General features: G+C 36.9%; 3 protein-coding genes and 1 long non-coding RNA gene across 7 annotated transcripts; 2 read left to right on the top strand and 2 right to left on the bottom strand.

Moving 5' to 3' along the window:
- Nucleotides 1-2846: 2846 nt before the first annotated feature.
- On the bottom strand, nt 2847-6661 carry LOC139188886 (uncharacterized). Its single transcript, XR_011572267.1, has 2 exons — nt 6507-6661; nt 2847-4033 (listed from the first exon to the last, which is right to left on the bottom strand). It is a non-coding gene; the product is annotated as an uncharacterized lncRNA (long non-coding RNA).
- A 43975-nt stretch (nt 6662-50636) lies between these two features.
- LOC139188927 (uncharacterized) lies at nt 50637-56080 on the top strand. 2 transcript variants are annotated; one of them, XM_070807014.1, is made up of 6 exons: nt 50637-50764; nt 51013-51062; nt 52732-54375; nt 54462-54592; nt 54684-54759; nt 54843-56080. In XM_070807014.1, the coding sequence occupies exons 3-6, from the start codon at nt 52743-52745 to the stop codon at nt 56015-56017; spliced, it is 3015 nt and encodes a 1004-aa protein (XP_070663115.1). In that variant the 5' UTR covers nt 50637-50764; nt 51013-51062; nt 52732-52742; the 3' UTR covers nt 56018-56080. The 2 variants fall into 2 exon arrangements, with proteins under 2 accessions (XP_070663115.1, XP_070663116.1); XM_070807015.1 differs by having other exon boundaries at nt 50643-50764; nt 51022-51062.
- A 2013-nt stretch (nt 56081-58093) lies between these two features.
- On the bottom strand, nt 58094-61331 carry LOC103439234 (uncharacterized). 3 transcript variants are annotated; one of them, XM_070806806.1, is made up of 6 exons: nt 61239-61331; nt 58868-61069; nt 58616-58782; nt 58388-58510; nt 58237-58296; nt 58094-58162 (listed from the first exon to the last, which is right to left on the bottom strand). In XM_070806806.1, the coding sequence occupies exons 3-6, from the start codon at nt 58661-58663 to the stop codon at nt 58115-58117; spliced, it is 279 nt and encodes a 92-aa protein (XP_070662907.1). In that variant the 5' UTR covers nt 58664-58782; nt 58868-61069; nt 61239-61331; the 3' UTR covers nt 58094-58114. The 3 variants fall into 2 exon arrangements, 1 of the variants encoding a protein (XP_070662907.1); XR_011572196.1 differs by having other exon boundaries at nt 58388-58782.
- A 6809-nt stretch (nt 61332-68140) lies between these two features.
- Nucleotides 68141-69428, top strand: LOC103439178 (probable carboxylesterase 12). The gene has a single exon (XM_008377726.4). The coding sequence runs from the start codon at nt 68283-68285 to the stop codon at nt 69219-69221; it is 939 nt and encodes a 312-aa protein (XP_008375948.1). The 5' UTR covers nt 68141-68282; the 3' UTR covers nt 69222-69428.
- The last annotated feature ends 2661 nt before the right edge of the window (nt 69429-72089 follow it).

The raw sequence follows: 72089 nt of genomic DNA, 5'->3' as shown, positions 1-72089 counted from the left end.
TTCAACTTATCTAATCAAATAGATTTGATCAAATAATCAGAGTGGTGAGAGCTGAGCTTGTTAATCTGAGCCACCAGTGTGGAGAATACAGCTTGTGGACAACAGCCACATGTGTGACCAACATGTAGAAGCATCAACCAGTACCATAAAGTATATAAATGGTCCGCATGGTGGTTGAATTAGTCCACAAATGTCCCATTTTAATCCTTTATAGAAAAGATGGAGGGTGCTAAGGTATAGTACTCGTCCAGGTATGATTTCATTACTTCTTGTAAGAGGATGCCCAAAACGGTGCATCACGGATCATCCTAGATATCCCAAACGTACACCCATAGCGAAAATTCCTTTGGAATCGCGGGCTTCTGGCCGGCCACATAAGGGCTTGAATGGGTGTAATCCACTCATTAAGCGTTCCATCTTTTCTAAATATGGCTATATTCGTAGGAAGTGCAATATGGTAATATGCCAAGGAATTTTACTCTATTTTCTACATTGGTTTCAATATGGTATAATGTTCTTGAATATCCTTAAAGCACAAAAGGCATTCTTCTGGAACGAGCAAGGTTCTATAAAACGCTAGGCGCTAGGCTGGCACCTAGCGCCTAGGCGGCCTAGGCTGGCACCTAGCGCCTAGGCGGCCTAGGCGGATTTAAGTAAATTTTTTGTATATCTTGTAAATAAGTGCATATTGACACTCACAAAAAATTAAACTTGTATGAAATTCATTGATAAGATAATAAAAGGATAATAAAATGCAAAAAGAGTATCCAACAAGTCCAAAATTTAAAAACACATTAAGCATATATGCCATATAACCATAGTGAGGAGTATTGTAGGATGACGTACGTACAATAAGTTCATAATTTAAAAAGAAAATTATATATGTATGAAAATATGTAAAAATTTAAGCTCTTTTTGTTAGTTTTGTATCATTTTGTTTGTTAGTTAGTTTTGTATCATTTTGTAAGTATATAAATAAAATGCAAGTTGGGCCATGTATTCCTTGTACATTTAAGTAGAAATGTCGTCCATTTACAGATGAGCTGAATGGACCCTTACAAAAAAACCCAAAGTCATCCAACCCATTTATTAAAAAACAAAGACAATAGTTTTTAGGCATCTCGGTTCCAATCACCGAGTCACTTTCAAAAGAAAAAACCCTAACCTGCTCATCAAAAACCATTGCCACCATCTGCTTATCACCATATCTGCAATTGCAGATTCTCTCTCTCTTTCTCTCTCTCTCTATCTCTCTCTCTCTTTCTCTCTCTCTATCTCATACCATCGTCACACCTAGAGGAGATAGCGAGATGCACATCGCCTATATTTCCCAGTGTCTGCCTACTTCTGGGTAGGCTATCGTATTTTCCCAGGCTGCCCAAATCTTCCAGCTTCCGTCTATCCCGCCCAACGACCGTTTAGCCCACTTAGGCGTCCGACTTACGCCGCCTAATAGCTTTGCTGATTTAGTAAACGATTTCGAGATAATCGTGGCGGAGCACCGCCTTCTAGCGCCTAGGCGCCGTCTAGGCCGCGTTTTAGAACACTGGGAACGAGTGAGTATAAGGCTTCCCTTTATGGTAAGATTATTACCATTGTACAATATAGGGTAGTGCCATGCCCCACAATCAGGTTGGATAAGCCTGAACGGTAGTCAGGGGATGATTAGGTATGAAGTTAGCATAGAACCAAGCTGCTAACTTCTCCACAAAACATACCTAAGCATGAGTTAATTGTCACATGTGGTAATTTTCGTTAAATAACTCTTATTCGAGAATAATAGTGACATTCAAACACCAATCTTAAATTTGAGAATAAAATAAATTATTCATAAAGTAAACCAAATATACAAGGGGGTTCGGCCAATAGGTCTTCCATGTCAAGTTTCGCTCTTAAAATGTGTTAGTTAGAGTAAAATGATGCGAAATATATAAGCACACAAATTAAACCCTCTTTTTATCAATTGTAGTAAAGTATGTAAGTAGGGATCGTTCTAGGCCGGGGATTAGGAGGGATTGCTAAATCACTTGGAAACTGACTTGAAAACGTAAAAACAAAGTTTAAAACACTAACTAGACTCAAAGAATGCAAAACTATACTTTAAAACACTAAAACAAACCAAAAGACTCAAAACAGCCCCTAAACACTCAAAACTACCTTAAACACACAATCTGGGCAGTTTTGGGACTCTAACACAAACTTGGACGAATTTTGGTTTTCTAATAAACTAAAACACTTAAAAACATAATCTAAGACAAGTTCTAATTAATATGACTCAAAGAAATAAGATGGGGTTGATTTTGGACGAAAATAATTAAATTAAGACAAGAACAAAGTAAACAAATTCTTAGACAAATTTAAGTGAATCAAAACAGATTGTAAAATGAATTTGAATGAAACTTATGGATGGAAGGCTAGCTAGGAGGTTCTTCTCCACACATGTCACACTTGCATACAAAACGATTTCCAGTTGCTTTTCGATAAGCTATGAATACTCAACGCCCCAAATTAACCGTGAATTGCACTAATTAACCCTCAGTTTTTCCACAAGTTATTGGGTTGGATGATTGCATACGACAACCCAAAACATTCCCTACAAGTTCCCTACATGAATTGCATAATAGAGATACAAGCAAGAATCATTAAGTTCTATGAAAAACATAAGCATTGACGAGGCACTCGTTACTATGATTTGCATGAAACTTATGCCAAGAATTTACTTAACGTGATTGTGACTAGCAACCTTCACTACTTGTGAATATAAGTTCATAACGATTAGGTGAAACTCCCTTATATTCTAGCGTTAAATTCATGCATGAAAATTAAGCGTGCACTCTCAACCAACATACACAAATCATTTCTTATACGATCGGATAAGTAAATTGAATTCACAACTTATGAATCACAACTGGATGTAATCAAATCATATTGCAAGTATGAACATGGTTTCGAATCACCCCCTAACTAAGAGGGATTTAGTTCCTCATACTCACAAAGCAAAGATACATAAAATTAGACATTAAAATCAAAGGAAAGAAAACACCTAAAATGCTCCAACTTGGGTAGCAAGTGCATCCAAGAATTCTCCTTTGCTTGCTTGCGGCAGATTGCTTTGTGGACGGATTTTTGGGTAGTTTTATGATGTAGAATGGATGGGGAATGGTATGGAAAGGTTTAGGGTAAGTGTGGAGGAGTGTTTGAGGGTTGGAGGGTGGTGGAGAACTAGGCAAAGAGGGTGGAAGAAGGTGGAGTGGCTGTTATGTTTTCTAGGCACTAGAATGGTGTTTTTGGGGTGTTTTGCTACCTAGAGGTTGTATGGACGAATTTTCTGTGATGAATGATGAATATGAGAGTGTGAACCCTTTGCCAAGGGGTGTAAACATGTATATATAGGCCCCAAAAACCTTAGAGAATTAGGTTAGGCTAGGGAGAATGCACGGCAAAGAGTGTATGTGGTGTGCAATGGTCCAAGGGTGAAAATGAAGTGATGATGCAAAGTGTGAAGGGTAAAATGGAGTGGTTTTGTAGCTAGGGAACATGAATGATTGTGTACATTGCATAGAGATGGAAAGGGAGGTGAAAATGTGTCAATAAATGGGTCAAAGGTGCAACAACATGTGGTACACAAGGCATGGGATTCCAAATGTGAATGATGGAGCATCAATTGGTGCATGTTATGGTTGTGAAAGTTGTATAAAATTTTGTGGGTGAAGGGAACAAGAGGTATCAAGAAATTAAGTGTAATAATTAGATGAATTGAAGCATGAAATCAGAAATTATGTAGGGGACAAGAGTGATCAAGCATGGCATGGGAATCCAAAGGGAATTCTATGTTGTTTTGCATGGCAATGAAGGCAAGTTGGGGTGACAAATTTTTGGGCTGAGTTCTTCATCTTTTGGACCATAATTCTTCACATTCTTGGCCTCTTTAGTTCTCAAATTCGTCCATCCACTTTGGCCCAAATATGTGACATGCATTCCAAGCTCCATTTTGCTCCAAAATGCATCTTCTTGCCTACTTTGTCCATAAAATCTGAAAACACACGAAAATGACTTTAAACATTAAAATAACTAAGGAAACACGACATAAATGCACAAGAACAAGCCAACTAAGTCGCATAAATATGCTCCTATCATAAAATTAGTCTCATAGATTAACTACGAGAATGGTACTCCTAAAAAACATTGGCAGAGGCATATACAAGTGCATAACCAATGATATATTATGTCAAAACTAGTTTAGATTCTGCAGGGTTGAGGTTCATGAATACTATCCCTTATTCTTGAAGTTTTAGGTGCCAAGGATCAGGCTTTGAGCGCGATACCACCTTTTGGCAGGCCTGATTCTACCATATGTTGTAAAACAAACTCAAAAATAGGATTGTGAGAGAAAGACAGACCTAGACTTTAGGTTCAGTAGTCTTCAGCCAAAGCTAAAGGGGTCTGTTCAGTAGCCTCTGTCGAAGCAGAGCAATATCGTCTAGTGCACCTCTGCCAAAGCAGAGCATGCCCTTCGGTGCATCCCTGCCGAAGAAAGACCCACCATTCAGTAGACTCCAGCCGAAACGTGGTCTATACTGTTAAGTAGCTCCCAGCTGAATTGCTAAGGTACCTTTCTCTCACCAGTGTCGTAGTAATTAGATCTGAGAATTGGGTAAACTTCCGCTTTTTATACTCCTACTTCATGACCAATTTAGATATAGAAGGATAAGAAAGATTTCCTTCTAATCAAAATTTGATCGGATATAAACTTCAGAATTGTACTTATTCATGGACGTAAAGGTTTCAATCATGTTTTGCTTCAGGCAAGAATTTATCTTTGCATGATATAAAAGGGTATATAGTGAGTCAAAGAGCCATGGAGTCCTCAGCAGTGAGATACTTCTATTTGATATGCTTCAGGCATAAGTCTTCGAATGATGATCATGGCAAAATCTTATTCAGCTCTTCCACACCATAACTAGCTATATTGATTTCACAACTAGTCATAGTCAAGCGGGGGGGGGGGGGGGGCACGTCTTGTATCTACATAAACTAGTTTCTTGTTCGAAACTTCCAAATCAGTGAAATCGAACTTGTTACGGTTCGATAATACGCTGAGTGGCGGAAACAAGAATGTGATTGGTGTTTTAGGAAATAAAATTTCCATAAACATCAACGTTAGAACATTCAGGTTCCAGGACATGGTTTGGTTTAAACAGATTTAAGCATGGAGAACTTCGGGTCTCAACATGAGTGTTACGTGTTAAGAAACTTCAGGTTTCTATGGCACTTTTCCGAAACTTCAGGTTCAGAAGTATGAACTTCAATTTCATAATACCTGCAAACAAGCACCAAATATACAAAAATATGTAACAAGAAAGTATGCAAATATGTATAGAATTTTATAATATAATTATTTGATCTTCGGGCCAAAATTACAAGTCACGGAAAAAAAATTAAAACCCATACAGCCTAAAAAAATAGGCAATATAATTGGTGGCCCAAGGTATTGGACCAAAGCCCGAATAGGCTTTAAAAAAAAACGTGAATAAGATCCAAGCCCAAAAAATTGGGTAGGAAAGGCTTGGCCATGTGCATAGATATGGGCTGCAAACGTAGGCCCAGATGGCAAGGCCTAAATAGGGTGTGATCCTGTGTATCACGGACATGGATACACTAGCACAAAGGCTGGGATCTAGTGTGCTGCTATGCAAGGAGTCCTCAATAGCCACGCGGGCTGGGTTCTCCTGCGCTGTGTTCATGGGAACACTAGAGCCCAATTGGGTTGATGTCATGTGGGCTGAGCGAGGGGTAAGGGCTGTAAGCCCAGATGGTTATAGATGTGGGCCGAAGGAAAAACAAAGCCCAATTTGGGCTCGTACTGGACCAAAGAACACCCTAACGTTGCTGGGAAAGTCTAGTTCCAACGGATGGCCACACATAAGTGACGGAGAGGGTTACTCACAACGCCCAAGAGCCAAAAAAAACATGAGTTCGAAATCAAGATATCAAAACCTAGTGAGATTCCAAAGAATCTCGACAAATAACCCGTCGGAGATGATATTCAGGTCGTCGGGGATGTTGACCCATGGTGGTAGGGTGGTTGTAGGCCAAACTTGGTCGTGGTTTTAGTGATGGCGACACCATTCATGGTGTCAGGTCTGGATTCAGGCCTGGAACATTCGTTTCATGGCTTGGCTCACTGGTTGGGTTAGCTTCAATGGCTCAGGCTGTTGGCTTGGCATCCTGGGCTCGGCAGCTTGACGGTTGTGGCTCGCTCAATAGGAAAGGTTTCAAACCCTAATTTATATTTTTCTTTTTTTTTCCTCAAAATTCAATTATGCATATATAATTTCATGCAATATCAATTCACATAATTTAATAGGATTATGATTATAATGTATACACAATTTATGTAGAGTCTAAAATTCGAAAAACGTAAAGTTGGGTCATGCATTATGGTGAATGTTCATACTATTAGGGCTGCAAAAATATCGAGATAAAAACCGTTGTTTGGGAAGAACCTGATTGTGTGATGATATTGTTGAATTGGTTTGATGCAAAAAATTCTTTCTTCAATTTTGGGTTTCATCTTCAAGCTTGTATCACGTTCAACATAAGAAAAAAAGTAAATTGAATCAATAAAAGTATGAATTCAAGAAAATCAAAATTTAATCAATTAAAAATAATCGAAACGTAATACTCCCCTGATTGAATACGAATAAATTCTCTTGAGCACAGCGTGAAGTATGTGGTGATAACGTGTTGGGACCTATATTTAACTGAGGGGTGCGGCAAAGGGAAGAGAGATAAAGATGGAGAATAGACTTGAGGAATTGTGTGTTAATTCCCCAGTTTTTGTGCCTTTATTTATAGAAATAAGGAGGAGAGAAACTTACTCTCCAAGTAATACAAAGTCTATTAGGAAAGATTTTCTAGATCCCAAAGGATTCCTATTCTATCTCTACTTAGGATTTACACATCACAATATGTATTAGAACATATGTCACAACAAATAGGAGTTTGTTGCTAGGTATTTGACCAAATAGGATTGTCCAGATCCATCACAAATCTCAATGGTTTTGAGGCCAAAACAAGATTCTATAGATAGATACTTCAAAGCAATTGAGGGGCCGACAATTCCTAAACTACTCAACTTTTTGATTGCGTAACCCACTGCCAGTCCTTCAAGAGCGGGACAAATATAACACAATTCTGAGCACACGAGACAACATAGTAACAAGAACATCATCTAACAACTTACTGATTCGATCGACTGAGTTGTAATCACCTTTACATTTGTTTCTGTGGGAACTTTGTTTATTTTAAAGACCTAGTTATTGTTTTTAATCACAAACGTATCTCTCCTATTTTCGTGGAAGACCACTGCTTTTCAACCAAACAGATTTTGTTTTGATGATAAAAGAAAAGACCTAGTCTTTCTCAACTAGGTGATCAGTTCCTTATTTTTTGGCCTGATTCTTTGGCCACTCTTTCCTTAGCCTCTTCAACGTTAACCTTTAGTTTTTCTATTATAAATATTATGGTCTTTCATTAGTCTAAGAAGCAAAAAGTGAAACCTGAAGTTATAAACACTTGAGTATTATGAGCAACTAAAGGGCAATAGTATTCGGATCTTCCTCAATGCAAGGAAGGGTCTAGACATAAGGATTCTGGGCTGTTTTATACTGGGATGACGTGTTGTTTGTTGCACACGTTGGGCGGAGCCATGGAATGTCTTAAAGAAAGCGGCCTTGTCCATGATTCAACCCAAGACAGTTCTCTATTCACTGGTAATTTTGTTTTTGTTTTATAGTGCATCAACAATTTATTTTCCAACCTTGTGGATTACGATATCACGGAGTGGGGTTTCTCTCTCATATATGAGCATATTTATGCGACTTAGTTAGCTTGTTTTCGTGTATTTTCATAGTTAGTTTGTGTTTATTATAGTGTTTTAAGCTATTTTCGTGTGTTTGTAGGTCCATATTACAAAGTTGGCAAGAAAGTGCAATTTGAAGCATTATGAGGTAGTTTTGGGCACCAAATGGATAGCTTATGAGTGAAGCAAGATGGGTGGACGAATTTGAAGTTCAAGAGGCTAGGAATATGCTGAAAAGAGTGAAGAAGTAAATCCAAGATCAAGAAGATAAGGAATTAGCTAAAAGGAAGAACATTATCCAAAACCTTATCTAACCTTATCTTATCTAAACTAACCTTATCTTATCTTATCATATCTCAATCTTATCATGCCTTAAATCTAGCTGCAAGGAGGACTCCTTATCACATTCTAATATCCGATTCTAGAAGCCCTGAAATAATGCAAATAAGCTGATCCTTCTTCCCCCTAGAAATCTGACGAATTTCTTACTCATTTTCATCCTTGGAATTTGATGAGAATTGTCCTTGTTCTTTGCTGATTTGGAGTCCTAATTCAACCCTTTTTGTTGTGCCTTCTCTCTCCCTATAAATACAAAGTTGCAACACTCATAATACACCACCCTCTACCATCAAATCACCACACCATCCACCACAATTTTGTGCACCACACATACAAGAGCCAAAACATCAGAAAATACATACTTGTGAGCAGATTTGCAAGGAAGGAAAGAGAGGAGACCCTTAGAGTCGTGCTTTGCCATTCAAGCTTGGATTGCTGGGCGTTTCTAGGTGTATTCTATCCTTAGTTTTAGTTCAATGTTTGTTTTAATTTGGTTTTATGTTTTCAAAGACATAAGGAACTAATTTCTTTTTAGTTAGAGGTGAATTCGAAGCCATGATTATATGCTTTATATGAATTGATTACATCCAGTTATTGTTTCTTAAGTCTTGAATGTGATTTGCTTATCTGAGTTATTAAAACTTGTTTATGTGTGTTAATTGAGGGTTGACACTTAATTTGCATGCATGAATTTGATGCTAGAGTATAAGGGAGTTTCGCCTAATCGTTATGAACTTATATTCACAAGTAGTGGAGGTTGCTAGTCATGATCGTGTTAAGTAAATCCTTAGTAGGAGTATCATGCTTTTCATAGTTACGAATGCCTCATTAATGCTTATGATTTTCAAAGAACTTAATGACCTTTGATATGTTTTCTATCATGCTTTTCATAGTTAGGGGACTTGAGAAGGATAATTTGGTTGTGATGCATATCCCGTCCAATTCAATGAAATAAGGAAAATCTGATGGTTAATTTGTGCTGTCACGGTTAACTTGGGGTGTTGTCATTCATTGTTTAAAGGAACAATACGGGAAATTGGTTTATGTTTGCATATGTCATGTATGGAGAAAGACCCTCTAACTAGCTTTTCACTCTTGAATTCACTTAAATTCGTTTTTAAATTGCTTTGTTTTTGCAAGTTCTTTGTTTTAGTTTTAATTTCATCAAAACAATTCCCCCTTTAATTAAGTGTGTTAGTTTAGTTAGAAACTTGTTTAAATCTGTCCAAATTAGTGTTTTGAGTCAAGTAAGTCCTAAATTCATCCAAATAACTCTTTAGAGTCAATTTTGAGTCTTTTTTTATTGTTTTGTGTTGTTTTGAGTTAGTTTAGTTTGTTTTGAGTCATATAAGTCTAGTTAAGAGTCTTCGAGTCTAGTTTTCTGTTTTCAAGATTAATTTTGTGTTTTTAAGTCAGTTTTTAGTAGATTAGCATCCCTAGTTAATCTCCGGTCTAGAATGAACCCTACTTACATCTTTGTTACAATTGTCATCAATAGGGTTTAATTTTTGTGTCAAGTTAATTTTCACAGCACCTTTAAGTGGAAGCTGCTGAGCCTGATCAACAGGTTTCTTTCCGAAGACTTTACTAACTATTAGTTCAAGCAATTGGGTTTAGGTCTCCATTGCTTTGTATCACTTCAAGAAAACGGTTCATTTTATGGCCCACTGTTTGTTCCACTTGTCGGGATTGCTCGTCAAGTCGTCTTCGAAGAAACAACCTAGTCGGAGGATCAGAGCCTTCACCACCATCTTCATCACAGTCCTCCACTAGTCCTTCAATGAAAACGCCTGCAGTTCGGTTGAGTACTTATGTATTTCGAGGCTGGCCACTGAGGCACACTTCATTTTCTCGGTGTGTTGCACTTGTAGCCTTAGGGGTCACAACGACGATAGGATTTCGCGTATGTGATAATGAAGGAATATTTTGTGAAAACATGTTCATTTAAGCAACATCATATAGCATGCAATTAACAATTAAAGGCGGAATCATGCTAGCATGCACTTAAAAACAAAACATTAACCAAGAAATTCAAAGCCTAGTAGATTGGTGAACCATTAATCAACTCAAAACAAAGTGAGTTGAGATTTATACCTTTGTAGATTCCTCTTTGCATAAGCAAAGGCTAATCACCCAAAGAGAGGGCCTTCATTCCTTGCATCTTAAATCTATATTTTTGGATGGAAGAATAGGTTTCTCCAAGTTCCCAAAGTAGGGAACCTCTAAGTCTCTTCACCAAGGAGAGATTGGAGAAGAAATGAGTGACCTTGGAGTAGTGGGATTGCAAGATGCACCCCCCAAGGGGCCGGCCTCCTAGAGAGAAAATGGAGAGACAAGTTCTCACCAATTTTCTCTAAAAGAAACCCTAATGAATAAAAAGCTATAAAGTCATATTTATACCTTTATTCATTTGAGTGGCAAACTTGTAATTAAAGCAAGTTCACTACCCTTCCTCTAAATGGCCGGCCATGGGGTGTTGTTTGGGCTTTTGGGTCTTAGTGAATCATTATTCATTAAGTTGTCATACAACTTAAGTCAATGGGCTTGACGTTCGAAGCCCATTGGGCCTTAAGGTCCAAAACCTATCCCGAGGTCTTCAACGAACTTATTCGTTTGATTAATTAACATATTAATTAATCCTTGCCATAAATTAATGATTAAACCATTTAATCATTCTTACTCATCTCCATTGTTTCTTCAATCTCCACCTTACACGGTGTGCGATCCATTAGGTTCCTTTTAGCGAGGCAGTGGGCGATTAAAACCATTTTAAATCGATTGTGAATTGAAACTTACTTTCAATTCTCCCTTTAGTGATTACACACGTTTAGGGCTTCCACAAACCATGAGTGACACCTTGCAGCATATCATGGTTACCCAAGCTAATCAGAAGAGGTAGAGAAAACCTATTCAGTTTGGGATTACAAATGCAATACGGTCTTTCTCTAATCTAATACTCCTGACCACATTGTTTGGTTTGATAGTTTATTTATTCATGTCTACTATCCAATGTGATTCGTGTGCTTATATGATTTCCTTGAATGTGATTTAGAACGACTTTTCTAAATCTCATTCATACTCTGGCCAGAGATTCTAAATCATATCATAGAGTATTCTCCCTCAAACAGTTTGAAGGTTAGAGATCCCTTGTTGCGCATTCACTTGCCTCCATGGCTAAGTGGCTTAACCCCAACGATGCCGTGGACACCCCGATGGGGTGACTTTGACATAATCAAAGATCAAGGACTTAACCACAAGACAACTGTGATGCCTCAGGTCAAAGGACTAATTTGCATTATCCCAAACATGAGTTCTCATGTGACATGAGTATGAGAACTCTTCGTTGATCACGTTCAGTGAACTCATTCTCTACTGAGCACCTACGTACTTGTCTTGATGTCACACACACCAATGACTCGAGACTAGTCACTCTCCCTGAGAGAAGACATAGCACGTACCGATCTTGACGGACTGTCAATGCCCAATTGGCAATCCTATGATCAGGAACATTTAGGATGTGTTTACGAAAGAATGGTCTCATGAATCTAACTTCATTAGATTACATTCTTCCAATCACATATTCCTTGGACTTTATCGTTTAAGCATATAACATTTATATGAGACGGCTCAAACAATAATCTTTGCCCTTTATAGTTAAACTAGATTAGTTTAACATGTAAAATGTCCGTAAAGTATCATCATATGATTGTCTTTAGGGCACATTTCCAATAATCTCCCACTTGCACTAGAGCCAATCAGCTTAGTCATTAGTGATGATACCTCTTTTGTAGTCATTTCATAAATGGCTGAATAGTAGGCCTAGGCAATGGATATCTATATGTTATCCATAGAAGCAACCTTGAGAATAACGACGTCACCATTATACATGATTCTCAATCATGTGGTTCAGTCTCTCATATGAGTTCGGATCTTGATGAGACCTTGATTCCCAGGCTTGAGCTATCGCCCCATTAGTGTCATAGTGTCAGTACACTAGATACACTTTCTGGTTGGAACCGAATAGAGAGTTCACTAAATGAACTTTCCCATCCAAACAACATTGTTGTAAGCTTCTTTATGGCAATATATTTTGCATTCATAATGGAACACACTAAAGTCATTACTTTAATGTTTCCATTCAAATATCTCTTTAGTCATAATAAAGAGATATTCGTTTATCTCTTCATTCATAATGAAGAAACATCCAATGATGGATTAGATTCATAATCTAATACATTTACGCTTCCATTACGTTACTCTAATTCTTCCTCATTCTTTGAGGAATCTGTCCTTTAGTATTTCTTAAATACTTAAGGACTCACTTGACAGTTGCCATGGTTCTGATCCTGGGCTTGCACTGATATCGTCTTGTACCGTTCTAGGTACAACTCATATCAATGTTTTTCATACAATATGAAATACATAAATCACCTTTGTGCGTATGCATAAAGGATTCTATTTACGCATTATTTCTTTGGGAGTCAAAAGGGGCACGTTCCCTTTGAGAAGGGCAACTTGCTAGTCACACTAGAGTCATCCTTCTAATTGAAGTTTATCATCATATGAGAAACTTCCTAGAAACTTTTGTCTATTATTAGGGATTGATATAATCAAATTATATCTTGAAATCTATCAATATAGATTTCCATCCCATGTATATAGACCATGTCTCCCATATACATTCTATCGTTATAGAATGCTAAAAGTCATAACTTTAACAAAGAAATATTCTTTTCATTTCCAAAATTAATATATCATATATATATTCATATATATCACATATATATATATTTATATATATATATATACAAATTTAGGAATATGATTAACTCCCACTAATCTTTTGTAAACCTAGTAAACAAAAGATTCATTTACATCTTTATCAAAAAGCAAACGATTTGACCTTTCTCTCATAAGACGCTTATAGCTCCCACTAGCTTGCTTAGATTCATGATGGTTGGATCTCTACAACTTATATGTCTTGTGATTCATAGTTTTTAGATATATATTATCAAGACTATCTTAATAATGGTTTCGAAAACCCATATTATGTCCAAACATTGAATCACCATTTAGTTGTAGCTAGCTATCTTCGAATTAATTGAAACCAAGACTACGTCAAAAATGGTTTCTTCAAAGTCAACCATCCTTTTGATTGTAGTTACCTTAAGCTACCAATTAGCTTATGAAGGTTTCATTATTTCGGGTTAAATGGTACTTTACCATTTCCTTGAGTATATATCATATATACACTCAATGTAGTCATAAGGATTTTCATTCTTATTTCTTTCGAATTAAGAGGTGCAACTCTATGACATAGTCATAAAGTTCAAACCATTCAACTGAGACGGTTTATAAATCCTTCTCGACTACCTTGGAGCTTTTGGTATAGGAACTAGGTTGTTATATTTGTTGATTACTTTCTTGTCTCTCAAAGAACCATTCTTTGAGTTCTATCCTTCGTTCATTTGCTCTTAGGCAAATCACATTGTAGGATTAAAATGAACTACCCAACAAAACAACATTTGTTAGTTGGTTTATAGAAGCGATATCCAAAAGTTAATTTAAGGATATCCTACAAGATTGTTATCAAACAAATATTGTGTATTAACACACAACCCCAAATCTTAACATGCTTAAGATTTGTCTTTTTTTCCAACTACATCTTATGGAGTCATGAAAAATTTGGAAGATCTTCTAATTGACAATCATATTGTTTTTAGAAGTATATATCCTATATATATGGGTAATTGATAATATCCAACGAACTAAATCTTATTCAAGTTCATTCTTCTCTTAATGGAGAAATTCATTATCTTATGATGCTATTTTCCTTAATATCTTTCAAGGAAACTCATCTAAAGTGTTACCTTTCCTTGGATCAAATCTAAGGAGGTAAATACTTTAGATGTCTTACTCATCAACTTACATTTCTTGAATTCTTTGAAACCTTTTGCAAAGTATTCGGACTTGTGTTTATTCAAAAATAAATTATAGTCCAACCGAGAGTGATCTTCGGTGAATGTTATCCAACATGAGTAGTATTATGTTTGTGGACAAGTGCCACTAACATCTAAGTGAATTAACCTCAACAACTTTGTGATTCTTTCTTCTTTCCAAAAGAATAAAGATTCGAACATTTCGCCTCTATACAATTTTAACAAGAAGGCATTGGATCCGGATCTAACGATCCTAAGTATCCATCTATGACTAACTTGTAATTTATGTTTTTAGAGGTATCACAACTTTAGTTGGGATTAGTCACTACCTTGCAACCTTTTGGGTTTTAAGCATCGTTGTATTCTAAACAGTTAACACTACCATATCATCTCTACTATAGAGACAATCAATTAGATTACTATAATCCAATCATTGATTAATAAAGAACAATGTTTTGTCAAACAAAACATTCATCCATCTCTACTATAGTGACGGAATTAAATTCCTTAAAATTGGAATGTAAAGACAATCTTTGGTTTTTCCAATTTCTTTGGTAGTTCATATGAGGAAGTAAGTACCATCTGCTTTCGCAGAAATCTATATTTTATTCACTTTCCGAATGTGAAGTACTTTCTCTTCTCTCATTAATCTTCTACTTCTTATTAGCCACACTTTTACAACGATTGTAAAACATAGTTACTAATACGGAATCAAACATTCAAGTAGAAGAACCAACTGTTTTGAACTATTCAAGAACAATTTACAACACCTTCGAAAGGTGTGTTCTTGACATTTGCAAGACATTTCTTGCAAATACCCCTTCCAATGTCCATCCTTTCATAAAGAAAGTTTGTTCCCTTGGAGTTAATTTTATCTTCTTCATTTGACTTCTCCTTTGACTACAATAGTCATGGTCCCTAAACTCCCACTATCTCTCTTGAAACTTATTTCAATTGTGTTATACACATCAAACATTTTTGGAGAGCATGTGGATATTGTTCACTACATAGTTTACAATAAACTTAGTGAACCATTAGGATAGGGCCACTTAGGTGAAGTCCTTGCCTAGTTTCCGTCTCATTAAGTGGTTTATCACTTCAACACTTAATGATTCAAAATCATTATAAGTCCATGTTAATGGACTATTTTTGTCAACCAACCATTATGTTCTAAACATAATTACAAACCTTCAAGAGTTGTTCAAGGCAACTCTCATTTCTTCATACAACAATTTGTAAGTGAAGAAACATGGCACATAAAGTGTCCATGCCTTTGTGCTTTCTTCTCAAGTTCTTTGTTCATTTAACAAAGAAACAAGCACTAGTGTTTGCATTGACTAAGGGTTGTTCAAAGCAACTATTATTTCTTCATACAACGATTTGTAAGTGAAGAACTAATAACACTAAAAGTGTCCTTGTCATTATGCTAATCTTCTTAAGTTCCTTTGTTCATATAACGAAGGAATAAGCATTAGTTGTTTGTGTTGTCCTCTTCATGATAGACTTTTCTAACATGTTCTTCCAATGATACATTATCATTAGGAAGATTGTGAGGATGAGACTACTTAGATACATATGCAATCCTTTTAAGACATTCTTTGGGATTGTGGTACCAAGTCCGGAAACTAAAACATTCGGTTTTATTTGTCAAGTGTTGGATAGCGTTTGCAAATATATTGGTAAACAAATACATAACGAATATAAATTGATTGATTTTAAGCTATTTGATTCGGGTCTTTAAATCAAATAGCACCACCCACTATTTTTGGCAAATTCCATATCCCTCATTGGAATTCGAGAGTTTTGGATGAAACTCTTAGTAGGTTATGGGAGGCTCACTATTACCAAGCCCACCTCACAATGATATGATATTGGCTAGCATTAATAATAATGAGAGAGTACGCTTACTCATTTGCAACTAATGCAAGTACCCATCTTATTTGGCCTCTAGAGAATGTCACCTCACAATGATATGATATTGGCTCCATTGCACTTAGTTAAGTCATTCCCACCATGCTTAGTTCGTGAAGGGGTTCAAGAATAGCCTCACAATGATATGATATTGACTATCCTCGTTGCCTACACTAACCTCATCATATGTTTATGGATTCCTCCTGAGTATAAGCATGCACTTTGTACTCCCCCATGATAGGGTGAAGCCGGTGTACAAGTCATAAACGATTGGAGCCCACCACGGTGGAAGGCCTACGAAAGAGTGTTCTAAGCACTCTCACGCTTATCAACTTAATAATTGTTTGGTTGAGGGTTTTAGGTCTCATCACATATAAACATACATTTTAATCTCTATTAAAACAATTTTGGTCCTATTACAACTATTGGTCCATATGATTGTTTTTAGTTGTATATAATACTCCCACTATGCTTATAAAACGGTTTTTAAAGCAAGAGTATATGATACTACTAACATAACCTTTGCATTCATTTGATGGACTATATAGTTGCCTTAGGGCCTTAGGATGACTATGAACCTTTGTTTAGATTCAACACGAGCCTTGTGTTGAATCTCGGTCTAGGAATGGTGATTGATTTTAGTTACGCGTTTAATCACATTAAGGCGTGTTGTCTTAGGGGCGTTGGACCCAACTACTTCATTTTCATGCATATCATATAAAGCAAGAAAGAAGTACTTCAAAGTAAAGGTGAGCTTATGCTCATTACAACATTTGCATAAAACAAATTACTTTAAAGTAAAGAAGAGCTTAAGCCCTTTTACAACATTTGATCAAATCAAATTACAACCAAAATCTAATCTAAACATTCCCATGGTTCAAACAAATTTGAAACGGCCTATCACATAGCTCAATTATATTAGGCTTAGGTTCATAATCACCCTTTAATTAATTAACACTTTAACTAATTAAATTGAATGCAACATTTTCATTTGGTTTTTGTATCCATAAAATTGATTTAAATGGTGCTAAACAAAATGAAAATCCAATTCTCATTTAAAGAGACAAAACAATTTTGTTCTCAACCTAATTTGGGCCATCATGCAATAACCACAACTTTTGGGCCATAAAGCAATTAACCTCAACTTTTGGGCTATATTGCAAAACTTTTGGGGTCACTTTGTAAAGACACAAAAGTCCACTACTTCATGTAATTACATTAGAACCCAAAATTTAATCAATGCAAAAACTTCATTAAAGGAGCAAAACAATTTGTCCTTTAGCGTTTTTGGACCTAAACGTAAAAACGTAAACTTTTGGGCCAAAGTGCAAATACACAAAAGTATCAAAACTTTATGTAATTGCATAAAAGACCCAAAAGAACCCTAATAATAGGGTGGCCGGTTTTGGAGTGTTAGTCCACAAAATTTGGAAATTTTTTTTTTTTAACAATTTCATAAAGCCTTGCAAGTGGAATTTGGTTGTTGTGAATCATAAAACCATGCATGTGGTGTGTAAGGTGTGTAAGGTGTGTAAGTCTTACACACCCATCACAATTTCTATCACCTTTAAAAAAAACAAAAATGTTTTGGTGATAGAAAATTCACATCAACCAACACAAAACAAAGACTTTATGAAATTAACCAAAACTTTGCATCAAAACACAAACCTTTTTGTTCTTGGCAAAAATGTCAAGAACAATGAAGAACACTCATGAAAAAACTCAAAATTTTCCATGAACATTTTTCACCCAAAAACATTCCAAAACCATTCAAACTTTAGGGAAATAACATCTAACCAAACTAGGGTACATAGGGGTTCCAAAAGTCACCTTAAAACACTTTTAACAAGTCAAACAAGAACCCAAAAATCCACCCTTTGGATTTGGCCGAATTTTCCCAAAGTCATGGCACCAAATTTTAGCTCCAATATTCATGCTCATAAGAACTACATCTACAACATTTGAGATGGCAAATTTTCTAACAAAATTTACATTCAAAGAAGCAAGAATAAAGCTTGTAACAATTACAACTTTTAAATCACAAACTATGAACTACAAAACCCAAAAGGATTCACCAACTACTAGACCTAGGCTCTGATACCACTTGAAGGAATATTTTGTGAAAACATGTTCATTTAAGCAACATCATATAGCATGCAATTAACAATTAAAGGCGGAATCATGCTAGCATGCACTTAAAAACAAAACATTAACCAAGAAATTCAAAGCCTAGTAGATTGGTGAACCATTAATCAACTCAAAACAAAGTGAGTTGAGATTTATACCTTTGTAGATTCCTCTTTGCATAAGCAAAGGCTAATCACCCAAAGAGAGGGCCTTCATTCCTTGCATCTTAAATCTATATTTTTGGATGGAAGAATAGGTTTCTCCAAGTTCCCAAAGTAGGGAACCTCTAAGTCTCTTCACCAAGGAGAGATTGGAGAAGAAATGAGTGACCTTGGAGTAGTGGGATTGCAAGATGCACCCCCCAAGGGGCCGGCCTCCTAGAGAGAAAATGGAGAGACAAGTTCTCACCAATTTTCTCTAAAAGAAACCCTAATGAATAAAAGGCTATAAAGTCATATTTATACCTTTATTCATTTGAGTGGCAAACTTGTAATTAAAGCAAGTTCACTACCCTTCCTCTAAATGGCCGGCCATGGGGTGTTGTTTGGGCTTTTGGGTCTTAGTGAATCATTATTCATTAAGTTGTCATACAACTTAAGTCAATGGGCTTGACGTTCGAAGCCCATTGGGCCTTAAGGTCCAAAACCTATCCCGAGGTCTTCAACGAACTTATTCGTTTGATTAATTAACATATTAATTAATCCTTGCCATAAATTAATGATTAAACCATTTAATCATTCTTACTCATCTCCATTGTTTCTTCAATCTCCACCTTACACGGTGTGCGATCCATTAGGTTCCTTTTAGCGAGGCAGTGGGCGATTAAAACCATTTTAAATCGATTGTGAATTGAAACTTACTTTCAATTCTCCCTTTAGTGATTACACACGTTTAGGGCTTCCACAAACCATGAGTGACACCTTGCAGCATATCATGGTTACCCAAGCTAATCAGAAGAGGTAGAGAAAACCTATTCAGTTTGGGATTACAAATGCAATACGGTCTTTCTCTAATCTAATACTCCTGACCACATTGTTTGGTTTGATAGTTTATTTATTCATGTCTACTATCCAATGTGATTCGTGTGCTTATATGATTTCCTTGAATGTGATTTAGAACGACTTTTCTAAATCTCATTCATACTCTGGCCAGAGATTCTAAATCATATCATAGAGTATTCTCCCTCAAACAGTTTGAAGGTTAGAGATCCCTTGTTGCGCATTCACTTGCCTCCATGGCTAAGTGGCTTAACCCCAACGATGCCGTGGACACCCCGATGGGGTGACTTTGACATAATCAAAGATCAAGGACTTAACCACAAGACAACTGTGATGCCTCAGGTCAAAGGACTAATTTGCATTATCCCAAACATGAGTTCTCATGTGACATGAGTATGAGAACTCTTCGTTGATCACGTTCAGTGAACTCATTCTCTACTGAGCACCTACGTACTTGTCTTGATGTCACACACACCAATGACTCGAGACTAGTCACTCTCCCTGAGAGAAGACATAGCACGTACCGATCTTGACGGACTGTCAATGCCCAATTGGCAATCCTATGATCAGGAACATTTAGGATGTGTTTACGAAAGAATGGTCTCATGAATCTAACTTCATTAGATTACATTCTTCCAATCACATATTCCTTGGACTTTATCGTTTAAGCATATAACATTTATATGAGACGGCTCAAACAATAATCTTTGCCCTTTATAGTTAAACTAGATTAGTTTAACATGTAAAATGTCCGTAAAGTATCATCATATGATTGTCTTTAGGGCACATTTCGAACAGATAACTCTTGTCCAGGACTTTGAACCGGCAGATCAGTCGCTGATTTTCCCATGGTTGTTTTCTTTTTTACTGATCGTGTCTCGATGGTCATGAACATCGTAGTCTTAGCACTGGGTCCCACCGGGCGTGCCAAAATGTTGACCCTAAAAACTACTAAGCCTACGTGGTGAAGGAAGATTTTGTGAAAAACATGTTCATTTAAGCAACATCTATAAGCATGCAATTAACAATTAAAGGCGGAATCATGCTTGCATGCACTTAAAAATAAAACATTAACCATGAAATTCAAAGCCTAGTAGATTGGTGAACCAAGACTCAACTCAAATCAAAGTGAGTTGAAAAATTATACCTTTGTAGATTCCTCTTTGCATAAGCAAAGGCTAATCACCCAAAGAGAGGGCCTTCATTCCTTGCATCTTAGATCTATGGATTTGGATGGATGAAATGGTTCTCTAAGTTCCCAAAATTGAGAACCTCTAAGTCTCCATACCAAGGTAAGATTGATGAAGAAATGAGTGACCTTGGAGGAGAAAGATTACTAGCTAATCCCTCCAAGGGGGCCTACCTCTTTAGAGAGAAAGGGAGAGACATGTTCTCTCCAATTTTCTCCAAAAGAAACCCTTAATGAATTTAGGCTATAAAGTCCTTTATATAGTCCCTTCAAATAAGTGACCTAAAGAACCAAAAAGCCATTCTTTTAACATGGCCGGCCAATTGAGGGATTTGGGCTTTTGGGCCCTTGTGAATCTTTATTCATTAAGTTGTCATACAACTTAAGTCCATGGGCTTTGACATTCGAAGCCCATTGGGCCTTAAGGTCCAAAACTATCCCGAGGTCTTCAACGAACTTATTCGTTTGATTAATTAACATATTAATTAATCCTTGCCATAAATAATTAAACCATTTAATTATTCTTACTCATCTCCATTGTTTCTTCAATCTCCACGTTACACGGTGTACGATCCATTAGGTTCCTTTTAGCGAGGCAGTGGGCGATTAAAACCATTTCAAATCGATTGTGAATTGAAACTTACTTTCAATTCTCCCTTTAGTGATTATACGCATTTAGGGCTTCCACAAACCATGAGTGACACCTAGCAGCATATCATGGTTACCCAAGCTAATCAGAAGAGGTGGAGAACCTATTCAGTTTAGGATTACAAATGCAATACGGTCTTTCTCTAACACAATACTCTTAACCACATTGTTTGGTATAATAGTTTATTCATGTCTACTATCCAATGTGATTCGTGTGCTTATATGATTACCTTGAATGTGATTTGGAACGATTCCCTAAATCTCATTCATACTCTGGCCAGAGATTCTTAATCATATCATAGAGTATTCTCCCTCAAACAGTTTGAAGGTTAGAGATCCCTTGTTGCGCATTCACTTGCCTCCATGGCTAAGTGGCTTAACCCCAACTATGCCGTGGACACCCTCCTTTTGGAGTGACTTTTGACATAATCAAAGATCAAGGACTTAACCACAAGACAACTATGATGCCTCAGGTCAAAGGACTACTTTGCATTATCCCAACCATGAGTTCTCATGTGACATGAATATGAGAACTCTTCGTTGATCGTGTTCAGTGAACTCATTCTCTATTAAGCACCTACATACTTGTCTTGATGTCACACACACCAATGACTTGAGACTAGTCACTCTCCCTGAGAGAAGACATAGCACGTACTGATCTTAACGGACTGTCAATGCCCAATTGGCAATCCTATGATCAGGAATGTTTAGGATATGTATACGAAAGAATGGTCTCATGAATCTAACTTCTTTAGATTGCCTTCTCCCAATCACGTATTCCTTGGACTTATTGTTTAAGCATATAACATTTATATGAGACGGCTTAAAACAATAATCTTTGCCCTTTATATTTAAATTACATTAGTTTAACTTGTGAAATGTCCGTAAAGTATCATCATATGATTGGTTTTAGGGCACATTTCCAACAATCTCCCACTTGCACTAGAGCCAATCAGCTTGGTCATCAGTGATGATACCTCTTCTGTAGTCATTTCATAAATGGCTGAATAGTAGGCCTAGACAATGGATATCTATATATTATCCATAGAAGCAACCTTGAGAATATCGACGTCACCATTATACATGATTCTCAATCATGTGGTTCAGTCTCTCATATGAGTTCGGATCTTGATGAGACCTTGATTCCCTGGCTTGAGCTATCACCCCATTAGTGTCATAGTGTCAGTACACTAGAGACACTTTCTGGTTGGAACCGAATAGAGAGTTCGTAAATGAACTTTCCCATCCAAACAACATTGTTGTAAGCTTCTATATGGCAATATATTTTTGCATTCATAATGGAACACACTAAAGTCATTACTTTTAATGTTTCCATCCAAATATCTCTTTAGTCATAATAAAGAGATATATGATTATCTCTTCATTCATAATGAAGAAATATCCAATGATGGATTAGATTCATAATCTAATACATTTACGCTTCCTTTACGTTACTCTAATTCTTCCTCGATCTCTGAGGAATTTATCCTTTAGTATTTCTTAAATACTTAAGGACTCACTTGACAGTTGCCATGGTTCTGATCCTGGGCTTGCACTGATATCGTCTTGTACCGTTCTAGGTACAACTCATATCAATGTTTTTCATACAATATGAAATACATAAATCACCTTTCTGCGTATGCATAAAGGATTCTATTTACGCATTATTTCTATGGAAGTCAAAGAGTACGTTCTCTTTGAGAAGAGCAACTTCTTAGTCTCACTAGAGTTGTCCTTTTTGATTGAAGTTCATCATCATATGAGAAACTTCCTATCATCTTTTGTCTATATTTAGGGCTTGATATAATCCAATTATATCCTAAAATCTATCAATATAGATTTCCATCCCATGTATATAGACTATATCTCCCATATACATTCTATCTTCATATAATGTTTTAAAGTCATAACTTTAACGAAGAAGTATTCTTTTCATTTCCAAAATTAATATATCATATATATTTAAATTTTAGGAACATGATTAACTCCCACTAATCTTTTGTAAACCTAGTAAACAAAAGATTCATTTACATCTTTATGAGAAATCAAACGATTTGACCTTTCTCTCATAAGACGCTTATAGCTCCCACTAGCTTGCTAAGATCCATGATGGATGGATCTCTACAACTTACATGTCTTGTGATTCATAGTTTTAGACATATATTATCAAGACTATCTTAATAATGTTTTCGGAAACCCATATTATGTCCAAACATTGAATCACCATTTAGTTGTAGCTAGCAATCTTCGAATTAATTGAAACTAAGACTACGTCAAAGATGGTTTCTTTAAAGTCAACCATTCTTTTTTATTGTAGTTACCTTAAGCTACCAATTAGCTTATGAATGTTTCATTATTTCGGGTCAAATGGTACTTTACCATTTCCTTGAGTATATATCATATATACACTCAATGTAGTCATAAGGATTTTCATTCTTATTTCTTCGAATTAAGAGGTGCAACTCTATGACATAGTCATAAAGTTCAAACCATTCAACTGAGACGGTTTATAAATCCTTCTTGACTACCTTGGAGCTTGTGGTATAGGAACTAGGTTGTTATATTTGTTGATTATCATCTTGTCTCTCAAAGAACCCATTCTTTGAGTTCTATCTCTCGTTCATTTGCTCTTAGGCAAATCACATTGTAGGATTACAATGGACTACCCAACAAAACAACATTTGTTAGTTGGTTTATAGAAGCGATATCCAAAAGTTAATTTAAGGATATCCCATAAGATTGTTATCAAACAAATATTGCTTATTAGCACACTACCCCAAATCTTAACATGATTAAGATTTGTCTTTCTTTCCAACTACATCCTATGGAGTCATGAAAATTTTTGGAAGATCTTCTAATTGACAATCATATTGTCTTAGAAGTATATATCCTATATATGGGTAATTGATAATATCCAATGAACTAAATCTTATTCAAGTTCGTTCTTCTCCTTATGAAGAAATCCATTATCTTCTTTCCTTGATATCTTTCAAGAAAACTATTCTAAAGTGTTACCATTCCTTGGATCAAATCTAAGGATGTAAATACTTTAGACGTCTTACTCATCAACTTAGATTTCTTGAATTCTTTGAAACCTTTTGCAAAGTATTCGGACTTGTGTTTATTCAAAATAAACTATAGTCCAACCGAGAGTGATCTTCGGTGAATGTCATACAACATGAGTAGTATTATGTTTGTGGACAAGTGCCACTAACATCTAAGTGAATTAACCTCAACAACTTTGTGATTCTTTCTTCTTTCCAAAAGAATAAAGATTCGAACATTTCGCCTCTATACAATTTTAACAAGAAGGTATTGGATCCGGATCTAACGATCCAAAGCATCCATCTATGACCAACTCGTAATTTATGTTTTAGAGGTATCACAACTCAGTTGGGATTAATCACTACCTTGCAACCTTTCGGGTTTTAAGCATCGTTATATTCTAAACAGTTAACACTACCATATCATCTCTACTATAGAGACAATCAATTAGATTACTATAATCCAATCATTGATTTAATAAAGAACAATGTTTTGTCAAACAAAACATTCATCCATCTCTACTATAGTGACGGAATTAAGTTCCTTAAAATTGGAATGTAAAGACAATCTTTGGTTTTTCCAATTTCTTTGGTAGTTCATATGAGGAAGTTAGTACTATCTGCTTTCGCATAGATCTATATTTTATTCACGTTCCGAATGTGAAGCACCTTTTTCTTCTCTCATATATCTTCTACTTCTTATTAGTCACACTTTTACAACAATTGTAAAACATAGTTACTAATACGGAATCAAGCATTCAAGTAGAAGAATCAACTGTTTTGAACTATTCAAGAACAATTTACAACACCTTCGAAATGTGTGTTCTTGACACTTGCAAGACATTTCTTGCAAATACCCCTTCCAATGTCCATCCTTTCATAAAGAAAGATTGTTCCCTTGGAGTTAATTTTATCTTCTTTATTTGATTTCTCCTTTGACTACAATAGTCATGGTCCCTAAACTCTCACTATCTCTCTTGAAACTTATTTCAATTGTGTTATACACATCAAACGATTTGGAGAGCGTGTGGTTATTGTTCACTATATAGTTTACAATAAACTTAGTGAACCATTTGGAAAGGGACACAAAGGTGAAGTCCTTGCCTAGTTTCCGTTTCTAGAAGTGGTTTAACACTTCAACACTCAATGATTCAAAATCATCATAAGTCCATGTTGATGGACTATTTTTGTCAACCAACCATTATGTTCTAAACATAATTACAAACTTTCAAGAGTTGTTCAAGACAACTCTCATTTCTTCATACAACAATTTGTAAGTGAAGAATCATGGCACATAAAGTGTCCATGCCCTTGTGCTTACTTCTAAAGTTCCTTGTTCATTTAACAAAAAAACAAGCACTAATGTTTGCATTGACTAAGGGTTGTTCAAAGCAACTCTTATTTCTTCATACAACGATTTGTAAGTGAAGAATTATGACATTAAAAGTGTTGTCCTCCTTATGATAGACTTATCTAACATTTTCTTCCAATGGTACATTATCAATAGGAAGATTGTGAGGATGAGACTACTTAGGTACATATGCAATCCATTTAAGACAATCTTTGGGATTGTTGTACCAAGTCCGGAAACTAAAGCATTCGGCTTTTATTTGTCAAGTGTTGGATAGCGTTTGCAAATATATTGGTAAATTAATACATAACGAATATAAATCGATTGATTTTAAGCCATTTGATCCGGGTCTTTAAATCAAATAGCACCACCCACTATTTTTGGCAAATTCCATATCCCTCATTGGAATTCGAGAGTTTTGGAGGAAACTCTTAGTAGGGTATGGGAGACTCACTACTACCAAGCCCACCTCACAATGATATGATGTTGGCTAGCATTAATAATAATGAGAGAGTACGCTTACTCATTTACATCTCTTGCAAGTACCCATCTTATTTGGCCTCTAGAGAATGTCACCTCACAATGATATGATGTTGGCTTCATTGCACTTAGTTAAGTCATTCCCACCATGCAAGTTCGGGTAGGGGTTCAAGAACAACCTCACAATGATATGATGTTGATCATTCTCGTTGCCTACGCTTCACAACATCAAGTATGCATATAGACTCCTCCTGAGTGTAAGCACGCACTTTGTACTCCCCCATGATAGGGTGAAGCCGGTGTACAAGTCACAAACGATCGGAGCCTACCACGGTGGAAGGCCACGAAAGAGTGTTCAAAGCACTCTCACGCTTATCAACTTAATAATGGTTTGGTTGAGGGTTTTTAGGTCTCATCACATATAAATATTCATTTTAATCTTTATTAAAACAATTTTGGTCCTATTACAACTATTGGTCCATTTGATTGTTTTAGTTGTATATAATACTCCCACTATGCTTATAAAACGGTTTTTAAAGCAAGAGTATATGATACTACTAACATAAACTTTGCATTTATTTGATGGACTATATAGTTGCCTTAGGGCCTTAGGATGACTATGAACCTTTGTTTAGATTCAACACGAGCCTAGTGTTGAATCTCGGTCTAGGGATGGTGATTGATTTTAGTTACGCGTTTAATCACATTAAGGCGTGTTGTTCCTAGGGGCGTTGGACCCAACTACTCCAATTTCATGCATATCAAATAAAACAAGAAAATGAGTACTTTAAAGTAAAGAAGAGCTTATGCTCTTTTACAACAATTGATCAAAATAAATTACTTTAAAGTAAAGAAGAGCTTATGCTCTTTTACAACATTTGATCAAATCAAATTACAACCAAAATCTAATCTACACATTCCCATGGTTCAAACAAATTTGAAACGGCCTTTCACATAGCTCAATTATCGTAGGCTTAGGTTCATAATCACCCTTTAATTAATTAACACTTTAACTAATTAAATTGAATGAAACATTTTCATTTGGTTTTTGTATCCATAAAATTGATTTAAATGGAGCTAAATGAAATGAAAATCCAATTCTCATTTAAAGAGACAAAACCATTTTGTTCTCATCCTAATTTGGGCCAATATGCAATTACCACAACCTTTGGGCTATATTGCAAAAACATAAACTTTTGGGGTCACTTTGTAAAAACACAAAAGTCCACTACTTCATGTAATTACAACTAGAACCCAAAATTTAAACAATGCAAAAACTTCATTAAAGGAGCAAAACAATTTGTCCTCTAGCGTTTTTGGACCTAAACGTAAAAACGTAAACTTTTGGGCCAAAGTGCAAATACACAAAAGTATCAAAACTTTATGTAATTGCATAAAAGCCCCAAAAGTACTCCTATTGAGGGAGTGGCCGGTTTTGGGAGAGGAGTCCACAAAAATTTTGAATATTTTTTTTTAAGTCATAAAGCCTTGCAAGTGGTGCAAGATAAGTGTGACATTAATTCATGCAAGTGGTGCATGACATAAAGTCATGCAAGTGATGTGTGTGTAAGAGAAGTACTTCTTACACACCCATCACCATTTCTATCACCTTACACAATTTCTATCACATTAAAACATTTGATAAAGCACAAAACAAAGACTTTATGAAATAAATCAAAACTTTGAATCAAAACACCAAACCTTTTGTTCTTGGCTAAAATGTCAAGAACAATGAAGAACATTCATGAAAAACCCATAAGAGCTCCATGAACATTTTTCATCCAAAGAAATCCCAAAACCACTCAAACTAAAGGGAAATAACATATAACCAAACTAGGGTACATAGGGGTTCCAAAAGTTACTTGAAAACATTTTTAACAAGTCAAACAAGAACCCAAAAATCCACCCTTTGGATTTGGCCGAAAATTCCCAAAAACATGGCACCAAATTTTAGCTCCAATATTCATGCTCATATGAACTACATCTACAACATTTGAGATGACAAATTTTCTAACAAAATTTACATTCAAAGAAGCAAGAATAAAGCTTGTAACATATTACAACATTTAAATCAAAGACTATGAACTACAAAACCCAAAAGGATTCACCAACTACTAGACCTAGGCTCTGATACCACTTGAAGGAAGATTTTGTGAAAAACATGTTCATTTAAGCAACATCTATAAGCATGCAATTAACAATTAAAGGCGGAATCATGCTTGCATGCACTTAAAAACAAAACATTAACCATGAAATTCAAAGCCTAGTAGATTGGTGAACCAAGACTCAACTCAAATCAAAGTGAGTTGAGAAATTATACCTTTGTAGATTCCTCTTTGCATAAGCAAAGGCTAATCACCCAAAGAGAGGGCCTTCATTCCTTGCATCTTAGATCTATGGATTTGGATGGATGAAATGGTTCTCCAAGTTCCCAAAATTGAGAACCTCTAAGTCTCCACACCAAGGTAAGATTGATGAAGAAATGAGTGACCTTGGAGGAGAAAGATTACTAGCTAATCCCTCCAAGGGGGCCTGCCTCTTTAGAGAGAAAGGGAGAGACATGTTCTCTCCAATTTTCTCCAAAAGAAACCCTTAATGAATTTAGGCTATAAAGTCCTTTATATAGTCCTTTCAAATAAGTGACCTAAAGAACCAAAAAGCCATTCTTTTAACATGGCCGGCCAATTGAGGGATTTGGGCTTTTGGGCCCTTGTGAATCTTTATTCATTAAGTTGTCATACAACTTAAGTCCATGGACTTTGGCGTTCGAAGCCCATTGGGCCTTAAGGTCCAAAACTATCATGAGGTCTTCAACGAACTTATTCGTTTGATTAATTAACATATTAATTAATCCTTGCCATAAATAATTAAACCATTTAATTATTCTTACTCATCTCCATTGTTTCTTCAATCTCCACCTTACACGGTGTACGATCCATTAGGTTCCTTTTAGCGAGGCAGTGGGCGATTAAAACCATTTCAAATCGATTGTGAATTGAAACTTACTTTCAATTCTCCCTTTGGTGATTATACACGTTTAGGGCTTCCACAAACCATGAGTGACACCTAGCAGCATATCATGGTTACCCAAGCTAATCAGAAGAGGTGGAGAACCTATTCAGTTTAGGATTACAAATGCAATACGGTCTTTCTCTAATACAATACTCTTGACCACATTGTTTGGTTTGATAGTTTATTCATGTCTACTATCCAATGTGATTCGTGTGCTTATATGATTACCTTGAATGTGATTTGGAACGACTTCCTAAATCTCATTCATACTCTGGCCAGAGATTCTTAATCATATCATAGAGTATTCTCCCTCAAACAGTTTGAAGGTTAGAGATCCCTTGTTGCGCATTCACTTGCCTCCATGGCTAAGTGGCTTAACCCCAACTATGTCGTGGACACCCTCCTTTTGGAGTGACTTTTGACATAATCAAAGATCAAGGACTTAACCACAAGACAACTATGATGCCTCAGGTCAAAGGACTACTTTGGATTATCCCAACCATTTGTTCTCATGTGACATGAATATGAGAACTCTTCGTTGATCGTGTTCAGTGAACTCATTCTCTATTGAGCACCTACGTACTTGTCTTGATGTCACACACACCAATGACTCGAGACTAGTCACTCTCCCTGAGAGAAGACACAGCACGTACTGATCTTAACGGACTGTCAATGCCCAATTGGCAATCCTATGATCAGGAACGTTTAGGATATGTATACGAAAGAATGGTCTCATGAATCTAACTTCTTTAGATTGCATTCTCCCAATCACATATTCCTTGGACTTATCGTTTAAGCATATAACATTTATATGAGACGGCTTAAAACAATAATCTTTGCCCTTTATATTTAAACTACATTAGTTTAACTTGTGAAATGTCCGTAAAGTATCATCATATGATTGGTTTTAGGGCACATTTCCAACACGTGGCGTGCAGGTCGAATAATTAGTAAGCTAACTACGCCCTTTGGTTTTATGCGGGGCATGCCAACTCGTCGGCCAAGTTCGACAGAGGAGTAAAATTTGTTGATATTGCGTTGGGTGCGCGGTTGACTTCTTGATCTTGCGACTGCGCCGAGGAAAACACACATCAGCCTTCAAGTTTTAGAGCTTGAAGACAAAGCTACTAGTTTTGCAAAGTTCACAAATTGTTGGCACCGGATTCGGTCACCGAGATTATATTTGTGAGAGTATAAGCACGCCGAATCGATACCAGAGTATAGGGACACAAGTACTCAAAACAAATGTATGTCTTGATTGTGAAAGTGGTTTGGCCGTCAGAATGCCGAACTCTAAAACCTACTTGTGAATAACCAATCATAAACGACTCAGCGTTCAAAGTGCCAAGTATAGTAACTTGTAACACCTCTCTTCGCCGAGAAAGCTAACGAGATGACCCCTACCGATAAGGATTCAAAAATCCTTCTCGACCAAGACTTGGATAGATAACCAGTCAGCCTTGTCGCAATGTTGTTTATCCAAATTGAAGGTGTTCCACGGTCGGTTGATTCTACGGCAACAGTGCTGTTTATCCAAACTGAAGATGTTCGCCAGTTGCCTTCACAGTGCTGTTTATCCAAACTGAAGATGTGTTGGCGAAAAAGGGAAAACAAAAATCTCAAGGTTGTTGAGAGGTTTCGCGTAGAGCGAGGGTATGCGCAGGGCAATTTGTGTGTTGAATTGGAGAGGCTTGTTTCGATGTCTTCCTTCCCTATTTATAGCAGCCAACCTGTATTGACTCCCAATCACTCATGGATTAGAACTCCTTTCCCTGATCCAACTTTATCTCGGATAATCCTACGCCTACTAGAATTTTGAACATAACTCGTTATCAGGCTGTATTCAATTCCAACATCTTGATCCTGTCGCGAAACTCCTTCTCATAATAGGACTCATCCACATCCCCGATTCTCGATGGGATATGGCCAACTTCGATCGTGCGGCCCATGAGCTAAATAACTCCAACGACACTTGTACATGACTTCTAGGTCGAGAAGAATTCTAAATTTGGCCCAACCAATCCTAGGCCGAAAAGGATTCTAAACTTGGCCCAAAAACAATATTTTTGGGCCCAAACACTACCATAAAGTGAAGGTTAGCCATTAACTTCCAAAGTAGTAAAATTACAGGTTTAAAGCCAAGAATGAGGAAAATATACCTTGGAAGATTTAGCCCGAAGAGGATAAGCATGTGCTTCTTGGGTAGAAGGTGAAGATGCCTCGGGGGGAGTGATCATTTATTCCCTTATGGCCTGTTTTAGTCATCGGGCTGATGCGTAAAATAACTAAACACACAAATTAAACCCTCTTGTTGACAAATGTAGTATGGATAAGTAGGGATCGTTCTTAAACCGGGGATTAGGAGGGATTGCTAAAACACTCTAAACTGACTCAAATCTGTAAAACAAAGTTTAAAATACTAAACTAGACTCAAAGAATGCAAAACTAAAATCTAAAATACTAAAACAAACCAAAAGACTCAAAACAGCAAACAAACACTCAAAATTGCCTAAAAACCACTTTCTGGGCAGTTTTGGGACTCTAACACAACTTGGACGAATTTTGGTTTCCTAATGACCTAAAACACCTAAAAACATATTCTAAGACAAGTTCTAAGTAATATGACTTAAAGGAATAAGGTGGGATTGATTTTGGACGAAAATAATTAAATGGGCAGATTGAAAAAGAAAACAGATTGTAAGACAAAATTGTGATGAATCAATGGATGATGGAATGGCTAAGGGGTTCTTCTCCACACATGAAATATATGCAATCTAAATCGATTTCCAGTTATCAATTTAACAAGTTATGAACCTCGACACTCCAAGTTAATTAGGTCCGCTTAAATTAACCTTCAGATTTCCCTAGAATCATTGAATTTGATGAATATGCATCGCAAACAAATTATTCCTAACAAGTTCTCTATATGAGCAACATGATAAAGATACAAGTTAGAATCATTACGTTCTTTGGAAATCATAAGCATCGACAAGGCATTCGTAACTATGAAAAGCATGATACTCTTGCCAGGAATCTACTTAACACGATCGTGACTAGCGACCTTCACTACTTGCGAATATAAATTCATAATGATTAGGTGAAACAAACTTATATCCTAGCACCAAATTCAAGCATGCAAATTAAGCGTGCACTCTCAATCAACATACAAGAATAAGTTCTAAATCAAACGGTTAAGCGAATTGTATTCACGACTTATGCAACGATAACTGGAAGTAATCAACTTATTTCACATATATAATCATGGTTTTGAATCCACCCTTAGCCAAAACAAATTTAGCCAATCATACTTAAAGCAAAACAAAGATTACATGAATTAAACATTGAAATATAAGATAGAAAACACCTAAAATCGTTCAACAACTCAGATTGAAAAGCCAAACAATTGTAGAGAATCTGTCCCCTTTCCTTGCTTGCGGCAGATTGGATGTTGGTGGTTCCTGGGCTGTTTTGATGATGTAGAATGGATGGAGGACGTATGGAAGTGTTTAGGGTTGATGGGTGGTGCGGCTAGGGTGGTTTTGCGGCAGAAATTTGGGTGAATGGTGGTAGAATGGGGCTGTTGAAGATGAAGTTCAGTTTCTGGCGTGAATGGTGAGTTTCTGGATGAATGGGGAATGTTTTGTGGCTGCAACAAGGAGGTTTATTTAAAGGAAAACAGAAATTAAAACCCTAGGTTGATTAGGAAATCAGAAATTAAGTCTAAGGATTCTAGAATTAGGAAATAAATCAGAAAATTAAAGGAAAGGGCAAGGGAAATTCGGCTAGGGTTTAAAACACAAAAGGAAGGTGTTTTAAAGCATAAAAACAGGAAATAAGGAAGAGGAAATGCAAAGGGGGGTGCGGCAAGGGTTCAAAAGGGTTCTAGGCTTTTGTTTTGTGTCCTAGAATGCTTAGAAAGTCTTCATAATTGCTGGAACTTTTAGGGACAATTAGGAAAAATCAAACCAAAGTAGGAAACCTTGGCTTAACTTTCCTACTTCAAGTAGGAATCCTTGTTGGAGGAGGAATCCTTGTTCTTCTAGGAATCCTCATGTGATTAGGAATCCATCTTCAATTAGGAATCCTTCGTCCATTAGGAATCCTTCGTCCATTAGGAATCCTTCGTCATGTAAGCACTTTCCTACTTCAACTAGGAAACCTAGTTCAAGTAGGAATCATCATCTTCAAGTCTTCAAATTCGTCCAAACCTTGGCTCCAATTATGTGATAATCATTCCAAGCCCAATTTTGCTCCAAAAAGCTCCAAAATGCATCTTCTTGCATCCTTTGGCCTTAAAACCTGAAAACACATAAAACTAGCTTAAAAGACTACTTTAACTAAGAAAACACCATGGAAATGCATAAGAACTAGCTAACTAAGGCGCATAAATATGCTCCTATCACGGGTAAATAGTTAATTAAAAAATATATATAATGATGAAGAGAAAGGGTACTTAAGATGCAAGCCATACCTCCAGTTCCTCAATGGTGGAATCAAGAAGATATTTGGCCTTCTGGTGCATCTCCGCACCCAGTGGTTCTCCCCTTGAGACATAATTAGGCTTTTATATGTCTTGGGGCCCTAGTTTTGAGAGAGAAGAAGTTGTTAGCTCAGGGAGTAAGGATTTCAATTAAGGAAAATTAAGATGAAGCTAACTTACTGGATCACTTCCGTTTTTTTTTCTACCCGCTTCAACTTGAGGAGCAGTGGAGGACTTGGAAGATTTAGGTGCTTTGGAAGTCTGAGCTCTAGTAATTTTCTTGGTGAGGGTTGCCCGCGGACCCGGTATGGAGAGCTGAGCTCGATGACGCTCTTTTGATTCAGGCTCTGAAGTTTCCATAACTGTTACCCTCGTCTGCCTGGTAACCCGAACCTCCAATGAATGCTCAACCTCATCTTCTGAGTCTTCAAACAACTTAGAAATATCTCTGCCCACCCCATCACATTGCCTCGTAGCCTCAGCTGCCACCTCTTGGAGGACAAAGGTGTCTCCAATCTCTTTATCAAGCCCGACGTCAATTGTTTCAGTGTTACTTTGGGCTACAAAGGTTAAAAGGAGTAAGAAAAAGGTTAATGGAAGGCAAGTTGTAAAATAAAGATAAGTACAAGTTAAGGAAATAAATGATACCTTTTAAAAGTAGTTGGGTCTTATGATGAATCATCTTCTTCCAATCTTCAAGTTCACTTGGCTTTGGATAGGATTTGATTGTGAGTTGCTTGAAGAAACGGTCGGGCAATTCCTTGATATCTCCGCTGTACTTCTTGAACCACTTTGCCTCCTACCAAGAAGAGAATGATGAGGAGCATTCAAAATTAAGAGCCATAGGTTTGCGGGCAACCTTGCTCAGTACCTCGAGACTACATCAGGCAGCTCGGAATGTGACTTCTTGTGGTGAACGAAAATGATATAAGGTGCACAATGTACAAAGTGGAAGAATGGCACGAGGATGGCTTGTCTAAACCCCAACTGTCTAGCACAGAAGTTGGGGTGATAAACTTTTAGCCCATGCTCGTAGTGGTCGCCTCTTACTCCCTAAGTTATGTCATTTGATTGGATACAACTTATGAACCTCTCTTTGCAAAAGGGGGTGGCATCTTCCCCAAATGCATCTTGAAAGGCTTGGTCAGAGAACCAAAGGTATCTTCTTAGAACTTAAGCTCCCCAATCCAAGTATGCCCGAGTTCTGCAGACTCTGAAGAAATAGAGATAAGCGAATGTAGAGTGATTGGTGGGAGATGCTTCAACCAGAATACGGGCATGAGCAACATCCTCGGGGAATTCTAGATTGGGAGCTCGATGCTCGGGGAAATACCATTAAAGCCATAATTGGGCCATCCAGGTTTGCACATTAAGATTGGTTTCAAATGGTTATCCCCGAGTCATCTTAAATAGAAGATGGTAGAGATGGGAGAGAAAGAAAAGGCCTGTGGCCATGTCATTGAAATTGTCAAGAGTTTTCACCAGAAGGATCCATTCAACTGTCACTCATTTAGATTTGTTGGGGAAGACGTGTTTGTTGAGCCAGTAGAGGAGGAAATACATGTGCTCTTGATCTTTGTTAGCAGTAGAAGAGGAGAAACTAAAATTCTTCTCAGCAAACGGGATGAAGCCTGCAAATAAGGTCTCGTTGCTCTTGAAGGTTGAGGAGTTATACTCCATTTGAAAGAATGGATCAGAGCTACCTGAGCTCTATGCAATCGAGCAGGAAGAAAGAGACCAGTCGTGGGTAACGTCTATAACTCTGCCCGAAGTCCTTAACCCAAAGACTTGGGCCATATCGAGGATGGTAGGAGACATGAGGCACATCCTGATGTCGAAGGTGTTGGTGCCCGAGTTCCAGAAGGGGGGCGTAGTTATCAGTAGCTTGGGCTTGGCAATAACAGTAGTCTTTAAGAGCATTATCAACTCGTAGATACTGTTGTTCATCCATTTTTGCTTGAAGATAGGTTCGAGCTCGTTTACCGACTGTACCCAAACTTCATCATTCATCAAGGGGAATCATCGTCGATGGGTAGACCATTTGGAGGAAGAAATGCCAGCCTTAGTCGAAAATGGGTTCGGGGTGAACCACTTTGCCTTGGGAATGTTACTCTCCACGGCAATTGGTACCTAGGTAGTCCATGCAGGTCCCAGAGAATGCACACCTTTTTCCTCAAAGAAAAGAGAGGTCTGCAGGCCAACCCAAGGGCGATGAAGGCCGTTGAGCAGACGGTGAATGGTGACAAACCCCTCACCAGTCTTGTAAGAAAATTGGGTTTTAGTAGTCTTTGGTGCCATTGGATTTTGAAAAAGAAATTGGGATTAGAAAATCAAGAATTGAAGAACGAGAGAAATTTCCAAAAATTCTGAAGGCTCTAAGAATTTTGGGAAGTTCTATGAATTCGAAGGTTTGAAGTTGCTAAGGTATTTAGCCAAAGGGTTTAAGTGAGGGTTATATAGTGAACAGTTAATTAACGTTGAAATTAGTAGGTTAGTGCAAAGGTTTAGTTAACAATGGCTGTCTTAAATGGTGCAAGTCCCAAGTAAAGGCATGCGACGGTTGTTTAATCATTATTAGCATCTTGGGTTGTAGACTCAACAATAATTAAAGGGGACACTGCTTGGGTTAATATTTGAATATTGGGCTTAAAGAAAATAAAGCCAAGGGTGTCAATTAAAAGAGACTTGCCCGAAGCCCAACATCAAGCCCAAATATAAATTGATGCCTTCTTAGTCAAGGAACAAGCCATGTGTCCATTGGGGAAGTAACAAGTGATGGGAGCTAACCTACCAAAAAGCACTTTCCAGTGGCATTGCTAGTAAAAAGTGTGATGACTCACTACCTTTCAAATGCTTTCGAGTAAGAGCAAAAGCTACAACAGTCGGCTATAAAAGGAAGAAGAGACAACGGGGGAAAGAACACTCAACCAATCAAATAAACTTACAAACTCTATTCTCAAGCCATATTTGCATCCAAAAATTGTAATCAGCCCAGATCTCAAATCTTTTAGTAATAGTTTTCCTTAGAAAGCCTATCTTTCTCTCGTTTAAAGCTCTGCTACCTTATAGCATCATAGTATCGATTCCCTCGTGTAAACTTGTGTACCATCCATCCCTTTTCAAGCATATAACTTTTATAAATACAAAGAGAATAAACTACAAGAAGTTCAACATTGCCAGACAAGGTGAAATCTTGCCTGAACCTCTTTGTTTATTTTCTAAATTAGTAGATCTATTACTTAATGCACTTTCCAGCATGTATTCAAATCATTTCCATTTGTTTTCTACCTTAAGAATCTCATTTGTATCTGGATCTAGTCACTTTAATGGATATGCTTTCATTTAAAACCAACTTGGAACTAAACAAATGACTTAAGGGGCTCTGGACTCCCTTCATCTGAACATACAAGACTATGAATTAAAAGTCCTTGTTTAGAAGGCAAGAAAAAGAACTTAATGTGGACTTTGTTAGAGTTTTGAGACTCTTGTCCCACATTGGAGAAAACAAGATTCCCAATGACCTTTATATATGTTTTGTCCTCTACAATATTAGTTAAGTGTTGGACCACTTGGAATGGGAATTGAGGCTTGGGCCACCAATTGTGTGGATTGGGCTTGATGACTATACCATAATATTAATATTAATTAATATTAATTAATCAAGACAAGGGCCTTGGGCCTTGGGCACTTGGGGCCTAATAATTAAAATTAATCTGATCAATTAGTTTTAATTTTCGAATTAAGTTTTTAATTAAAATTAATTAAAAACATTTTGATTAATAGACACAACTCTTTGGAAAGAGTTGTATAGCTTCAGATACATCCAAAATGTATTTGAAAAGGTATGAAAGAGCCTATATAACTGGAGTCCTCAGTTCTATTCCAGGCATCTTTTATTTCCTTCCTCCTTGCTTCTGTACGAAATTTCCAGAGAGTAAACACACAAAGCAAATTCGCTAGAATTCTATAATCCAGTACGGGTTGTAGAATTAGGTAGTTGAATCCTGGTCAAGCAGACGTTGTTGAACCACAAGCACAAGAGTGGGACGGAAATACTGTTCGAAGGACATAGCTATTACGCTAGCCTCTACCTTCTGTAATCAAGTTAGTACCATTGATATTCTTATATTTAGTTCTGTATTTCATTTTGCACAGCAAGTATTTTGTTTAATAAATATTCTACAATTTCGAGTTCTGTTATTTTTATTTATTTCTAAATTGTTCTCCAACAGACTTAACTCATCCACAACAATCCTTTGATAACAAGAAGTTGGAATAACTTGGGGCGCAAGTAATCAACTTAAAACACAATTGTTCTACATCTGCTATACTGAGGTTGCAGTGGCACGCCTAACACTTAGTTAGTTTTGATTGTGAATATCAAGGCCTACACCTAAGCCCCATAAAGGTACCTTTCAAAACTAACTTTGTTCTCTTCTTGTAGCACATCAACAAGTAAGAGCCCAACTACACATCCAAAGTGCCAATCCCTTGGGGAGGTGTTCTGAGGTCCAAGGAGCCCTCTCACTGACCTTTTCCCACTAATATTATTTTCTATTTGTCTTTTGTTTATGTACTTTCAATCTTCCACTCGTTATCTCGATTGAGGATGAAATCGAATCTCTCTGTGCATGTTATGAAAATTTAACCTCATCCATGCGTTTTGCTAGTCTTAATTGGTAGATTTGTTTGCTTTCAATTTCTGTTAGTTTCATTTTTTGGAAGTTTTTGTTGTTTAATTGTTTGGTTTTTTTATTTTTTTTATTTTTACTTTTTATTTTTGTTTTTGTTTCAATCAGATCTCATTATTTGATCGTCTATTTGTGGTGGATTTGATTAGGGTAACAAAGGAATTGATCTCATCGGTAGGTAATCACTAATTCCATCATCTTGCCTGCCTTAGAGTTTTTCTATCAGGGAAGTGATTTTTTCACACACAATTTATTGCTTTTCACGTACATATCTTTATTTATGGTCATCTAATTGAATAAATCAAACAGAATTAATGGTCAGAATTAAATAGGAGTGTGTAAGAAGCTAAAAAGAGTTTGAGAAAATCACCTCCCCTTCTATAAACCTATAAAAGCTATAACAGTAACCAAGCGACGTAAATGCATTTTCAATTTGGTGAAATTTGTCAATGTGTTTTCGATGTTAGAGACTATTGTAAAGTATTTAAATTCATTTAGAGTCCATAGTTTTACTACGCGAGACTTTTGTCCTTCATAATTCAGATATGCAAGGTTTTTGTAGTATTTTCAGGGGAGGTTTCTTGATGGACTCTTTTTGAGTCTCTGTTTTATTTAAATTTGTTGGATATATGGTGCAATTTTTGTTTTAGGGTATTTTGTTTTAGAATCATATTACTTAGCTCCTTTTGTGATGTAATTCTTTTGACAAATCAAAAGTTTAGGAGTACTGGGCTGGCTTGGTTTATTTGTGTTTTCTATGTCGAATGAAGACTAGTCTTGCAGTTGATTCTAGGGGTAAACCTTGGGTGAGTTGGTTGGCTTGGACTTCAATCCCTAGGCCAACACAATAGGCTCAGGTTTATAATATTAAAACTCATTCCACTTAGAAAATGGGCAAACTAACCCACCTCTAGTTTGTTTTATTAAAACCTAAAAATTGAAATTGATTACGAAACAAGTTCTTAGGTTTAAAATAAAAATAAAAACTAAACAATTGAAAACGAAATGATCGTAAAAACAACCTCAAATTACTCTAATCTATAAAAAGTTATATCTTGAGGATATTTGAACTCAACAGCAAATGATTGACACACTACAGTAACCCCAAATTAATTATTCCGATAAATTATTCGTTTGACAATTGATAAGATCCAAATTAATTATTTTTTAATCTCTCTCTTTCTCTCTCTCTTTTTTTATTATTTTTTATTTTTTATTTTTTTATTTTTTTTGGTAATTGAAGGCATGTTTAACCTCTAGAGAAAATTGAGGTTCTACCATAAAAAAATTGTTAATATGGGAAATAGTCAGCTACATATAATTACATACAAGGTTTGTCCTTTTCATTATGTAAGTTTGATACTCTTAACACGCTAGTGTGGCGAATTTTCAAACCTAGTGTGGAGACAAAAATGATTTAGAAAATCTTGGGGTTGACATGCATACTTTTACTTACAGTTGACAAAAATGTCATCAATAAATTGGCAAGGCCCACATTCGTTCCACACATTGTTCAACCATTAAGAAGACCTGACTTGCTGACTATAGTTTCTCCAAGCTCAGCCGCTCATGGCAACGAGATAAGGCGAGGAATTAAAGATATAATTAATCACTACTTCCTGTCTTTAAGCTTTCCTCATTGAAGACATATTCCTTTATTCAAGGAAGCACAATCATATTAAACAAAGGATTCTCCAAAGATAATTCTTAGATATTATTATATATTAAATAGTATCCATAATGATTATTTTTAAGCATCTTTACGATATTCCAACATCTTAAAGATACTTTCCTACTACATGGGTGACAAACTTTGACCACTTGTATGCTAACACATAACATGGGAATCACTACACATGCGGTCAGCCCTATCTCCCTATAAATACCTCATTCTACACAGTTCTCAAGTAAGTTGAAGTTAACTTTGCTCGAACCGCCGTGTGTGGAGGAAGTGTTTGAACACGACTACCTACAAAACAATAAACAACCGTAAGCAAGCCTAGGACCATGGGGTGCGCCGACTAAAGGATTTTCGACAATCAAGTTAGTGAACTATTTTAGACTCAAGCAGCAGACAAGATAATTTAAGTGTTAGATTGTGTTATTAGGGATTAGCCTAGACGGGTATATTTATACCGTGCTGAGAGAGACCTTTTTACGACAGAATCTTTATTCTAAATTGCAAAAATCCTATAGGATTTCTAGGAGTAGATATTGCACCCTGTTAGGAGTTATGATTACTTGCGGCACATGCCAATTCCTAGATTGTAGAAACTCCAAGACTTCAAGGATTTGATTATGTCCATATCTGGATTAGACTACGTGTCTTGTGGAACAAGCATAGTCATCTAGTGGAGTCGCTAAGACTTTGTCTATTGCCCCAAAACAAGGGGATGGTGGCACCATTGCTTCGTTTGATCTAACTCCGTGCAGAGTTGGTGAGTCCATGACTGGACTTCTGAGATAACTGTATTTGGATTAGCCTTACTTTGGCCTTAGAAAATCATGGTCCCACAATTGCCCCCAACTATGCATCTGAGAGGTAACTTATTCCTCTTGAGGATGGATTGTTATACAAAGACCATGCCTTTCAGAGTAAGTTGGAATATATGTCGTTTATTCTTCTATCTCCGTATGTTGATCCGACTTTTGGCGTTAAAATGGGTAGTTGAGTTGCTTTGATTTTTGCCATGCAACCTCAAAAGTTGTGTAAACACACCTATAATGATGACAAAAACGTCCATTTTGCTTACATACTTCACAAAAAGTAATTGCGTGTTTCTTCAAGTGGCTTCGATCCTTGCACTTGTCAATCTCAATATGAAAGATGTGGGACCATGATTTTCTGGGCCCATGACACGTGGAAAGAATGATCGGAATGTTCAAAACCCATGGAGTATAGTCCAGTAAGATAGGCTTAGGCCTATTAAAGATATTACTTGTTTCCCAAGTAAAGGAAACCCTAATTAAATATCTTAGGAATTGGGCAATATTGGGTATCTTATCCTAGATTTCCTCCTAAATAGTCTCTTGATTGATGAAAATTACTCTCCGTACAAGGACTCTTAAGATCCATACAAATACACTAGCCTGGGTATTTATCAAGGGATGATAACTTTATTCTTTGCAAGAATATCATAGATATCCACATACATTTACATATTTCCCTTTACAAAACCATAATACACTTATTCTTTTTATGCCTAATAGAGATCCTGACGCCGCCATCCACGCATAAACATGTCCATAGAGAACTTATCTCCTCATGCCCTGTTATAAGTTATTCGTCAAGGATGGTTCACACCATTCTTTCATGGAACTACACCTATGGTTTAATTCTCTTTTCCGGAGATATGTAGGAAGTCCTTCTAAGATTCCACCACCCCCCCCCCCCCCAATTAACTTCATTCTCCCTTTGTTGGTGATCATAGACAATTCTGACTTGGTTCTCACCTCCGTCCGCGGATGTGCGCAAATTTGGTTCCAACAAAAGACCTTTCGTATTCAATGGAGAGATCATTCAGTGGCTTGCCTTTACATAAATGTCTCCTCTTTAAAATTTCCATAGTCATTTTTCACTTTCACACCATGGAATTTATGCGTCTTAACTAAAGCTTTCTCTCCACACCCAAACCAAAAATGGAATTTTTCCTCACCAGTCTCTGCCGAACGAAGCTAAGTATTACTCAATTTAGCTGTAATTCCATACTAATCCATCCCCTCATATCACCTTCCACGCAATTTTTACATATGGGTTGAATCTCAACAAAGTGTTGATTTTCTAGAAAGGGTTCTCCGTCACCACTTTCTTCCTCATCCTTTGCTTTTGGACGACGACGGTGGCGGCACCTTATCAAAATTGATGATCCTAGGCAAGTATGCTAGGATTTTGATAATAAACATGTGCTTGCACTACCTTTTTATCTATGAAAAACCCTAAATCAAATAAATCTTTCTAAAGTAAACAAACTTTGAGAAATAAAATAAGCAATAGAGAAAAATACGAGTAATGTTGATTCGGAGAAACATTATCTCCCAAACTTAGCATTCATAAAGTATTCTCATCGCAATATCTGAAGTACCACCTTACTCTAGTACCAGGAATTAAACATTAAACTCATGAAGAATCTTTCACTATGTGCCTACCAACACACATATATTGGAATTAAGAACTTCAAACCATATCTGAAACAACCTGCAAGAAATAAATCAATATCAACTTTTTACCTTTCCCAAGATTTTGGAACAAGGATTCTAATACTTGTAATGTAGTACTAGGAAGGGATTTCTTTCCCATACTGGATTGTGTGTTTGTTTTAGTGAAATGTAAATGAAAGTTCTTTAGAGACTTGGTCGTCAGCATATGGGTCAAAAATACTTTTTGAATCTTTTTTTTCTCAGACCTGAGAGGTAGCAATCAGACTACCTTAACTAGTTTAGCTAAAACATTTATGGGTATCAGCGCTCTGTTGGAATAAAATTCCTTATAGGGATTGTTTAGTCTGGATTCCCTCTTCGGACTTGCTAACATCTGATGTTGCATAACATACTTGACTTAGTATGTTTGTCTGGGATAGAAGCTCAGAGCCACCTTCAGAAGATTTTTGGATCGCCAATTTGACTATTCCCTTAAATGGCGTAGATCTCAGGTTTGTGTGTTATCACTCACAAGTTTGCTAGTTGTATAAAGTTTTCAAGCAGGTTTTCGAGCGGGTTTTTCTTTATTGGAGCCTTTTCCGGCTCTTTTTGCCTTAGCCTTTTGGCGGTGACTAAAATGATCCTTGTTCGGACAACTGCCATTTAGTAACCTCATATTACAAATGCATTACAACTTTCTGGCAACTTTTGATCATAAGCTCAAAGTACACTGCCCATGGAACTTCGCCTCAAACGCACAAACATGTTTTCATGTCAGACGACTTTCGATCGAGTAATGAAGTCAACAACCAGTTTGGAAGCATCAACATTACAAAGCCAGGGTCTACAGTGCACGATGAACGCAATATCTCAACGCCCCACGATGCCAAAAATCGCGGCCTAGACACTCTTGCTAGGATTGCATGCCTTGATGAAAGTTGCGCAAATAGTTTGCACTTCTATGGCTAAAGTTTTGCAAGATGCTTCAAGCAAGCACAGTTTCAAGAAAATTCAAGGAAATTGAATAACGAAGATGTAGTAAAGTGAAGAAAATGGTAAAGTTTCTAGAAATTGATAAACTGGCATGAATGCCATAAAAATTTGATACAAGCTAAATAAAGGAGAAACAAAGTCTAGACAAAAAAGAAAAGAAAATTTCCAAGTTTTTAACGCAAACTACTCATTAGTAGCTTCAACTTCGGCACCTTTGTCACATCCTAGACTTGCTCTGCCATAGCATGATATTGTTCGCTTTGGGCTTACCATTCTCTCAAGGTCTTGTTTTTTGGAACTCACGAGCAACTTCCCAGTAGGTCACCTATCCTGGGATTGCTCTCGCCTAATCTTGCTTAACTTGGGAGTTCCGATGGAATCTGAAGCCAGTGAGTTCCTAAAAGGCCTCATGCTATAGGAAGGAGAGCATGTACTTATAAGGCACATCACCCCTTCTCCGTTGGTCGATGTGGGATCTTACAATCCACCCTACTTAAGGCAGAGTGGCTCTGATACAATTCTGTTACATCCAAGTCTCAGCTCCGCCGTAGTAGATTTTGTCCGTTTTGGGCTTACCATTCTCTCACGGTTTTGTTTTTGGGAAATTATGAGCAACTTCCTAGTGGGCCACCCATCCTGGGATTGCTCTCACCCGAGCTTGCTTAACTTCAAAGTTCTGATGGAACCCGAAATCAGTGAGTTCCCAAAAGGCCTCGTGCTATATGGAGGTAGGCATGTACAGATCTTACAAGCTTCATCTTCAACTTTTCCATCTACAGCAACTAAGAAATCAAACTTGAGCAGATTTTCTAAGGAGATCGAAAAATTCTTCAAATATTCTTCAGAGAACTGATAATCAGGAACCATCCTTGAAGATGATCTACATACCCCAACTTGTAGATGTCGGCTTGAGCTAGGGATAGTGCGCTTTCATGGCTTAATTTCTCGCTCTACAACTGCTCATTCACCTTAGCAAGGTCTTCGTTAACGCTATGTAGTTCATGAAAGCCTTTATTTAAGAACTCCTTGGCAAGCAACACGTCATTCAAATCCTTATCCTTGGACACAAATTCATGGGCAATCTTCTGAAGACGACCAATGTTGTTGGCAAAAGTTATAATTTATTAATCCTTTTCAAAACAAGTAAAATGAAGCTCAAGTTAACCTTTTCCAAATCTTGGATTTTCAGTAAGTCTAGTTCTCTATCCTTTTGTGCAGATTCCATTGTCTTTTCGCTTACCTTCAATAAACTTCACCCTACTTGATAGATCAAAGAGCTTATGACGTGTTAGACCTCAACTGCCCCATGTCAACCTTGTGGCCAATTTTGAAGACATAACAGAATTCATCAATAGTCAATTCCAGATCAAAGAACTTACTAAGGTTAAAGAATCCCACCATTGCATGAACTGCATTGGGAGAACATTGTGCATGAGCACACTTCATGGACCATATAACCTTATGGTATAAGTGCAACATGGAAAAGTGAATCCTAACGTGAAGTAGTATGGATGGAACCTGATAGCTCTCCCCTCTTAATAAGTAGCCTCATTACATAATTGTTGACTACTTCTATCCTTCACATGCTTTATATGGACACTGGATGAGATTGCATACTTACAATCATTGAGGAAGTCCCAGAACAAATCATCAGAGTTAATCTTTACATTAGCGACTATAAAGTATCCTACTTTCCCATAAGATCCACCTTGGCGGTACCTAGGTGTGGGATATTCAACACAAAAACATTCTGAAAAAAAAATTCCTACATAAAAATACCGAGAAACATTCAGAAAAAAGGGGGCGGAATGGAGAAAGGAAAGGGACACGGGTGGTCTTGCTTGGCGCGAAGGCTACTGGTTCGGGGGTAGGGTACGGTACTAAAGGTCCTTGGACTTCCAGGCAGTTTTTCTTTTGGGTAGCTGTTCACCGTTGGATCTCGCCAATACAACCCCTATAGTTTTCGTTACCGAGATATCTTTTTTTCATTGTTCCCAGGGATTTTTTTGGGTAATCCGCTCCCATGCTGCAAACAATCAAATCTGAACTAAACCTTGTTGCTTTTCTTTCTTTCCTCGCGGGTAGGAAGCACACCAGCACCGTGTGTTACGTGATTTTACTGTTTTTTTTACACTTGACTGGGTGGACAGTTGACCGGAAGATAACTTTGATTCGTCTGGCCAGCAGGCGGGTGGCGTGCTTATCTTGTGTGACAACACTACAAAGCGAGTGGCTCTTCTAAGTGGGCAGCTGTGTGACAACACTCTAGAGAAAGCGACGCTTTCATGTAATATGTTATGGTCTCAATGCCCTTACGAGGTAATGATGAGTTTCACGTGTTTTAAGCCTGGCCCGTGCGCGATTAGGAAGATTGGCCACAATCTAAGTGGTACCACCCACCCTACCCTACCACCTATAGGCGGCCGTCCGTCCTACAGCCGCCCGACAAAGAACTGTAGTGATCTTGAATAGGAATCTTACAGCGATAGATAGAATCACCATAAAAATACCACTAGATCGAGCACCAGTGATTTCATATCCAGTCAAAATTTTGGCTAATTGATCGAAGTGGGTAGCTCCAGTAGACCCATAGATCATGGAATAAATAGGGTGGGTAGGCCCAACCACCACACTACACGTATAGACGCGAACCCCTTTGTTATCGTACGTGTGACTCTCACCGCGTACGGCTCGCACAAAGACTCCTAAATCCATCCTGAGCCTTTTCTTCCACCTTTCCTATCCAATCCTCAATCAAACTTGCGTTCCCCAGGCGCTATGAAATGGGGGTCGTTCCTCCGCCTATCGTATGTATCGGCTTGGCTTCATCCAAAACCAAGGGGGCATTCCGGCGGGCGCGTGCATGTAGGAAAGTCGACCACTACATAAGCATAAAGATTACGACTACAAGCCAAGCCGGAAGCAACTCGTTTCTATTCTCGTTGGGATTGAATATAGATAGGGAATCTATAGATCGTAGTAGTTCGCCAACCTCTCTAACTAACATACGATACAATTTCACTTCACGGCACTGCCAAAAAAAAAGAAAGAGCGTTGCTCGGTGGGCCCCCCTACGCTGGCGAATGCCTCATTTCTCTTCTCTGAAGTCTACAACAAACAAGTGGGAAAGGCAGGATTCGAACCTACATAGAAAAACTTCAACAGATTTACAGTTTGTAGCTTTTGACCACTCGGCCACTCTCCCCTTCCCGGGCGGAGGCCCCCTCAATGAATCAATAAAAAAAAACTTATTGATTTGATTGAAGGGAACTAATACTATTTATTAGCTTAGCTAGCATTCCGGGAGAATCTAGTCATTTAGTCAGTTCATAACAATCTCTATAAAGCAAGGGGCAAAGCTTCATAGATAGCTTCCCCCCTTCGTCGCTTATGGCGAAGCTGCTAGTTCATGAGCAAATGAATGAACGAGCCATGTTCCTAAAAGGAGTGACCATCTTTATGTTTTCTTCCCTTCCCTTATCCCCTCAAAGCTCATAAGTTGGGCACTAGCACTTTACTAATATAATAGTAAGGCCCTTCCGCTGAGCGAAGTTGCGCCCTTCTCGAGCCTACTTAAATAGCTTACGCTTACCAAGCCTAGTCTACTAAAATAGGGTTACATCAAGCTTTCCCCCTTTGTTTGTTGTGGGTCACACCTCACCGCAGACACTAAATGAAATGAGTGGAGATCCTCCTTCCCCCTGGTTAATTACCAAGAACTTCGTTGCCACTAGTGGTGAAGAAAAATTCTACCATCCTACCCCAAAACACCTCTGAGCCTAAAGAGAAGAGAGTTCAATCTATAAGAAATTGGAAGAGCTTTAGCCATTGGACTACATCCTACCTAAACAGTAACCTTTTTTTTGTTCGTTCTTCGGTGGAGACAAATTCCTTCCTGCGAGGATCGCTCGGCCAAGGCGTGCCAGAGGAGCTTCAAGTGACGGGTTGTCGAAGAGCAAAGAATCAAGTCACTCGAAGCTTTGCCCTTTGCCCCATGTTGTCCCCCTCTAGTTGCCCCCACCCAATAAGCCAAAAAACGTTGCAGTCACTTGCCCTTCTCGTTCTCATAAAAAAAAAAAGTACCATACACGCCGTTTGCCGGCGAGCTACCCTCGCCTACCTCATTTATAGGCACTTTTATCCGCCCGTGCGTCTCGTGACTGTAATGGTTAGGGTTGGCTCTGCTCGCCAGTTGTGCTGCGTGAGCCTCCAAGCAAGCAAAGGTTTTCGGGGTGATCGCCGCGCGTCCTTCCCATGCTCCATGACAACGGCGGTGCCCCGAAACAAAGGGGCCACCCACCCTTTCCCCTAAGCCTTTTCACTCCCTAAGGAATGAACGGCCACATCTAACTCTGTCCACAAAACTGGAATACGAAAAAGATCCACAATGCCATCATTGTATGGCCAATAGTAGTACATGGCTTGACTTAGCATCTTTCCTATCTTTCTCTTTCCCCTTTGATTTAAGCAATTTGACCCCCTCTATCCTGCCGCTTAGAAAATTTTAAGCTCCAAGGCTTTGAGATATAATTCACTGCCCGGATTCTGCAACTAGTCTAGCAGCATACTGAAATCATCTCGAGTTACTATATCCCCGGAGCTAACCCTTTGAGCAAGGCTTTGTGCTATGTCCAACCAGGTGTATAGGTCACGAGTAAGGGAATCCTTGAAATACGACTCCGCCTTTAATCGCTGGGTGTCGGCTGAGTCCAGCGGATGCGCCTGTGGCAGGTCGACTTCAGCCAAAAAGTTCAGGATTTGTGGCTGGGTCTGGATATGGTTCTTTAACCTACGACGAATCCCTTTTTTTAATGCGGGCATCACTCTTTCCTTTTACTTGGCTTTTGTTGACGTCAATAGAGACTCTGTACTCTGCAACTCCGAGGCGGTATCCAACGTCATATGGATATCCCTTTGACGCCCCTCGGTCCTCACCAGCAGTATATTAATAATCGTGGAGTTAGGCCTTTCGCTCCACACCTCACTATGTTAAGGGTTTAAGTTGCCTAAGCAACAAGAGGGAGATGGGAATCTAACCCAGCTAGACCTTTTCCCAAAAAATCTGATGAAAAAAATCATGAGTAACTGTATCTTTCACATCCTTTTTAGCTTAGTTGGTTAGAGCAGCCCTTCTGGGTTTTATACTCAAAAGTTCTATTTGGTTCTTAGTATCACATATCTTTTAAAGCAAAACAAAAAATGCACATTACAGATGAAGGGTGGATGCTCATTGACGAAGGGTGGATGCTCGTTGGCGAAAAATCCCTCCACTTTCACTCGTTATAGTATGATGAAAAAGCTCTAAGAATCCAATAGAGTCAAGGAATCTACTTTTGGCAAGCTTATTCAACTTGATTTTCTACAACTCTTAAGTGCAGTGTAGTAGGTGCGGAGCATTTGTGGTGCAAAAATTAATTCATAAAATCATGGAGTTGACACATGGATTTTTATTCCAATTGACGAGAATGCCCTCATTAAGTTGGCGAGCCCCACATCTATTCCACCCATAGTTTAACCACCAAGATGACTTGAGTTGCTGACTATAATTTCTCAAAGCTTCACTACCCATGACAAGGAGATAAGCCAAGGGATTTAAAAGTAGAATTAATAAATAATTCCTACCTTTAAGTTGTCCTCATTTAAGACATTTTATTTTATTCAAGGAAGCACAATCACATTCAACCAAGGATTCTCCAAAGATAATCCTTAGATATTATTATTTATTTAATAATATCCCTAGGGATTATTCTCAACATCTTTAAGATAGTTCAACATCTTAAAGACACTTTCATACTACATCCAATGGATGATACGCTTTAGCCAATCGGACTTCAACACATGGCACGGGAATCCCTACAATGTGACTGGCCCTAGCTCCCTATAAATACTCCACACTTCTCAAGTAAACTGAAGTTAGTTAACTCTATACAACTCAACTTAATGATTTAGTAGTTTTTCTTTTCACTTATATGTAGGTTCGACATATTATGGCTTAACTATTTTTGTGACTTAACTCCAATCTCCCGCTCTTTAATGCAAATTTATCGTTTGCATGAAAAAAGTAGTTTTCTATTTGGTTGAATAGAGTACTTATCCCGAGAGTCCCGTTTTCCTACAGTCTAGGAGAAGAGGTTTGCTGATCCTGATATATTTAGTCATGGTTCGATTTTATCCAATGGTAGAGGACAAAGTACAACAAAAAACAGTTATATAACCACCTATCATTAAATTAAAATTGAATGATAAGTGACAGCAATTCTCTTAAATCCTTAATTAAATTAAATTTCTAAAATACTTTTTCATTTTATTTTTTAACGTTATCAGCATTTGATATGGTCACGGTCATGGTCCGAAATGCCGATAATATCGGCGATATATCGCCGATATTATCGGTTTTTTAGGGTACCGATTTTTTTTTCTATATCCAACAGGTTTTCGGGATAATATCGCGATATTATCGAATTTATCGATAATATCGGTGGCTGACCCTCGGAGAAGAACGCCGGAGCTGTAGAAGCTCCGGCCGACTGTAAAACAATGTAAAACAGGACCGATCTAGGTATGAAAATGAAAAAGAATACGAGATGAACATTTGTATATATGAAATTTGCCGTGAAATCATCAGAGGTGTTCGGAAATTGAGGCGACACGCACGGCCTCGCCGGAGTTCGCCGAGTTGCAGAGATGAGAAGGAGAGGGAGAACGAAAGACGACGGCGGCGGCGGCGATGCGGGTCTTGGACCATCGGCGCAGAGAGCTAGAACGAAAGACGACGGCGGCGGCGACGATGTGGGTCTCTGTGCGTGTGTGTGGGAGTGGGAGAAGGATCGAGAGACCTTGGGTCTCTGTGCGTGAGTGTGTGTGTGTGGGAGAAGGATCGAGAGAAGAGAGAAGGAGGATCTGTGTTTGTTCTTGACGGGGGAAATTGACGTGGGAGAACGGAGAAGGGGGAGAAGAGACTCAGAAAAGATAGAAGGGAGAAGGTTCGAGAGAGTCTGAGAGAATACGTATGCGTGTGAGAGGTGAGTGTGCGTGGGATGTGTGCGTGGGATGTGTCATGTCGGTGTGTGTGTGTGGTGTCGTGTGAGGTGAAAGATGTCAAGTGTATATAGACATATAAATATTATGTAATGCATTTGTAACCTGTAAAGCCTGCAACACCAATAATATATTAATATTCTTACTTTTTGGTTTTAGATTCTAGCAATACTTGCAAAAAATTTATGTGGCCCTTTGATGTGGTTGGGTCATCTCATCTGAGATGCCTGACTGATTTTACATTATGTCCATAACTTTTTGCAGTTTCAGACTATGGACATCAAATAATACTGCTTTTATAATGAAACCGTGTCTGTGTGCGTGAGTCCGTGATTTTTAGGTTTCACATGCAGAACAGTGTATCATTGTCTATTATATTCTTTCATGCGGCACGCCTTATCAGAGGTGGAGTGATAGTATCAGAGAGGCATTCAGCATTTTCGTTTCTTCTTCTTCCCTTACCATTTTCAAAGCTATTCTAGATCCATTCCAAAGCTTGAAAACAAACGGTTCCATATTTAAGGTAAGTTTACAAACTTAAATTTATATTATTGTAATTTATACAACAACAAATAAATTTGTATGGACTCGTATGTTAATTTTTTTAAGTAATTAATACTATCATGTTAAATTTTGTAAGTAATTAAGTAATGTTAACAATTACATGTTAATTTTTTTAAGTAATTAAGTAATGTTGTATAATTATTCCCTAGGATAATTTTAATATGTTTAATGTTATTTATTATTTTATTTCCCTTACCATTTTCAAAGCTATTCCAGATCCATTCCAAAGCTTGAACACAAACGGTTCCATATTTAAGGTAAGTTTACAAACTTAAATTTATATTATTGTAATTTATACAACAACAAATAAATTTGTGTGGACTCGTATGTTAATTTTTTAAAGTAATTAATACCTGCATGTTAATTTTTTTAAGTAATTAAGTAATGTTAACAATTACATGTTAATTTTTTTAAGTAATTAAGTAATGTTGTATAATTATTCCCTAGGATAATTTTAATATGTTTAATGTTATTTATTATTTTATTAATATTAGGTTTTATTATCAAATTGGATTATTATTCATTAACAATAGGTTTTTTTATTATCAAATTGAATTATTATTCATTAATATTAGGTTTTATTATCAAATTTGATTATTCTTCATTAAATTGGATTATTCATTAAATTGGATTATTATCAAATTGTATTATTATTCATCACCATGTTTTATATTAGGATTATTTTTAATTATCAAATTGGATTATTCTTCATTAATATTAGGTTTTATTATCAAATTTGATTATTCTTCATTAAATTGGATTATTCATTAAATTGGATTATTATCAAATTGTATTATTATTCATCACCATGTTTTATATTAGGATTATTTTTAATTATCAAATTGGATTATTCTTCATTAATATTAGGTTTTATTATCAAATTTGATTATTCTTCATTAAATTGGATTATTCATTAAATTGGATTATTATCAATTTGGATTATTATTCATCACCATGTTTTATATTAGGATTATTTTTTTATCAAATTGGATTATTATTCATTAATATTAGGTTTTCTTTAATTATCAAATTGGATTATTATTCATTAATATTAGGTTTTATTATCAAATTTGATTATTCTTCATTAATATTAGGTTTTATTATCAAATTTGATTATTCTTCATTAAATTGGATTATTCATTAAATTGGATTATTATCAAATTGTATTATTATTCATCACCATGTTTTATATTAGGATTATTTTTAATTATCAAATTGGATTATTCTTCATTAATATTAGGTTTTATTATCAAATTTGATTATTCTTCATTAAATTGGATTATTCATTAAATTGGATTATTATCAAATTGGATTATTATTCATCACCATGTTTTATATTAGGATTATTTTTAATTATCAAATTGGATTATTCTGCATTAATATTAGGTTTTATTATCAAATTTGATTATTCTTCATTAAATTGGATTATTCATTAAATTGGATTATTATCAAATTGGATTATTATTCATCACCATGTTTTATATTAGGATTATTTTTAATTATCAAATTGGATTATTCTGCATTAATATTAGGTTTTATTATCAAATTTGATTATTCTTCATTAAATTGGATTATTATCAAATTGGATTATTATTCATCACCTTGTTTTATATTAGGATTATTTTTAATTATCAAATTGGATTATTCTTCATTAATATTAGGTTTTATTATCAAATTGGATTATTCATTAAATTGGATTATTATCAAATTGGATTATTCATTATATTGGATTATTATCAAATTGGATTATTATTCAGTAATATTAGGTTTTATTATTCCATATTATTTGTATAATTACTTAAATTTTTACAATCATTTTCATTTTCATTACTTCGTATTTAATTCTTCTGTAGAATAACTTTATTATTTAGGTTCTCTTATTTTATCAAAAAATAATTGTCTAATTTTCATGAAAAATTAATATAGGTACATTTAAGATGTCAAGTGGAGTTACTAAACGTGATCCAGCTTGGGAACATGGAGACCCAATAGACGGAAACAAACATGGCACAATTTGCAAATATTGTGGTCGGGTAATGAAGAGTGGCGGAGTGACACGACTTAAGTACCATCTTAGTGGATTAGATCCAGCAAAAAATGTCCAACGATGCGATAATGTCCCCCCAGAAGTGAAGGCATTCATCAGCACATTATTAAAAAATAAAAAACAGCAGAAGGAAAAGATAACACATGGAATGGAAAATATTCGAGCTGGGCTACGAGGAGAAGTCATTGGCCAAGCGGTTGACAGTGATGATGATGACGATGAGGACGAATGTGATGATGACATGGGACCTGAAGAACGACGCAGTTTGAAACAAGCATTACGTGCCTCCAAACAGTCAGCATGGGAAAGAGAACACCTTCATAAAATTCCTAATAGGGGACAAGGTTCTGGGACAAGTGGTGGTGCACAAATGAGACGGGGAGGCAGTCTTAGAGAATCACAACCAACATCACCAATAGCCCCAAGTTTATATAAGTCATCCAACGCACGTCAAAAGAGTGTTTGGAGTTATTTCAAGGGAGGTAATGTGAAGGAGGGAATGGGGCGTCTAATTAGCAAGTTCTTTATCTATGAAAATGTCCCTGCTGAGAAAGCATCATCACATCATTTCAAAAATATGGTAGTGGGATGTCAACAGGCCGGTGTTGGAGTACAACCTCCCACTCCCTATGAGATAAGAAACAAATATTTGGATATGGAGTATAAAGACATTGGCGAGTATGTTAACAAGTTGAGGTCAAAGTGGGAAACTAATGGTTGCACAATCATGTGTGACGGATGGACTGGGCCGACCAGATTGTCTATCATCAACTTCATGGTATACTCCAAGGGAAAGACAATTTTTTTGAAGTCTGTTGATGCTTCAGACCATATAAAGAACTACAAGTATATTTACAAATTATTGAGGGATGTAATCATGGAGGTGGGAGAGCATAATGTTGTCCAAGTCGTGACCGACAACGGTTCTGCATTTGTCAAAGCTGGAAAAAAGTTAATGAAGCATCATAATGTGTTTTGGACATCATGTGCAGCACATTGTATTGATCTCATGTTTGAGGCAATGGGGAAGAGAGAGAATGTTGCTACTGTGGTCAAAAGAGCTAGAACGATCACAAATTATATTTACAATCACGGTTGGTTATTGGCAAAGATGCGTGAATTTTGCAAAGGAGAAATCATTCGTCCAGCTACCACTCGATTCGCCACCAACTATATTGCATTAGACAGCCTACTGAAGAAGAAAGCAGGGTTGAAGCAACTATTCACTAGTGACGATTGGGCCAACCACAATTTCAGCCGCTCAAATACAGGTCGTATGGTGGAAAGTATAGTGCTTGATCATGCTTTCTGGACTCAATCAGAACATGTGTGCCAACTGTTTGAACCTCTTTACAAAATTTTACGGATCGTTGACACAGAAGTGTATCCTACCATGGGGGCAGTATATGAGTTGATGCGTGTAGTGAAGGATGAATTGGAAAGAAAACATGGTGCAAGGTGGGTCATCAAGATAATTGAAGATCGATGGTATAAAACATTGTACCACGATTTGCATGCAGCAGGTATAAATTATGTCATAATTTGCAATTCATTTCTTTAGTTGCATAAGTTTTATTTCTCTTATTAGAGTATGTGTTTCTTTGAACAGCCTATTATTTAAATCCTCGATACCAATACAGACCCGGTGTTGGAGATGATGGTACCCTTATACGTGCTGTACATAATGTATACTCTAAATTAGACCCTGCATCACCAGCAGTTGGCCAATTTGGAAATGAGGTACACAATTACTTAAATTATAATAATTACTTAAATTATAATATTAATAATTACTTTGTTGGATTAAACTAACATGATTTATTGAATTCAGCTAACATGGTTTAAAGATGCAAGAAGAACTTTTGGAGAACCAACATCAATTGCTGCTCGAACAACAATGTCTCCTAGTGAGTGTAAACATATTTCACTATAAGTTTATAATAGAATTTGTTCGAGTTATTAGGCTTATCAACATTGTTTTTCATTGTAGCTGAATGGTGGATCATGTATGGGACCGATGCACCAACTGTGAGAAAGTTAGCAATAAAAGTATTATCACAAACAGCTTCCTCATCTGCTTGTGAAAGAAATTGGAGCACATTTGCACTGATACACACAAAGCAAAGAAATAGGTTGGCGCATAGTAGGTTGGAAAAATTAGTTTATTGCTACTACAACATGAAGCTTCAAATTCGAGATAAGGAAGCTGAAATAGATCATGTCGACCGTGGTGACCCACTAGATGTGTTTGATATTGTTGGTGAAGATGATGATACGGAGGGTAACCAACTTTTTCAATGGATTAGACCTCTTCATTTAGATGATGATGAAGGCAACCCAGCTCCCAGAGTTGCTGAAGAAGCACGTAATGAAGGGATAAATGTAGAAAGAGTATTAGAGGAGGAGGTGGGATCTAGTAGCGCTGACTCTTTGGATGAACTTTTCCTCCCAAGACCAAGAAACACTGGAATTCCACATTCTTCCAATCCTACACAACCACAACATCGTGCTGATACTAATGATAGCTCTAGTACAAGATCAGGAGACTCACCTACCACCGGAGGTGGGAATGATGAAGGACATAGTGGAGCTGGAGGTAGTGGAGCTGGAGGTAGTGGTGGTGGATATGGAAACTATTATGGACCACCACTTCCCGAATATATGAGCCCCTTCACTGGTGAGGCAAACTTCACGCATGCAACACAGGATGATGACCATGGCAGTAGGCGGGCAGGACCAGGAATTGGTGCCATAGGGAAGGACTATACTCGCAGAGAAAGAGGCAAGGGGATTTTGTCAAGTCAAGAAGATGACTCGTTATCTAGAACTTCAGACTCTGTTAGATTGGGAAGTAGTAACTATGGTTATACTCATAACCAACCATTTCCCTACCCTTCATATCCCTACCCTTCATATCCCATTCCTGTTGGGATGGAATCGAGCGACTCATGGAAACAATCCCAGCCTCAATCTTCAAATGATTTTTCTTATGGACAACCTCAACCAATCTCGGATCCATATGGGTGGCATGTTAACAATTACATGCAAAACTATTTTGGGGATTTATCATTTGATAACTACTCTTCACAATACACTCATTCTACACATAGAGATGATGAAGATAGTGAAAAATTTGAACCTCATAGGAACTCTATGTGGTACTAAAGTGTAAAATATTGTACTAATTCATTATATATAAATGATTATGGTGTGTTTAGACTTCTTTCATTAATTACTACATATTTTCTACACTCATAATGTTTGTCAGATCGCTATATAATCAACTTGATAATGTTAAATCCATCATGCAATGCATTTCCTTCCAATTTTTTGTGATAAACTAATAGATAATTGACTAAATAAACATCCTACAAAGTTTCAATAAAAATTTCCAAGTTTTTCTTACAATTTCCGTGGTTTCCATGTAATTTTTATCGATATCGATATTTTACCGATATTTCCATCGATATTTCCGTGTTTTCGGATTGCCGATATTTCCGATATTACCGATATTTAATACCTTGGTCACGGTCAACTTTTTATACCTTTTATAATTGGTCTGTAGTCTTGGTCTTCTTAAAAAAACATGGCACAAGAATCAAAAGTCAACCAATCAAATTGTCAATATAGAGACGTACAATTTCAAAATAGAAGACTTCCATATACAAATCACGACTATGTACAAATCTCAAAAAAGAAATATTTATTTTTGGGTTCTTCTCAATTCACTACTCTCAAATAGCGTAGTTTTCAAACTTTCATATATCACGTTTTTTTTTTCTTAAGATATTAATTAGGAGATTGGGATGATAAGGTAAGTATCTTTGATTGGAGAAATTATTAGATGGTACAGCATTACCACCTGGCACTGACAGCTGGTAGTACCCACCAATAAATGCATGACATGTGGCAAGTTAATTATTAAATAAAAATTAATGGCTGGATTTTACAAGAACCTAACGCCGTTAGGTCTCTGCCAAAAAACTAATGTCTGCCTCTTCTCCTACCCCACGCCTTCTCCTCCTTTTCCGCCGCAATTGATTCCTCGTATCCCACCTCCTCCTTTTTCGCCAAAACCAAAAGCTTTTGTTGCGCTCCCAATCCAATCCCTCCTTTCTCAAGAAAATGAAAGCTCTGCACCGTTAAAAATAAAAAAAATAAAAAAAACCTCATGCATGTTTACTTGAATCAAAACCCAGAAATCTCATGCTACAGGTACTGGAAATTTTTGCTTGAATCTTACTGCAATTTGGTATTTTTTTTCTTGAATATGACTGCGAAAACCAAAAATATGTGTTTCTGTTATTATTTTCTTCTTAAAGAAAAGAAGGACAAGAGACAAAATCTTATGAATTGCCAATTTGTTTAACTAAACCCATAAAGTGTCTGTGTTCTTACTAATTCATTGTATTTGATTAAGTGGGATTTTGGTATGTACCATGAATTAAAAGAATGTCTATCAAGATCTGATGAAACTCCAGGCAATGCCCTATGTCCTTTGGGTATAATGCCCATGGATTAAAAGAGAACTTCTATGGGATTTTTTTTCATTTGATTAAGCTTTTCTCTCTACTGTTTTTTTTTTTGTTTGGGGGGGGGGGGGGGAGGTCTCAGATTGACAGCTTGAATTGGATTTTGGGTTGCTTCAGATTACTACTTTCAGCTATAGCTACCGTTCATTTTGGGTTAGATGTATAGAATTGGATTTGTTGTATCAAATCCTACAATTTTGTAGTGACATACAAAGTGTTAATAGGCTTTTGCTATTGTAAGTACAAGTGAGCATGTGGTTGTAAATTGTAATGAGACAAAATGGTATCTTATACAACTCAATGTATGGCTGACATGATTTCTTATGCCTTGGCGCTTTGCTCCTTATATGCTTGATTCACTATGATATATAGCATGACAGTACATTACTCAAATGACATGCGCACTCTATCTTAAAACGAGAAAGATATGGAAAAAAATTAAGAGCAAAGTTATTGTTTCCAGTTACTGTAATCTCAATGCTTCCTTCCCTCCAAAATAACAAAGTTGTCTAACAAATATTCACCACAGTATACATCCGGTTCAAAATCAAAATAAGTAAAGGCTTCTAATTAAAAAAAAAAAAAAGATTTAAAGGTTTCCAACCCAAAACATATCATCTTCCACCTGCACCCAAAAATAATAAATCAAGTTTAGTAGTGAAAAACAAGAAAAATCTTAGGGTAACTTAAAAGCATTTAAAAGTGATTTACTCTTAATGTATTGTAGAAATTACTCCTCTGGATTATGTTGTCGCCCATAAACATATGGATGTGAGTCCTGCATTACATATGGCTTCATATTAACTAAATGCTAAAAAAACAAATATGCCTTGTGTGATAAACAAATCAAACCTGGCTGAGATGAGGATTTAGTCCAAAGGGTTCGTGTGCGATAAAACTTGAGGATGAATTCTGCCACATGTATATAACAAATGTATAAAACAAACAAGAATTGCCATGTGTATTCATAAATTCCGCCTTCTCAAAGTAAATCAATCAATACCTGACTCGCCATAAATTGACTATCTTGTAGCATAGTTGTAAATGAAAAACTAGGTTGGATTACTTGGTTATATGGAGGCAATGCATGATTGTTTGTTGTTAACAAGCTAACAGCTGGGAAGACCTGTGTAACATTTATAAGATGATATGCAATTAGTCGAATTTAGAGAAGATAAGAGCATTCAAGGTCTTAAAACATACATCACTGTAAACTAACAAATTAGTTTACTTGGTTTGATGGAGGCAATGCATGACTATTTTTTGTTAACAAGCTCATAGTTGGGTAAACTTGCGTAACATTTGTACTAGTGGGTACACTGAGTTGTTGAAGAAAATTTGAATCATATGGTGTTGAACTATGTGAAGGGCCTATATTGCTTGGCTTCTTGGTTTTCCCTACAAAACAAATTTAAAATTTTTAAGTAAAAAAGAATATTAGAATTACATCTAATAGTCAATAAAAATATAAAATTTTACTTACCAGATGAGACAGTATCTTTAGATGCCTTTTTTTTTCGTTTCTCCGTAGCACTTTTTAATCTGGCATTGCTTACTCATTTCGGCCTTACCAACGGAGGATTCAATATTGGTGGCTCATCAACTGAGCAACCATTTGCATTACAATCATCATCATTGTTATCATTGCTCTCTTTATTAACTTCACCCTTTGACTTGATCATATCCTTTTCAATCAATTCCTCCATCTCTCCCAATTTTTTCATGGCAACTCTAGTAGCACTTTCGGACTCTGCTCCCTTACTCAATATATTATAAGCCATTCGCATCAAAGCATTTCGACGCAATGTAACAGATGGTTCACCTTTTACCTGCAATAATTGACTATGCTCATTTGCATGCAATCCTTTCTTTGCATCTTTTGTCCAACGCTTCAATATATGTTGTGAAGGTATTTCAGTCCAAGATTTGACGTTTAGTACCCTTAGAGCATGACGACACAACAAACCCATGGACTCATACATTTTGCAGCTACAAGAAACCGTGCCATCTGATGAGTTAAGTTGGACAAGGTAAACTCTTGTGTGACCCTCCTCATTAAGTTCAAAAGAGTGTATTGTACCACAACTCTCATATTCATCCATTGTCACTGCTAAGCTATTCAAAAACTCTTTTTCAAATATTTTAAACATTTTCCTAGTGTAGACAGTAGCAGCATGCTTCAAAATTCCACTCCTTTGGGCAACTCTAGAAGGGAGACCCTGATTGCAACGATAAGACTCTTCTGATTCACTTGTACGCATTTTTGCTGCTTGTTTATCATAATGATGCACAAATTCAATAAGTCTCATTGTCTTGGTAGAAATTTGGTGGAAAACATTATTCGTGCTCTCACTTCTTTGTGAAGATTGTATCCGACATGTGAAAGTATCATGGCTAAATGACGGACACCATTTGGCACGAAGCGCATACAACATATTCATCCGTGAGCACATCTGTGAGCACCCTGTAAGGTTGACTTCTGCAACTAGCTCATCCCAAGTCGACTGGAATTCCAATTCCGTCTCACAATATTTAAGACATTTATTGAACAAACGTCTAAAATCAGGGTTCGCATAGAGACTTGACATATTTTTTGCACAATTCTGAGAAATGTGCCACGAGCATAAACGATGACATACCCCAGAAAAAACTTTTTCAATGCCATTTGCCATAGCTTGACACTGATCAGTAAAAATTGTCTTTGGCTTTTGACCTCCCATTGATTCCAAAAAAGTATCAAATAACCAAGTAAACGTTTCTGTTTTCTCATCCAGTAAAAATGCACAACCAAACAATACATTTTTCCAATGGTGATTAACGCCGACAAAAGGAGCACAAATCATGTTATACCTATTGGTACGATATGTAGTATCAAATACTACAACATCCCCAAAGCACTCATAGTCAAGTCGCGACCTTCCATCTCTCCAAAAAAAGTTTGTCATTCGATTTTCTTGATCCACTTGCACAGTGTAAAAGAACATATGATCTTCTGCTTGCTTGTGCTTGAAAAGGTTGATCAAACTTTGAGCATCCCCTGCTTCAAACATGACCATTTTTTCCTTATTCACAACATTGTAGCAATCTCTTTGTGTAAAACCTACATTCTGAGACCCACCAGCTTCTTCTGCTAAATAAGAATATGTATTTGTAGTTCTTATTCCTGCAGCTGCCATGGTTTTAATCACACCCAACTGGGCTTCAGAAACTTTTCTATTTGATCTCAAAAACTGCCTCTCTTATGGTTTAGCAAGCTCGTGATTGTGTTGAGAAAAAAATTGAGCAACTTTCAACGTACCATCCGTTTGTACTGCAAATCGAATTCCAGCTTTGCATCCTGTTCTTGTCTCTAGTTTATAAGAATTGCTTGCTTCTGACGGGTCACCATCTACCTTAAAACCTTCTTTTGAACAAAGATAACAAACTTTTCTTAGTTGATTCTTTCTATTATATCTCTTTTGTCCCTTACGAACACTGAATCCAAATGTCGTAGCATAGTTGTTGTAGAGATCATAAGCTTCCTTTTCATTTAGTACAACTTTTCCCACGAAAATGTCATCGAAATTCTCCGTTCGATTCACAATGACTGGATCTTCTTCTCTATTATTTTCTTCATCACTTTCTATATCAATGATTGGATCTTCTTTCTGATTATTTTCTTCATCACTATCGGTATCAATGAATACTGTACAAGAAAAATTTGTACGTGAATGAAAAATTTGTACGTAATTGAACGGTTAAATAATGGATGCAAAAATAACAGACATATGATAGCAGTCGAATAACAAGTTAAAAATGAAAAGAGAAATTGCTAAAAAGACAAACCAAATAGGCTGATAGGTTAAATATTTTACCAGTATCCATATTCTTCCTTGGTGAAGCTTTGCTTTTTTGTGAATGGTGCGGAGCCTACTTTTTGAGAATGGTCCCAGAATTTAAACAAGCTGGAATCGAAAAGGGTAAAACAAAATTCAAGCAAGAAATTGCAGTAAGATTCAAGCAAAAAATTCCAAATTGCAGTAAGATTCAAGCAACAATTTCTTGAAAATCATTGAAGGAGTTTGTTCCTTCTCTCCTTTGCATGTATATGTTATCTCTTGTCCTACTTTTCTTTATGATCAATACAAACACATACTAGCTTATCAAATTCAACACCAAATGACATATAACACTGCCTGGGTTTTACATCACTGTCTGCAGTTGCAGGTTTAAGAAGAAAATAATAACAGAAACACATATTTTTGGTTTTCGCAGTCAGATTCAAGCAAAAAATACCAAATTGCAGTAAGATTCAAGCAAAAATTTCCAGTACCTGTAGCATGAGATTTTTGGGTTTTGATTCAAGTAAACAGGGATGAGGTTCTTTTTTTTTTTTTTTTTTTTTTTTTTTGAACGTTGCAGAGCTTTCCTTTTCTTGAGAAAGGACAGATTCGACTGGGAGCGCAACAAAAGCTTTTGGTTTTGGCGAAAAACCAAAAGGTGGGATACGAGGAATCAGTTTTGGCGGAAAAGGAGGAGAAAGGCATCAGGAAGGAGGAGAGGCAGACAGTCATAGCAGTTTTTTGGCAGAGACCTAACGGTGTTAGGATCTTGTAAAACCCAACCATTAATTTTTATTTAATAATTAACTTGCCACATGTCATGCATTTATTGGTGGATACTACCAGCTGTCAGTGCCAGGTGGTAATACTGTACCATCTAATAATTTCTCCTTTGATTGATAGTGATCAGGATTTCTTACTTGTTTGATTTGTCCTTCAATCAGGAATATATTAAAGATAGGATTAGGTGATTAATTTTATCTTTAATGCTTTAACGAAAGTTTCATAAGGAAAGACGAAAATGATTTATTTGATATTAAAGATGACTGGTTATGGAAGGACCGCCTCATTTTTTGTAGGTTGGTCTGGCGTATTACTCTTTCCTTGTGCCTATTTCAATTTAAGAGGTTGGTTCACAGGTACATTCTTTGTAACTTCATGGTATATCCATGGATTAGTAAGTTCCTATTTGGAAGGTTGTAACTTCTTAACCATGATAGTTTCCACTATTATTGAATTCAATTCACCGGACCAAACAGTACCCATTTTTGGAATGTCCAATGCCAAAGTCACTGAATGGGTAGCGCGTTAGCTACAACATTGCACGGGTTAATACACACAGCGTCTAGTATCCATCATTTATGACTAGGACTACTGAGGTATCTAATTATATTTGTTAGGAAAACTAATGAAAAGGGCTTGAAAACTTTGAGTTTTAATGATAAGGACAAAATAAAGGGTAAAGTGAATAGTACCAGGATTGACTTTTTAGTGTAAAAATGTGATTTTTCGTTAAAGTGAACAGTACCGGGTGCTTTTCGTTAAAGTTCTCATATTTGTTTCCTTAGCTTTCATCTCTCAATGAATGGATCTCTTTACATGTATGAATTAGAGGTCTCGTATATATCGCCAACCTGATAGCCCTAGAGCCAAGCTGCTCCATCATAGAATCCAAAACGACGCTGCTATGTGTCGTCCCTAAGCCTAAAATTGGGCTCGGCAAAAATCGAGCGCACCACCACAGCTTCTTCGTTTTCTGGTGAGAGCACCTATCTCTGACAACCTACAGTTGTCACTTAGGTCTGATATCATTGTCCCTAACGAATTTCATCGAGATTTTATCAAATTCTTATTGAACTGCCATGGGTTCTTGAACTCCGACATCAAAATTTGATTCTCCGTCACCGTACATTGGTTTCCTTTCAAACCATAGTTCGACCTAACCAACCCCAACACAGAACACGGTCGCCAAACGCAGTACCATTGGATTTGTTCTGACGTACCTCTACTTAGTGATGTTGGACTATTCTAAACCAACCCGAGACCTATGTTGGGCCTTATTGCACTCAACTTGCATCCACAATACCTTTGGGATTCTGTCTGGGTTTGTCTACATCATCTAGCCCACATGGACCAAGTTCTTCTCTTGCTGCCCTCTGTCATTTCTTAGCTCGCGCGACAAATCTAGCCAGATTCTGGACTTGGGACTATGTTTCTTTTGCTTAGCCCCTTGGTCTAGTGAACCACACCAAAACATCATTGCCTGGTTTTTTAGGTGTTTTAGGCTTGCTACCCGCTTCTTCTCTGCTAGCCCGCATCCCAGTAGTAACAATTTTTTTTTTCTTTTAGATATATTTGTTATATAGTAGGTCTTGAAGACCAACGTTAACTTATATGTTCTGTATATATTGCGTTTGCTTGTAGGAACCTATGAACTTGTAATTCATAAAAATTCAAACCCAACATTTCGAATAGTACCATGAAAACCCGAAGTTTTTCTTGAAAATTAAAACCAAAACATGTCTAATAGAACCTGAATATCCTATCCATTTGTGTATGGTTGATTTTTTTCTCCTTTGCGTTAACCATAATCTTGTTCCCTTTTGTGACAATGACATGACAAATTTGAACAAACTCGACTTTACTGCTTTGGAAGTCTCTAACTACCTTAAGTGGGTCCAAAATGTAAAACACCACCTCATTGGAAAGAGTCTTAAGGCTATCATTGCAGCTAAGAAGGATATTTTGGTTTGCGAAGTTGACAAAGCAACTACCATGATATTCATGCGAAGGCATATGCATGACGAACTACAGATCAAGTACCTCGCTAAGAAGGAACCACAAGCTTTGTGGATCACTTTGGAAGATCACTTTGATCATTCAAGAGATATATTCTCGCCTGAAGCAAGACACGATTGGCAGTATTTACGGTTCCAGGACTTTAAGTATGTGAACGAATACAACTCTGAAGTTTTTTTAATCTAATCACTTCTGAAGTTCTAAAAAGAGGACTCTATTGAATAGGATCTCCTGGAGAAGACCTATTCAACCTTCTATGCCCCTAACATTGTCCTGCAGTAACAATATAAGGCACATAAGTTTTCTAAAGTTTCAGATTTGATCTCTGTCTTATTACTTGCTCAAAAGCAAAACCAGTTGTTAATGAAAAGTCATAAAGCTAAACCTAATAGCTTCATCATTGTACCTAAAGCATATGCCAATAAAAATCGAGGCCCAAATTGCAGATCTAGGCATGTTCTACATGACCAGAAGACGAAGCCCAAGACCAATAGAGTTATGGCCCATCCAAGGGAGGAAACAAAGCCTCAAAGCACGACAACCTTGCTTTCAAAGCCTCAAACTTCAAGAACGAAGACAAATCACCTTAAACCATATAAGTGAATATATGTTACCGATGTGGTTTGAAGGATTATTGATCTTGGGTTTATCGAGCTTCCACTAAGTTGTAGCTGAGTATCATTCACGCCGCCAAAAGTTTGAGACAAACTTTGCTCCAATAGAGAAACCTAAAGATCCTAAGATATAGGTTTCTAATTTTCTAGAGGCATCTGCTCCAAAAGAATAATAGAATTTTTGGACATGGGCCAATTTTGGCCAAATTCCCCCTGTAGGTTGAATTCCCTATGTTGGCCCCTTATTTATTGGTTTAAGTTTTGAACAATTTCTTTTATTTGGAATATTTGTTTGGTGATTGTTTAATTTATTAATATTGCATTTAATGGATATTATTTCCTAGATGATTAACTAAATGAACAAACATTTTAAATTTCTTATACTTGTAACCAATTCAATTAATTTTTTTTAAGGTATGTTGTGGGAAGTTAGTTGTTTGGCAGATAGTACAAGCACACACACCATTTTGCGTGAAAAACATATGTATCTTTACTAACTTCATACCTAAAATATCACCTCTGATAATCTTTTTAGTCCATCTAACCTAATTAAGTGGTACGGCACTACTCGTATATGTTGTCAATTGGTACTGCATTAACCAATAAAGAGGCTCTTCATTTACCACTTTCTAGAAGAACGTTGTTGAGCTTTAAAGACATTTGGGATAATAATTATCACTTTAAAACCTTTACAGAAAATGGAGTTCAATTCCTTTGCATAACTTCCTATGAATATGGCCAGAAGCGCATCTAGAGAAGATGGAGCACATTCCGAATGGTTTGTACATTACAACCATTTGCCTCATTGAAAGCCACTATTTGGTCGGCCCTGATTTTGGGCTTGTATTGGAAAACTTTGGTTCGACATGATCATCTGGGAGACCCTAGTCGAGCTGTGAAATGCTATATCCTCAAAACTTCAACCGGGCATCCCCTAACCAAAGTTTAGGCGACATTCATCGGAATTTTACATGCCAAACATGTTCGTTGGGAAAGCTTCTCATGTGCCCATCTTCGGACAAGATCCAAGCATATCCTCCAACTTTTCTTCAAAGAATTCAAGAGGACATTTGTGGACCTATTCAACCACCTTATGGATCATTTAGATACTTTCTGGTACAAGTTAATACTTCTACACATTGGTCACACCCTTTTGTCCACACAAAACACTATATTCTCCAAACTCCTAACTCAAATTATTAAGCTAAGGGTTCACCACCTTTGTTATCCGATTAAGTCGACTCGACTGGATAATGCTCGAGTATTTACATTTAAAACATTCAATGATTATTCCAAGACTATTGTGATTAAAGTTGAACATTTTGTACCCTATGTTTTATACACAAAATGACCTAGCAGAAGCATTCATTAAGCCAACTTCAATTGATTGCTCAGACTTTGGTCATGCGCACCAAACTCCACATATCTGCTTGGGGCCATGCAATAATTCACACAGCCATGTTGGTACGCCTAAGACCGATCTCAACCCAATCTTATTATGCACTCTAGTTGGTCGCTAGTACGAGCCCAACATCTCACATTTGCCCGTCTTTGGTTGTGCAATCTATGTGCTAATTGAGTCACCCTTACTTACAAAAATGGGTCCTTAGAGAAGGATGGTAATCTATGTTAGTTATGATTCTCCTTCAATTACTTGATACTTAGAACCCTTTGACAGACAATCTCTTTTCCACTCGTTTTGCAAATTGTCACTTTTATAAGACAATCTTCCCACCGTTAGAGGGAGATAAGAAATAACGCGAATTATCTTGGACATATCCCATTATGTCTTATTTAGATCCCCATATCACACAGTCTAAAACTGAAGTGTGATGTATCCAAGATCTTCAGAGCATTTCTCAAAGCATGCCGAATGCTTTTGTTAATCTAGCCAATGTTAGCAGATCACATATACCAGCGTGCCTGCAAAGATAGATGTACCTAATGGACGTCGAACCACTATCCTAAAGGGATGGGATGCCATTAAAGTGTATCATACATCCCCCAAAGGCAAGTTCCGCACCTAATGGCTGAACCGAATACATTGGAGACTAGTAAATCATCTGCTCCTACCTAGAAGCGTGGCAGACTTAATGGTTCAATGAGTTCACAACTGCAGAAGAGGAAGCCAACTACACAATCTAGTGAAACTAGTGTAAATTTGACCATCGCCTATCAATGCATGAGGAGGTTATTACAGATTATAGAAGCATCCTTGAAGGACGAATCCTCCTCTTGAGAATCAAGAGATTTCAATCCATTATGCTAGCTTGGATGAGGTTTCAAATAGGAATGAGATGATAGGGACGATGCATTCACATATGTAGTAGCTATTGATATCATGTTGATCGATGACATTAAACCATGTTTCGTTGATGAATATCGACATAGAATAGATTGGTCAAACTGTAAATAATCAATCCAGATCGAACTTGATTTACTTGTGAAAAACAAGGTGATTGGGCCTTTAGTTTCTACACCGCCACAGTTAGCTACAAGTGGGTTAAAGAAGCATAATGAGATAAATGAAATAGCGTGATAAAAATCATTCCTTGTAGCGCAGAGCTTCTATCAACGCCCTATGAGTGACTACGAGGATATGTACTTGCCCGTTATGGACATTGTGAATTTCCGCTACCTTACCGGTTTGGTAGTTTCAAAAAAAAAAAAAAAAAAAAAAAACTAAATATGTTGCTCATATTACAGTGTCTGGATCAAATAGTTCTAGACCATGGACCACCCTCTCGATTAAATTGATGCATGCACTCTAAGACTGAAGCAATTCGAAAAAAAAAGTGATATAACGGTTTGAGTGAGTATTCGATCAGTCAGGAATAATATTAATTGATAGTGCCCTAGTTTACTAGTTCTCGATGAATAATATAATATTGATAAGTAAACGCCGCATTAGTTTTAACTCAAATCAAAATCAAAGACCTCTTGAAAAGCCAACAGGTGCAGCTAGGCAAGCACTTGTCAATTTGATCACATGCTAAAGCGTTTACTGGCTCTAAATTGGGTCAGAAAATTGTTTGGCAGTCGGCGCACCGTCTTTTGAAAAATGATTATGAACCTAGACAGTCAGCCTTTTGAAAATTCCTTGGCGTCCTAACAAAGTTAGAGCGACGTTGGGCAGATACCATATTATTATAAAATTAGGCCATACTAATATAAATAAACTCTACTTCAGTTAGAACAATAATCTTATTAGATGCACACAAATAACACCATTGTGGATGTACTCTAATATAGTTTGGTACTATAATTGTATATGAGATCCAGTTTTATTCGATTGTGTCTAGATAAAGAGCAACTTATAAAGTACAACTACATATTGTGACATACAGTGTTAATAATATAGTTTCACGTGAACACAAATTTATAATATTTTTGTACCATCACAAGACGCTACGGTAACTATCTATCCATACAATAGAAGTGGTCTCCTTACATTTTCTATAAATTTATTAGAATTTTCTAAAAATGTATGCATGACTTTCATCACGATCGGCAACGACCGTAATATGGTCTTTAAAAAGCAATCAAGTCCCTCAGTTCCATTCAATAGACAGCTGCTTACCATTATTAGTTACCTTCATATCGGTGAGAAGAGCTCGGGTAACCTCCAAAGATGCCGATTGTCTCCTAGTCCTTGAATCCAAACATGACAAACGAAGTAGCCCATGATCTCTCTCCATTCATCAAAACATACAAAGATGGTCGAGTCGAGAGACTCTTAGGCACATCCACAGTCCCTCCATCAACGCCCCAAATCGGTGTCCAATCCAAGGACGTCGTGATCTCACAAGAACCACCCATATCCGCAAGGCTTTACCTCCCAAAATCCGCCACCAACTCAACCGACAAGCTCCCTCTTCTCATTTACTTCCATGGAGGGGGGTTCTGTGTGGAAAGCGCCTTTTCTCCCACATATCACAACTACCTCAACTCCTTAGTATCCGAGGCCAATGTTGTTGCTGTCTCTGTTGAATATAGGCTTGCCCCAGAGCACCCTCTTCCGGCTGCTTACGATGATTCATGGGATGCTGTTAAATGGGTTGCTTCTCATTTTGATGGGAACGGCTTTGAAGATTGGCTAAATCACTACGCGGATTGTCATCGCGTGTTCTTCGCTGGCGACAGCGCTGGGGCTAATATAGCACACAACCTGGCTTCGAAATTAGGGTCCGAGGGGTTGGATGGTGTTAAGCTCTTTGGGCTTGTATTGATACATCCATACTTTTGGGGGACAGAACCAGTCGGGGGAGAGTTAACTACCCCAGAAGCTACAAGAGAGTTTATGGCTGGTATGTGGCGTTTTGTGCACCCTTCGACTAGTGGATCCGATGATCTGCTTATAAACCCATGTAAGGATCCGAAACTGGCGGAGTTGGGTTGTGAGAAAGTGTTGATTTTTGCTGCTGAGAAAGATGGGTTGAAAGATAGGGCATGGCATTATGGTGAGACACTGAGAAAGTGTGGGTGGAGTGGGGCTGTGGAGGTGATAGAATCAAAGGGGGAGGAGCATGTCTTTCATTTGTTCAAACCCACTTGTGAGAATGCTGTGGCCATGAAGAAAAAGATTTCTTCTTTCTTGAATTAGAAAAAGAGAAATTTTATTGGTACTCCGAAAACATTACTACACATTTGTTTTACCCTTTTTTATTAGTTTCACCAGCTATATATTTTATTCATTTGTTTTATGCCTTGTACACTACTACGAACTTCCAATTTTGTGTGTATGTTTCTTGGTTAAAACTTTCTGATATTACATATGTACTTTTTTGAACAATAAAAATCTACATTTTTATCCGGCTTTTTAGCTAAAATGCTCTTTGAGATTTTGCATAACACATCACTTTGGTCCTTGAGATTGAAAATCAATAGAAATGGTTCCTGAGATTGTCCACCATCCATTATTTTGGTCCTTTCGTTACAAACTCTGTTAAGTGTCTTGGAGCTCTTGGTCGGAAGTTTGGGCAATTTTCAAAACTTCGTAACTCAATCATTTCTTAACCAAATTCGACCCATAATATATCAAAATGAAGATAGGAAAGTATAGAACAAGATTATACCCATTTGTAAGCCCAACAGTTGCCAGAGATGTCCAAAAAATAGCCTGAAAAGTGACTGCTCCGAGGAAAAACTGGAAAACGTAAACTTTAAACGTTCATAACTTCTTCATTACTAAACGAAATCGAGTGATTCAAAAATGAAAATCATACTTCTCAACGAGACGAAGAGAATGGTATGTTTCTTGATGGCTAATTCACCATGGTTTGACTGGAAAAAGGCTCGAAAGTGGCTAACTCGAGACCATGACAGCCACTTTCGAGCCGTTTTTCGGCCAAACCATGGCTAGGCTTGGGGATATACTAAGTAATTTAGGGCAGAGGGACTTGAAATCATGAAAAAGTGATGGTGGTGGCAATTGGGCTTCTTTTCCTCTAATGGCCTAAATCAATGGACCTTTTTTCGTTACTACGTGTCTTTGATGCAAAGGACGAAACATGACTTTTAGAATGGGTGTGTTGTAAATTTTATAGCTCATTTACTAATCCTTAATCAGTTTTAGGGGAATTGAATTAAGGATGAATTGAATTGAAGAGGAATTGAAATGAGGTGGAATCAAAATTAGATTTATGTGGAAGTTGTTTACTTAAACTATCTGGAATCGAAATAGAAATGACATTGATCTATTAAAATTGTTTACTAATTCACATGAATCGGAATAAAAACTAATGTAATTGCTAAAATACCCCTATTTTAACTAATATATTTTATATGCTAATTACTTTTAATTATTTTTTTAGTACAGAGAGTACTTTTTTTTTTTAAGTAAACTTTCATATTTTGATTTTCTAATATTTTGTTGAGACCTCTACTACCCCATCTCTATCTTTCCCATATTTTCATTTTCTATCTTGACCCAATCCCTCTTCCCCACCCTTTAACCCATAGCCACCGCCTTTCCTGTAACCACTAGCCACCTCGCATGTCACCACCAACCGGCTCCCCTTGCGTTCTCTCTCTCCCTCCTACAAATTCATCTCTCTCCACTTATTCTTGATTTTGTAAATGTTTAATTCGGGTCGCAACAAGATCAAGTCGGTGGATGAATCAAATTGATTTTGGTCATTGCCAACCGACGTAAGATCAAAATTGAAATCCAAAATCTCCTATCTTCTTCCCTTCTGATTTTGGTCATGAAACCTGCACAATCCCACAAGCCATGAAATCTGTATAATCTTTCTTTGACAGAGAGAAGTAGAGATAGAGGTAGAAGAGAGAAGGGTAGTTTGGGGTAGAAAAGTTTATTCCGGATTGAGGCTTTCTTCTGGAGTTGAATTATTACCCATTGTTCGGTAATCCAATTTCGGAAAAATTGGTAACCTAATTCCCATTTTAAGTGGGTCCCACAGATGCTTTCATTCCCCCAAGTGTTGGTAAACACTTGAATCAGTTGGATTGTGTGCAATTCCCATTCCCCTCGTTTTATTCCCCTTATTCCCCTTACGTAAACACACAATTAATTCATTTGGGACAAGTTTGGTATTGCTCTTAAAAAAATAAAAATAAAATAAAATAAAATAAAATAATAAAAAAAAACTGTTTCTGTTGTACTGTGAGAATAAATAAGTGTGAAATAAAGTTGTGAGTATTTAGTAAACCTTTTTTTTTTTTGTAAAAGTGTTTTTAACAAAAAAAAAAAAACATCGTGAGTGTTTGGTAAACTTTTATATAAATTTTTTGTGAATATGTTGAATGACTAAAATGATATGTATTTAATGTGATATAATAATTGCCAAAGAAAATAATGTAGGGGCAAAAGTTGTAACTTTGTAAACCATCGAAACCAAAAATTTAGGCAGGTTAATATACAAACAAGTGTATGCAAACAATAAATAGAAAAACATAGAGAGCTATTAGTGGAGCCTAAAATAACCCCAAAAAAAGCGACACGTGGACTTTTGTTGAAGAAAGATAATATTGCCCTTATTAAGTGGGCAAATTAAAGATTGCCCTCATTAAATGGGCATATTACTCAGATACTCCCACGTACAGCTCAGGACCCCTGAAGGTCCATCCATCTGAATACGATTGCCAGCAGCTCACTTGAAGATCGACTTCATTCAAGTAAGTAACCCATTTAAATCAATTAGGGATATTTACACCATTATCTCAAGATATTATTTTCTATTTAATATCTTGATAATATTCTTTTCATAAACCTTGGCCAATAGGATGTCAGCCCTAAACACTTACTCTTTTGAGAGAAACTAACTTAGGCAGCGGATATCTATTGGCCTAACCACCCCTGCCCCTAAACCTTGTGGGCGCGGGAGGCTTTGGTCTTTGATCAAAGGTGTTGTTTGTTTTGCAGGTGCATTTTCGTCAAAACCAGAAGAGATGCAAGTTTGCATCGACAAATTGGTGTTTTCGTTAAGAACTAATTCAAATACTCGAAGAA

Source organism: Malus domestica, chromosome 10 (assembly GCF_042453785.1).
Source record: "Malus domestica chromosome 10, GDT2T_hap1".
Lineage (NCBI taxonomy): Eukaryota > Viridiplantae > Streptophyta > Magnoliopsida > Rosales > Rosaceae > Malus > Malus domestica.
Note: the sequence above shows the minus strand (reverse complement) of the source record. Positions and strands in the feature narration are given on the sequence as shown.

Excerpts from the sequence above, each read along its gene's own strand:
- LOC139188927 (XM_070807014.1), top strand. The coding sequence starts at position 52,743 with ATGTCAAGTGGAGTTACTAAACGTGATCCAGCTTGGGAACATGGAGAC. Across the intron at positions 54,376-54,461 it reads CCACGATTTGCATGCAGCAG|CCTATTATTTAAATCCTCGA; the intron begins GTATAAATTATG and ends TTCTTTGAACAG. Across the intron at positions 54,593-54,683 it reads TTGGCCAATTTGGAAATGAG|CTAACATGGTTTAAAGATGC; the intron begins GTACACAATTAC and ends TATTGAATTCAG.
- LOC103439234 (XM_070806806.1), bottom strand. The coding sequence starts at position 58,663 with ATGAGCTTGTTAACAAAAAATAGTCATGCATTGCCTCCATCAAACCAA. Across the intron at positions 58,297-58,387 it reads GTCAATTTATGGCGAGTCAG|AATTCATCCTCAAGTTTTAT; the intron begins GTATTGATTGAT and ends TACATGTGGCAG. Across the intron at positions 58,163-58,236 it reads TAAATCCTCATCTCAGCCAG|GACTCACATCCATATGTTTA; the intron begins GTTTGATTTGTT and ends TATGTAATGCAG.
- LOC103439178 (XM_008377726.4), top strand. The coding sequence starts at position 68,283 with ATGACAAACGAAGTAGCCCATGATCTCTCTCCATTCATCAAAACATAC.